The sequence below is a fragment of the Trachurus japonicus genome, chromosome 13, assembly GCF_045865225.1.
Source record: "Trachurus japonicus isolate A0001 chromosome 13, Traja_1.0".
Lineage (NCBI taxonomy): Eukaryota > Metazoa > Chordata > Actinopteri > Carangiformes > Carangidae > Trachurus > Trachurus japonicus.
In genome coordinates, this window is record NC_140919.1 from 41,227,978 (window position 1) to 41,285,110 (window position 57,133).

Here is a 57,133-nt window from a genome sequence, read left to right on the forward strand (position 1 = left end):
GAGGATGCACGAAAATATCCAGAAGCTGATGTCATCTCAAGTTCCAGTTCCAGTTCCAGTTCCAAGTAAACGTGTTATCAGTTCATTAGCCTTCTATAAAAAGTAGGCTACGGTTATGTGGTAGCCTCAGGTAATCTTATCTACAGTCATGCATCTTTTGTGTTCATGTACATATTCAGATACTATAGATTTTGACACACACACACACACACACACACACACACACATGGACTAAAGAGCAACAGGTGAGTCAGTTTTTTCATGAATATATACTGTATATATTTTTTAAACCTTTATGGTTCAGTAGTAGAAATAAACAGCAGTATAAACACCAGTCTCTCTACTCAGATTACAGATGTCACCCACCCCCACCCCCCCACCCTCCTCTTCCTCCACTTCCTATTTAAAGTTTACTTCCACTTTGACCACGCGGTTATGTTGCAGTTAATTTCCTTGTGTGAAGGTAAGGTGAACAGTCTGAATGTTTTCCTCGGTAACACCTGTCGTTACCTGAGTTCTCTGCCCTTCAACTTGTTGTTGTGTTGTTGTAGAAAGTAGAGAGTAGTAGAGTAGAGTAGAGTAGAGGATCGTTGTTGTGTTATTATAATGTTACTGTAGCTGAGTCAGAGCTGTAACTGTAAAGTCTGGACAGACAGAACCGTGTCCACCATGTTGTGTGGATGTTGTCTGTAGAAGTGCTGGAATAAGAGCAGAAGCTGTTACTACATCACTGATCAATACTGATTATTACTGCCTATCACTGAATAATACTGACAGTTTTCTTTATTGATGATTGATTTTCCAGTGTTAAACAATGTTCAGCATCAGGTACTTCGCAGTAACTGAGTACATTTAGTGCAGTACAGTTGTGAGGTACTTGTACTCTCCTTGAGTATTCCCTTGTTGTGCTACTTCCTGCTTGTACTGCAGCTCATGTACCTGACAGGTGAAGCTACTGGTCACTTTCCAGCTGCAGGTTGTAGATTAAAAACACCTGATGAGCTCATAAAGACACGTGTAGGAGCCGCATTTAAGTTTCCTTAATTTATTTACATTCTTTGTTTGATTATGTGTTTGTTTATTAACCTGTTTTTTTTTTTCTGTGAGCTCCTCCCTCCTCAGGTGGTGAGGGCAGGACCTACCAAGGTTTCAAATGGGCTGGGGGATGGCACAATCAATGGCAAAACTGTCATTGACCGCAGCCAGGCGCGGCATAGCCTTTACATTGTTGATTCATAATTAATACATTTTTTTGTTTATAATAAAGAAGTCATCTTCTAATGCTACTCACTCTCCTGACCTTTCGTTTTTGCGTGCGCTCCTGCGCGTCAAGCACTTTGTCCTTTTTTTAGTAGCGGCCACAGGAAAATAGGAAAAATAAAGGAAGGAATAAGATTAATGATGAAACCACAGCATGTTTGTCCTGTGACTCTGTAGGTTACATCAGCTCACTGACTCATTAGAATGAATGAGAAGAGGAGCAGCTGGACACTGTCTCTGTGTCCTCACCATTCATGTCTGTGGTTACACACAGCAAACACTCTGGGTTATTGATTATTGGACAGAAATCAATAAATCATCAATATTGTTGTGCAACAGCTGTTCAATCAACATTTTTCAAGCAGAAATTTTCAGTTTTCAGCCTCAAAAACCGTTTTCTGTTTTCTGTTTGATTTGACTGAAAACTGAATATGTTTGCGTCTTTGATTGTTGCTGTGACAAAACGAGACATTTGAAGATGTGGCCTCAGACTGAGAGCAACTTCAACGCATCATTTGTCTGTATGTTTGTGACATTTGATGGAGCAGACGATGAATGGATCAACAGAGACAATAAGTGTCAGTGACTCAGATCACTGCTCCATTATTTTCTCACTCAAAGCTCAGTGTGTGTTGTGTTCAAGGCCAAAGCAGCAGCACAAACCCCAGTCGGCTGGACCTGAACTTCGACCTGGATCCAGCTGTGTGTCTAACATCTCCATGGATCGTCCTATTTACTTCAGTCGATCTGTTGATGGAAGGTCAGATTTTAAAACAGTCAGAACAGTCAGTCAGTTCTTGTGTTTATTAAAAGATTGAAGATATTTTTCATCAGTTTTTCTCCAACATGCACAGTTATCAGTTGTGTTGTTGTTGTTTCAGGATCCAGCAGCAGAGACCAGACTCTCCTGAACCCAGCTGTCTGTCTTTAAAGAGCGACGGGTCAAAGAACTTTTATGTTACCTTTAAAGGGGGAAGTGGATCAGCTGATCAGACGTAAGCTGTAACTGACAGTCAGACTCAGGTTATTGTAGAAAAGAACCAGTTTGTACGACATGTTGTAGGACCAAGTCTGAAACCAAAGTGTCTCTGTCTGTTGTGAATGGACGTTCACAACAGACAGGGGGCAGACAGACAGGGGACATAAGTCCATCTTGTATTATCTCTCTGTACTGATGTTGACTTGACACTGATTCCTCCACAGAGTGGACCAGGAGAGCTCAGAGGTTCCCAGTGGTCAGTCTGCCCAGCAGCATCAAACACACCTGGACTGGATATTTATGGTGAGTACATGTCCAACAGCTGCTGTTACATCTGTTGTGTTCACCATCATCTCCATGCTGCACTTTGACACCAGTGGATTGTCAGTCTGTCCAACATGGATCTGATGTTTGGCTCCATGGTTTTAGTTTGATGCTGTCACTCATAGAGTTTCTGTTCCAGCTGCTGGAGGAAAACATGGTGACTTTTGTCATGAACGAGCTGAAGAAGATCCACAAGGCTCTGAGTCCAGATTACCCAGAATGCTCAGGGAGTCAGAGGGAGGATGAGGAGGTGTTGGATGGTGAGGATGAAGAGCAGAGGAGGAGCAGCAGAGAGGCATTTGTGAAGATCACAATAAACTTCCTGAGGAGGATGAAGCAGGAGGAGCTGGCTGAGCGTCTGCAGAGCAGTAAGAGGATTTCTCTAAAGATTCAACATGATGGACAAATGAGACGTTCACGGACATCAACACATGGAGGAAACATGTTCATGTAGTCTTTATTTAGAGGAATTAAAATGTATGTATATATTTATATATATATATATTTATATTAAAATGTTATATAAGTAACTTAGTTTAATGTCCCACGTTCTCAACAACATACATGTGGCTCAATGCCGGCTTGCTCTACTCTGTTATATGGTACGGTAAGCTGACTACAAACCAGTACTGCCGCCTAGCGGTCAACCATGTAATAACATCCAATCATAACACCCCCTAACGACAGGAACGCCCATTTGTGTCCGCAGCCGGATGATATTGCTTTTGTGACAAGTGCAACATCCACTTGTGCTTTGTCCCACACCGAAACTGCTTCAAGGCTGCTCATCGAAAATGAGGATACATGAAAATATCATCTCAAGTTCCAGTTCCAGTTCCAGTTCCAAGTAAATGTCACGTGGCGAGGTTTGATTTGAATTAAAAATAAACTAAAATAATAATTTAGTTTAAAAGTGGATGTTGCCGACAACGCCACCTAGGTTGAAGAGCCTAGGACTCTATAAAAGACACAGGTTCTTTTTAAAATCAGGTTGAGCAGAGTTAAAAACCACAATAAAATGAGAAGTTCACCCAGATTTATTACAGAAAACAGTCCAAAGTTTCTCTTTTCCGGGTTCAGACACTCCTGGATGGCTCCTCTCAGGCCCAGGTGTCAGATCCCCAACTCCGGCCGTCCTTCCTCGTCCATGGTCGACACTCTTCCCCTTGGGTCCGGGACTCGATCCGCCGGTTAATACAGAAAACACAGCCACCAGTTCTCCGAACACACCAGCACACACTTCTACCCTTTTCCCCCTGGCCCCGCAGCTGGTCCCCTCTGTGTCTGCTGCCCAATATGGGAAAAACAACACTCACGCTTTTCCTGGGTGAAAACGTCCCGTTATTCACCCAGGCTGGAGTCGTTGCGCCAAACAGACACAGGCCGCTGCACTTCAGGTAAGGTAGATGTGTCCCGCTGGTGGTCCCCTGGCCATCTGGCTGGTCCTCTACCCACGACGTCTGTTCTGGTTGCGGACCCACGCCGCTCGCCTCTTCCTCATGTTGACCCGGAAGAAGCGGGTCAACTTCATTCCTGCACCGACCTGCGCCGCAGCCTCGTAGTACCTTCTCCACACATCGTGTCGCCTCGGACGTCACTAAAACCTGGATGTCAGTTGCCTGTTGCTACTCTCTCTCTCTCTCTGCTGCGTGCCTCCTTCTCTCTGCTGCATGTCTGTCTGCTGCCGCCTAAATACCTGTCTGTCACACCTGTGACTCGTTGAACTGATTAGTCAGTTGGTTGCGGGTAGTTCAGGGTCAGTTCGTAAAAAAGAAACATGTAATCCAACATAATCAAAACCTATAAAAACATAACACAACATGCAAAACAGCGGTATTTCATAACTTAACAAAAGATAAAGAAAACATGCAATAAAAACTGACCCCGTCACATTAACGTGTTATCAGTTCATTAGCCTTCTATAAAAAGTAGGCTACGGTTATGTGTTGAAAGTTCAATTGGGGTTTACTTAAGGAAAAGCTGATTTTTTTTCCAGGTAATCTACAGTCATGCATCTTTTGTGTTCATGTACATATTCAGATACTATAGATTTTGACACACACACGCACGCACGCACACACACACACACACACGGACCAAAGAACAGTTTTTTCATGTATCATCAGTCACCAGTCCCCCCCCCCCCCTTCTTCTACCTCTTGCTCTTCCTCCTCTTCCTCCACATCCTGTTTAAAGTTTACTTTCACTTTGACCACGTGGTTGCGTTGCAGTTAATTTCCTCGTGTGAAGGTAAGGTGAACAGTCTGAATGTTTTCCTCGGTAACTCCTGTTGTTACCTGAGTTCTCTGCCCTTCAACTTGTTGTTGTGTTGTTGTTGTGTTATTATAATGTTACTGTATCTGAGTCAGAGCTGTAACTGTAAAGTCTGTGTCCTCACCATTCATGTCTGTGGTTACACACAGCAAACACTCTGGGTTATTGATTATTGGACACAAATCAATAAATCATAAATATTGTTGTGCAACAGTTGTTCAATCAACATTTTTCCAGCAGAAATGTTCAATTTCAGCCACAAAAACTGAAGATTTCCTTGTTTTCTCTGTTTGAATTGACTGAAAACTGAATATGTTTGTCTCTTTGATTGTTGCTGTGACAAAACGAGACATTTGAAGATGTGGCCTCAGACTGAGAGGAACTTCAATGCATCATTTGTCTGTATGTTTGTGACATTTGATGGAGCAGACGATGAATGGATCAACAGAGACAATAAGTGTCAGTGACTCAGATCACTGCTCCATTATTTTCTCACTCAAAGCTCTGTGTGTGTTGTGTTCAAGGCCAAAGCAGCAGCACAAACCCCAGTCGGCTGGACCTGAACTTCGACCTGGATCCAGCTGTGTGTCTAACATCTCCATGGATCGTCCTATTTACTTCAGTCGATCTGTTGATGGAAGGTCAGAATTTAAAACAGTCAGAACAGTCAGTCAGTTGTTGTATTTATTAAAAGATTGAAGATATTTTTCATCAGTTTTTCTCCAACATGCACAGTTATCAGTTGTGTTGTTGTTGTTTCAGGATCCAGCAGCAGAGACCAGACTCTCCTGAACCCAGCTGTCTGTCTTTAAAGAGCGACGGGTCAAAGAACTTTTATATTACCTTTAAAGGGGGAAGTGGATCAGCTGATCAGACGTAAGCTGTAACTGACAGTCAGACTCAGGTTATTGTAGAAAAGAACCAGTTTGTACGACATGTTGTAGGACCAAGTCTGAAACCAAAGTGTCTCTGTCTGTTGTGAATGGACGTTCACAACAGACAGGGGGCAGACAGACAGGGGACATAAGTCCATCTTGTATTATCTCTCTGTACTGATGTTGACTTGACACTGATTCCTCCACAGAGTGGACCAGGAGAGCTCAGAGGTTCCCAGTGGTCAGTCTGCCCAGCAGCATCAAACACACCTGGACTCCATATTTATGGTGAGGTCATGTCCAACAGCTGCTGTTACATCTGTTGTGTTCACCATCATCTCCATGCTACACTTTGACACCAGTGGATTGTCAGTCTGTCCAACTTGGATCTGATGTTTGGCTCCATGGTTTTAGTTTGATGCTGTCACTCATACAGTTTCTGTTCCAGCTTCTGGAGGAAAACATGGTCACTTTTGTCAAGAACGAGCTAAAGAAGATGCACAAGGCTTTGAGTCCAGATTACCCAGAATGCTCAGGGAGTCAGAGGGAGGATGAGGAGGTGTTGGATGGTGAGGATGAAGAGCAGAGGAGGAGCAGCAGAGAGGCATTTGTGAAGATCACAGTGAACTTCCTGAGGAGGATGAAGCAGGAGGAGCTGGCTGAGCGTCTGCAGAGCAGTAAGAGAGACAAATGAGACATTCATGGACATCAACACATGGAGGAAACATGTTCATGTAGTCTTTATTTAGAGGAATTAAAATGTTATATTTTCTTTATGAATTTTACTGTGTTTTTGTTTATTCAGGAACTCCTGGTCCAGTTTGTGGACGTAAACTCAAATCTGTCCTGAAGAAGAAGTTCCAGTGTGTGTTTGAGGGGATCTCTAAAGCAGGAAACCCAACCCTTCTGAACCAGATCTACACAGAGCTCTACATCACAGAGGGAGGGGCTGGAGGGGTCAATGATGAACATGAGGTCAGACAGATTGAAACAGCATCCAGGAAACCAGACAGACCAGAAACAACCATCAGACAAGAAGACATCTTTAAAGCCCCACCTGGAAGAGACCGACCAATCAGAAGAGTGATGACAAAGGGAGTGGCTGGCATTGGGAAAACTGTCTTAACACAGAAGTTCACACTGGACTGGGCTGAAGACAAAGACAACCAGGACATACACTTCACATTTCCCTTCACCTTCAGAGAGCTGAATGTGCTGAAAGAGAAAAAGTTCAGCTTGGTGGAACTTGTTCATCACTTCTTCTCTGAAACCAGAGAAGCAGGAATCTGCAGGTTTGATCAGTTACAGGTCGTCTTCATCTTTGATGGTCTGGACGAGTGTCGACTTCCTCTGGACTTCCACAACACTGAGATCCTGACTGATGTGACAGAGTCCACCTCAGTGGATGTGCTGCTGACCAACCTCATCAGGGGGAAACTGCTTCCCTCTGCTCGCCTCTGGATAACCACACGACCTGCAGCAGCCAATCAGATCCCTCCTGAGTGTATTGACATGGTGACAGAGGTCAGAGGGTTCACTGACCCACAGAAGGAGGAGTACTTCAGGAAGAGGTTCAGAGATGGGCAGCAGGCCAGAAAGATCATCTCCCACATCAAGACATCACGAAGCCTCCACATAATGTGCCACATCCCAGTCTTCTGCTGGATCACTGCTACAGTTCTGGAGGAGCTGTTGAAGACCAGAGAGGGAGGAGAGCTGCCCAAGACCCTGACTGAGATGTACATCCACTACCTGGTGGTTCATCTAAAACTGAAGAAGGTCAAGTATGATGGAGGAGCTGAGACAGATCCACACTGGAGTCCAGAGAGCAGGAAGATGATTGAGTCTCTGGGAAAACTGGCTTTTGAGCAACTGCAGAAAGGAAACCTGATCTTCTATGAATCAGACCTGACAGAGTGTGGCATCGATATCAGAGCAGCCTCAGTGTACTCAGGAGTGTTCACACAGATCTTTAAAGAGGAGAGAGGCCTGTACCAGGACACAGTGTTCTGCTTCGTCCATCTGAGTGTTCAGGAGTTTCTGGCTGCTCTTCATGTCCATCTGACCTTCATCAACTCTGGACTCAACCTGATGTCACAACAACAAACAACCTCCAAGAAGACTGAAACAACAGGAGTCAAATCTGCAGAGACAAACTTCTACCAGAGCGCTGTGGACGAGGCCTTACAGAGTCCAAATGGACACCTGGACTTGTTCCTCCGCTTCCTCCTGGGTCTTTCACTCAAGACCAATCAGAATCTCCTACTAGGTCTGATGACAAAGACAGGAAGTGACTCACAGTCCAATCAGGAAACAGTCCAGTACATCAAGAAGAAGATTGTAGAGATTCCCTCTGCAGAGAAAAGCATCAACCTGTTCCACTGTCTGAATGAACTGAATGATCGTTCTTTAGAGGAGGAGATCCAACACTCCCTGAGATCAGGACGTCTCTCCACAGATAAACTGTCTCCTGCTCAATGGTCGGCTCTGGTCTTCATCTTACTGTCATCAGTAGAAGATCTGGACGAGTTTGACCTGAAGAAATACTCTGCTTCAGAGGAAGCTCTTCTGAGGCTGCTGCCAGTGGTCAAAGCCTCTAACAAAGCTCTGTAAGTGTAGAGAGAGTTGGATTTATTCATCATTATATAAAACCCTTCTGTCTTTCAACATAACAGATAATAAACTCCTTTCTTCTTTAATTCCTCATGATCATCTCTTCAGACTGAGCAGCTGTAACCTCTCAGAGAGAAGCTGTGAAGCTCTGTCCTCAGTCCTCAGCTCCCAGTCCTCTAGTCTGAGACACCTGGACCTGAGTAACAACAACATGCAGGACTCAGGAGTGAAGCTGCTGTTTGGTGGACTGGAGAGTCCACACTGTAGACTGGAGACTCTCAGGTGAGGATCCATCCAGCTGTTTATCTGATGACACTTGAACACAGCAGCAGGTGTTGACAGAGGGTTCCTGTGTGTTGTGTGTGTTCAGTCTGTCAGGATGTCTGGTCACAGAGGAGGGCTGTGCTTCTCTGGCCTCAGCTCTGAGCTCCAACCCCTCCCATCTGAGAGAGCTGGACCTGAGCTACAATCATCCAGGAGCCTCAGGAGTGAAGCTGCTGTCTGCTGGACTGGAGGATCCAGACTGGAGACTGGACTTTCTCAGGTAATAATAATAATAACAATAATAACAACAACAACAACAACAATAATAATAACAGACTTTTATTTAAAGAGCACCTTTCATGTCCAAATGCACCGCAAAGTGCTTGAACAAAGTGTGACAGTTGAGGTTCCTGTCACTATGCCTCCAATTGATCATGTGCCCTGGCTACTTGGCCAAAGGGATGTCCCTTTGGGTGACTGGCAAGCGCACGTGACCCGGGAGGTGTGGGTTCAATCCCCGCCCGGGCCCTCTTCACCTTGCCACATTCTGGCGTTGTTGGCAGGATCCATGTAGCACTAGGGGTGGGTCCATGGATTCTTAATCCATGTAGTGGATCCATCCTGTGGCAGCCTGCGCGGAAGCACGAGGACGTGCTTGTGAAAAGAGGGGGAGAGATGTGACAGTGGTGGTCAATGTGTGGGTTCAATCCCCGCCCGGGCCCTCTTCACCTTGCCACAAAAGCAATATCAGAAACAACAAAACAACAGTTAAAATTAACACATCAATTTAAACAACATCAACAAAACAAAACAATAACAGTGATAAAAAAAAAAATCAACCCGTATTAAAAGCCAAATTAAAAAGATAGGTTTTCAATTTCTTTTTAAAAATAGCTTAGGAGTCTGCTATTCTCAGATCTAAAGGGAGAGTGTTCCATAATTTAGGGCCATTAAAACAAAAAGCAGCTTCACCAGTTCTCTTGTGGGACATCTTGGGAACAACTAGAAGACGGGCAGTGGAGGATCTGAGAGTTCTTGTTGGGGCATAAGAATTAAGGCAATCGCTGATATAAGATGATGCTAAGTTATTTAAGGCTTTATAAGTTAGTAAAAGAACTTTAAAATCAATACTATAAGAAACAAGCAACCAGTGCAATGATGCAAGCTGAGGACTAATGTGATATCTTTTTTTTGTATTAGTTAAATTCTTGGCTGCAGCGTTCTGAATAACTTGTAGATTCTTTAGTGATTTTCTAGGGAGACCAGTAAAAAAGGAATTGCAGTAGTCCAAATGGCTAGTGATAAAAGCATGTACAAGTGTTTCAGCATCATCCTGACTTAATTCATTGAGTGCCAACCACGTAATTTTACGTTTTTCGTTCCCATGCGTTGAGTGCCAAAAACATAATTTTACAGTTTTTTTAAAATTATGAAAATAGACACTTTAACACACCTTATGTGTAACTTTGGGGACTCTACGACGAGCAGAACTGAAATAGATGACGATCAAAAACTCATGACAGCTCACGATCTGGAAGTTTTTATCATAACTGGGCTTTTGCAAACCGAGTTATGCATGTGGATGCAGCGCAGCCACTCCCTGCTTCCACCCGTGAGCCTCCAGCAGCTCGGAGCCGAAACAGGAAGCTCTCAGCCGACAGTCCCGCCCGGTCTTCATCTTGAGCAACACCGTGTCCTCCCGCGGTAAAATGTGATGGTCTCTTGGCCAAAGCAGACCGGCATCACCGACCCGTACCACAGAAGGACCGCGACCACCGGTGGGGCCGGTGTTCCCGACCTGCTGTGGCCCAGAGACCATCACATTCCGCGGCGAGAGGCTGTGACACGGCACGGTGCATCTGTGTTATTGTTGATTAGTGGCGCCACCCCCCCCGCCCCCGATGGTGATTTTGTGAATAGAACAACAATTGTTGTATATATTTATCTTACACAAGCCCTTTGATCCAGAAATGCAAGTGTCAGAAGAGCGACAGACACAAACAGAGCACCTTTCATAAAAGACGCTGTATCTCCTTTTCTAGAAAAAAAGCAGGGATTTTGGTGAAAACCAGTCATGTTTAGCTTGAGGCTCTACAAAAATAGTCAAAAATGGTTTAAATCGCTGGTACACTTGAATAAAACTTTGGAAAGGAGCGCGGCACTCAATGAGTTAAAAAATGTCTAATTTTTGCAATGTTTCTAAGGTAAAAAAAAAGATATTTTTGCAACTCTGTTAAATTGGCAAATACAATTAAGATCTGTTTTCTGCTCGTTTAGTTAAAAAAAAAGTTCATCCTGTAAAACAGGAAAAATAGACTGTTTAACACACCAGGGTCTCCTGATGAAACAGAGATATACATATAACTGCATATCATCTGCAATGATTATGTACATTATGAATACTAAGGGAGCATATATAAAGAAAAGAGGATCAGAGCAAGGATGGTCCCCTGAGGTACACCATACTCAATATCAAACAATATCAAACGTCTGTGAAACAGAATCACCTAGGCTAACAAAGATGACAGAGGACAGCAACATTATTCCAATCAGCTGTGATTCTTAAGTCATTAACTACTTTTAATAAGGCAGTTTCTGTACTGTGGTTAGTGCAATAGCCAGATTGAAATCCAATAAATGATTAAGATGACTAAATATTTGATTAAAAACAATTTCCTATGACAGTTTATCGATAAAAGGAAGATTTGAAATAGGCCTGTAATTGGTCGCTAGTGTCGAGGTCAGGTTTCTTGAGCAAAGGTTTCACCGTGGCTGTTTTAAAAGCAGCAGGGAAAATACCAGACTGTAGAGAAGTGTTGACAATTCTGGTAGTGTCATTAGAGAGGCACAAAAGACTGGATTTAAAAAGTTTAGTTGGAATAGGGTCTAGTGAGCATGTGGATGACTTCACTGTGGTTACAGTGGCATTCATTTCACAATGTGACTAAATTAAAGGATGTCATAGATGGAGGCTCGCTAACAGGTAGATCACAGGTGGTTGTTGAATCTATGCCTAAAATATAAATGTTTCCCTTAAACAATAGTGCAAATTCTTACTTTCTGAGTTTTGATCATTTAAAGCCCTAATATGTAACTTATTTGGCTTTTTATTAGCAAAAATCAAATATTGCTTTCATAAATACATATTTCACTTAAGTCGAATCACACCCACATACAAATGAAAGCTTTCTCGTACCTTAGAATGAGTTGTTACAAGTTGTTACAAATACATAAAGGGGGGGGGGGGGGGGGGGGGGGGCTGTTTTTATTTATTTAGCGAATGCAAAGTCTTTCAGCCAAGCAGTTGCCTCCTGATTTGCTGTGTGGAGGGTGACCAGTCCTCCTCTCAGTCGTTGGAGAGGGCAAGCTTCAATGATGTGTTCCATGGTCTGCTCCTCTCCACAAGTGGGCTAGGGCCACTGCCCCATCTGTGAAGGCTGGCCAAGCACGAGCCATGTCCAGTCCTGAACCTGTTGAGGGTTGACCACTGTCTCCCTGGGAGGTCGGTGCCGGGGACCTGTTGAGTAGGGTCTGACACCAGGTGTTTATTAGGGACCTCCTTGGATGCCCATTCCTTTTTCCAGGCTGATTGGCTGGTGAAGTCAGCTGGTGGAATGTTCTTCCAGACAGGACGTCTGGATGGGAGTCGAGCAGTGGGTGGGTTAAAGATGTCTTCATGGATTGGTAGATGGGGGGAGTTTTCAACCTTTTGAAGCATCTTTTGAGTGGATGCTACTCGCCGGATGTGTGGGGGTGCGATGTTAGATAGGACGGGGAGCCAGGGGAGTGGTGTTGAGCGTATTGTTTCGGTAATGATTCGCATGGTTGTGTTAAGCTGGGTGTCCACGTGGTGTGTGTGGGATGACCTGGACCATACAGGGGCACAATATTTTGCTGCTGAATATGCAAGGGCCAGTGATGAGGTCCGAAGTGTGGACGTTGAAGCGCCCCATTTTGCACCAACAAGCTTGCTGCGCAAGTTGTTCCTGGACTTCACCTTGGCTGCCGTTCCTTTTAAGTGATCCTTGAAGGAAAGGGTCCTGTCAAGGGTCACTCCAAGGTAGGTTGGATTTGGGACATGCTTGAGTGGGAGCCCGCTCAGGTGGATGTTAAGTTCTCTGGCAGCTTTTGCGTTGTGGAGATGGAATGCACTGTAAACTGTTTTTGCTGGGCTTGGTTTTAACCTGCCAAGTCTTACAGTACTGGTCCAGTTTGGTGAGGTCTTCTGTGAGCACTTGTTCCAGTTGATCAAAGTCTGGTGCTTGGAGTGCCAGACAGATGTCATCTGCGTAGATGAATTTGCGGGATTCGGTGCTGGTTAGGTCATTAGTGTAGAGGTTAAACAGTGTTGGGGCTAGAACTGAGCCTTGAGGGAGCCCGTTTTTCTGTGTTCTCCATGCGCTGGTGTTCTCTCCAAGGTGAACTCTAAAATTCCGGTTGGTCAAGAGGGTTTTGATGGTTGCTGTTGCCCAGGCAGGGAGCACCTTTGTGAGTTTCAGTAGGAGGCCTCTGTGCCAGCTGTCGTGCTTTCCTGGCGATGTCTGCATTCTTTTTGGTGAGATTCTCATTAAAGGAATAGTTCACTCAAAATTGAAATTTCACTCATTATCTACTCACCCTCATGTCGACTAAGGGCTGGGAGAAGTTTCAGAGTTATCTGTGGCTTCTCTGAGTTACAGGGGGTCTCGGCGTAGCAGTGCATGTCAATATAACGGTTGCAAATGGATACCAACTGTCTTCGTAACAAAAAGACACACCAAAAAACATCCAAATACCTCCATAGTATGTAATGTCCGTCTTGTATATTTCAAGCTTGTTTGTAACGGAAGCTCCTCTTTCTGGTCCCTCCAAATGCGCCGGCGTCAGTATCACAAGTGTGACATCCAGATGTCATCACTGTCCAGAGGCCTGGAGCTGTCAATCAGAATAAAATTAGTGTAGTGAACAGTGTAATAATCAGTGTTGTGGCTGAATGTGTGTGTGATCAAACAGCTGTTTTCAGACTGTCTTCTTCTTCTTCTCCTCCTCCTCCTCCTCCTTTCTTGGTGCATTGTGGGATATCTGGGCTGGTCAGCTCCACCTGTTGTGTCTTCATCTTATTTGCTGTGATGTGTGTTTGTGCAGTTTGAGAGTCAGAGAGTGAGAGACTCCAGCTCCTTCTTCTCTGTGCTCAATGCTCATCCATACATACAAGCCTCCATGTGAACACAGTGATAAAACAGTGTGTGTGTGAGAGCCATGTAATGTCCTTGTGTGCATGCTGACAGAGAAGGTGCTGCTCTGACCCCCCTCCTCCTTTCAGGGTGGAGCCTGCTGGAGTCCCATGGTTGACACCAGGTCTGAGGAAGTGTAAGTCTGTTTTTACTTTGAGCAGCACATTCAACCATCTTCACACTGTCACATCACTGACCTCATGAGTCTTCATCAAACTGTCAATAACTGATCACATGATCAATAACTGCAGCTGTGTCTTGTTCTCTCCATCAGATTCCTGTCCACTCACAATCGACACAAACACAGTGAACACAAAGATCAAACTGTCTGACAACAACAGGAAGGTGACATGGGTGGAGGAGCATCAGTCATATCCTGATCATCCAGACAGATTTGACCACTGGCCTCAGCTGCTGTGTTCAACTGGTCTGACTGGTCGCTGCTACTGGGAGGTCGAGTGGAGAGGATGGGTTCTTATATCAGTGAGTTACAGAGGAATCAGAAGGAAAGGAAACAGTGATGACTGTGTCTTTGGACTGAACGATCAGTCCTGGATTCTGAGATGCTCTGATGATGATCGTTACTACGTGTGGCACAATAACAGATCGATACCTATCACCTCCTCCTCCTCCTCCTCCTCCTCCTCCTCCTCCTCTGTCTCTAACAGAGTAGCAGTGTATGTGGACTGTCCTGCTGGCTCTCTGTCCTTCTACAGAGTCTCCTCTGACTCACTGATCCACATCTACACCTTCAACACCACCTTCACTCAACCTCTCTATCCTGGGTTTGGATTCTTTAGGCCCAGCCCTGGTTCCTCAGTGAGTCTGTGTTGAGTGAATCAGAGTCTCCTCCTGTCACAGAAACCTTCTCACTGTTGAACAGACAGTTCAGTCTCTACATGTCTGTCACCAGCAGTGTTGTGCAAGTTACTGAAAAATAGTAACTAGTTACAGTTACTAGTTACTTCATTTAAAAAGTAACTCAGTTACTGAAAAAGTAATGCGTTACTGAGAAAGTAACTTTTTCGTTAGGCTACTTTAAAATTTTTTTTTTTTTTTTTCCAATGCTCCCACTAAATAAAGGTTGATTGAATAGGCTTTATGCACAGCTCCCCTACTTCCTGAACTTAAACCAGCCCCTTTATTTCCTGTCTTACATTATTGGACAAACTGATTAATCCAGGTGTGTCTCTGACTCTGACCTCAGTAATGGTCAGACACCTGGAATCAGGAGCAGTGGAGCTGTGCATAAAGCCTTTTCCCCTCTAACCGTCATTTCTGTAGCCCTGTCCTGAGGCAGCTGATGTGTGGCCGGAACCACCTTGCGTTTCATTCAACCGAACTGTAGTAACGCGCCACTTCACATTCTCAGTAACGGCAACGGCGTTGTAACGATGGGAAAAGTAATTAATTAGATTACGTACTCGTTACTGAAAAATATAACGCCGTTAGTAACGCCGTTATAACCAACACTGGTCACCAGTGCTTAATTTGTAAATCATGAGGTGCCGGAACGCAAAGTACATATGACAGCTCAGGGATGACGAGACGGGCACAGGTCCCAGAACGTATACGGCGCACGGTGGGTGGGTCGGGCGGTGGCGGAGCTGCCCAGTGGGCATGCTGGGACAGGCGCATGACGTCTGTCCGACTACCCGTTTCTCCGACCATACATTTCTTTATTTTTGCGTCCATTAGTCCAACCTCCCACTTCTCCGACTTAAGTAGCCCTAACCCTTAACCTTACCCTAAACCTAACCTTAACACTGTAGAATGGGTAGTCGGAGAAATGAGCCGTCGGACTTTTGGGCAGTCGGACTGACGTATGCTCCCCTGCTGGGACTTATAAGCCTCAATTTCTCTAACTTGTAAAAAACAAAACAACAACAAAAAAGCTTATAGTAAATCACACAAATCTTCTAGTATTATTCAAAGATTGGCACGGCGGCCTATTAAAAGACAGTATGCTCAGCTCAGTTGTGCAGCCAAAACCTGAATTTTCCATAAGAAGCCAGGGGTAATAAGTCTGCTTCACCTTGAACTGAGCTGCTGTCCAAACACTTGTGCATCCCATCCCTGACCTGTCGCTGTCCGCTCACTGCGCTCTCCTCTTCTTCTGAATCTCCGTGCTGTCAGCGGGCTGATGCAACAGGCTGATGCAACAGGCTGATGCAACAGGCTGATGCCAGGGTCCCCGCCTGTTGCTGCGGCCAGTGTTTCCCCTACATTCATTTATTCGTTTCAAATAAATTACGTCCGCCACGAATAGATTTTCCGGCAATATCGTTCTGTTCATTCATCTCCGCATAACGCTCTTTCGCCGTTATTGGCACACAAGCACGCACGCACGCACACACACAAACACACACACACACACAGAGAGGGAGGGAGAGAGACAGAGAGAATGGCGAGTGCAGCAGTGCGCGCGCGGTAAAAACGAAACTATACGGCCCGATCAGTGCGTCAATTTCAACAGATCTCCGACTCTTTCAAATGACGTTAAATCTTAATAAACAACATGGAATTATTGGGATTTGTTCTGTAAATTAATATATGCATATTATTATTTTATTTTAAACATTTTTAACCCTTAAACAGGCAGGAGTGGAAAATAAGTTGCAAAAAATAATTTAATGTTATCACTCATCTCTTTAGGCCCTAAGAAAAATATTTCAAAATTCAAAATATATATATATTAAATATTTTGGATTTTATGAGTTGTATCTCCCGGGATACGTTGCCCTATTAAGGTATAAAAAGAGCCCAAATGATAAACATATTAATGCTCATTTTGATGAAGATAAGTTATACATTGTTATATTCCTTGGTCATTTACATTACACATAGACCTTTTAAAGTTGATTTTATTAATTTTTTCCAATCCAACTTTGTAATCTCATTAGAAAGCAGTCTCATAAAGAAGTGACACGCCGCTGCTGCTACTCCATAAAAAAATCCTAGTGGAAACACTGTTTTATAGTGAAGACAGGCAACAAACTTTTGTATGTTTCTAAGTCTGCATAAGGGAGAAATTAAAAAATTATATTTTTGCATTTACCTTTAGAGAGACAGAATTTTATGTTTGTATTTCGCACTAATCTTAAATTAACTCATAATAACATTGTATTCTAACATTTTGCACATGGGAATGGCAGAAGATGGCAAAATACTTGCTTGTTTTGTGCACATAGTTAGGAAAAGACTGAAAAACAAAAAGAGGTCTTGTGGGCTGCCTGACTCAGGTGTTTTATGTTTGTGTCTTAGATAATGTCTTTTTCGCTGTAGTTTCAGCCTCAGCAAGGTAGGGATCTACTTGTTAAAAACAGAATTGTTATAATTGTTATAAGCTAAGAGATATGATTTTGAGTTGTGCATTTTGAGCCAAAAGTATAAAGGCCCCAAGTCAAAAGCTTTCAAAACTTCTATGTATAGGAAATAATAAAAACGAACTAGTGAGATTGATAAATCTGTGCAGGAGTGTTTTGCTTCACAAAGAAAGAATAAAAACACTCTCTCCAACTTTTGCAGTCCAATTGGCTTTATGCACAGTTCCACTACTTCCTGAAATAAGCCAGCTCCTTTATTTCCTGTCTTACATTATTGGACCCACTGATTAATACAGGTGTGTCTGACCATTGTTGTGAGGTCAGACACACCTGGATTAATTAGTGGGTCCAATAATGTAAGACAGGAAATAAACGAGCTGGCTTATGGAACTGTGCATAAAGTCCATTTGCAGTCAAATTGTTTTTCATCAACAAAAATTTGTCACACAGATCTTCATTGGGTACCCCCACATCCTTTCTTTTCCCATAAAATGACCTAGCCGAGATGCCCTGCTTGAAAATAAATATATTTATTTAAGTAAAATACAGTTATACTGTTGTAATGGGCAAAGCTGTGCATGATAATATCTGATACTGCAGTAATTATTAGCATGCCTTCCAGTTTGAAACAACATTTTGAATAATGAACATTGACCAAATTTCTACCCCTAATCTGGCAACGTATCTCATGGGATACATACATTTCAAAAGCTGCTAAGTAACACCACAAACACAGTTGGAACATTTTTTCTTCATGAGAATGTTTAGACAACTGTTCTAATTCATTTTAGGAATTTATACTGTTGTTTTATTGAAAATAAGTATGACTAATATATGATTAGTTCCACGGAAGGAAGCAGGTTCTCCACCACTGGCAGCCATGATGTTTTCAGATCAGGCTGACGAAACGATGAAAGATAGCCTGAACCAAATCATATCATCTAGATGCTAATACCAGACAAGACTTTTGATAAATGCAAACTTAATTAGTGAAAACCTCCCAGCACACCCCCTACAGGATGTTAAAGTGGGTGTATCTCCTGGTGCACGTTGGCTGTTAATGAGAGGTACCGTATCTGCCCAAATAAAGTAAGTAACCCCAGCAGCAATAAACAACAAGTAAGAGTAAAAAATAGAATATAAAAAGAGACAGGTATAGAGGTATAGAGGAGTGTTATTATCAAGACTTATACCATGGTCTGGATGAATCCTCGATTCTGATTGGCTGCTGGGTGTCCATTAAAAAGTGATAATGGACACCCATAAAGATGTTCCGGTAAAATAGCCTGATTACGTTCTAAATATTACTGCGCTGGCTCAAACGCTTGTTGGTAACCACGGCAACGGACACTCGGACCAAAACAACTTTTTTTCAGCGCATCACGGCACTGGAGTCTGTAAACACACCAGCGGTAAGAAGTGCACTGGACCTCTGAAAAACTTTGTGTCACGTAACATTTAAGCCGTCACCTCACCTCCCTTCACTGATCAACTATCAGGCTGTGGCAGAGTCACTGGCTGTAACGTTAGGCTGCGGTCACAGCGGGTCCCTCTTTTTTTTTTTTTTTTTTATCGCCGACGAGAGTTATTAAATAGTCCGCTCGGCTCAGCCGCTTAAAGACGTATGATTTTAACGGTAAAAACAACATTTTAATGGTAAAAACAACATTAAATTACAAGTAATTGATTTAATATGTATTTATCTCGTAAGTGACCATGGTATAAGCGGGATAATGCCCTTCGAGGTGTCTGATTATCAGAAATTAATGGACTTAATGGACCGTCGGACGGTTCACGCCTCCGCGTCGTCCATTAATTTCTGATAATGGACACCTCGTCGGGCATTATCCCTTACTTATGTGTCGGTCCTGATGGATGTCGATAAAGTAAACCAAAACGTAGTAGCTGAGTGAAGAGAAAAATAGTGACTTGTGTAAAAGAGGCAGATGAGCATAATGCAAATAGTGTACGGACAGTAATGATGATTGTTTGCTGATATTGTTATTGTTAAATATTGTTAAACTGAATGTATCTGTCCTGTGAATAATTGGATGTGAAATAAATAAAAAATGTTCATCGGAACCATGTCTGTTTATTTGTCTGCCTTATGGTGTCCGTCTGGTCTCCATCGGTGGCAGTGTAGGGTTTCTTTCTAAGCAAAGATCACTCACTCCCTCACTCTCTCCTTTTATTTTGTTTCCAGCAGCGTCACATTACAAGTCCTTTTTTTTGTTGTTGCATTGATCCAGTTATGTTTTTCTTGTCAACATTTCAACTATTAAATGCTATAGGCTTAGACTGCTGGGGGACACATCTGGTTACATGGAGCCCTCTCCTCTCCTCTCTGCTCCTCTCCTCTCCTCTCCTCTCCTCTCCTCTCCGCTCCGCTCATTTTGAACTGTCATTATCACTATCTGTTGTACTTTGTAGTTTGACCTTTGGTTAGGTTCAGGCAATGAAGAAAGGAGTTGGTTAAGTTTAGTAAAAACACCAGGTAGAGGCTAGACAGGCTGGAAGCATAATGAGAGAGAGAGAGAGAGAGAGAGAAAACTTTATTGATCCCAATGGGCAATTCAGTTTGCAGTTGCACCTTGCCATAGTGAATAAATACATAAATAAACAAACAAAGGACAATACAATACCACAACCAGCATGACGTGAAAAGAGTCTCAGCAACACATTCGAATTGACATTCAACATTTAAGAGCCAGGGGAAATAAGCCAAGATATGGTGTGCCCCCTACACGCACACACACATACACTTAAGCAAGTAAAAAACAATAAAAAAATAAAAAGGAGAAAAGAACCAAACTAACCTTTTTTTTTTGCTTTAAATTTTTTTATTGGCAACCAGGAAGTCAAAAATAATGAATCACAATCAAATTAATCATAATTTACCAATACATTTTTTCAATTTATATAGATTAAAAAGTGTGAGAAAAAGAAAAACAAACAAACAAAAACAAACAGAAACAAAACACCACACAATGAAAAACATCAGACTAAACAAGCATAAAACTAACACAAAAAATATAGATACTAAATCACATAAATTAATTTAGAAGGGAGAAAAAAGGAAGAAAAAAAAAACAAACAAACAAAGTGGTGGTGTACAGATGTCGTAAATCTCAGTAGTCCAGAGGGCGGGAAGGGGGGAAACAGTTTGTAGGCAGTTGAGGACCAGGCGTATACAGTCCGTATGAGCTCAGACTCACCCTTAAAACACTTAAGTTCTCTTGAAAGAGGGTATCCTGCGTATCATATTAATTATCTCTCTCCATAAGAGCTGTTCCTCATTACACTTTTCCAGAAGATTAGAAGCAGCTCCCTCCAAAGAAATTGTCTCGAGGAATGTTTGCAACCATCTACCCATTACCAGATGGTCAGCATTTTTCCAATTGGTAGCGATGAGTCTTTTGGCCGTCATACATCCAGTTATTATAATTTGTTTGTGATCTTTGGGCCAAGATCCAGAGGCCATATAATTCAATAGACACAGTACTGGGTCACAAACAACATATTGACCAATAATTCCACCCAGGGATTGTGTTACACTTTCCCAAAAGGATTTTATTTTTGGGCAGGCCCATACCATATGAAAAAATGTACCTTTTTCTAGTTGACAGTGCCAACATCGGTCAGAAACAGAGGGGTTCATTCTATGAAGTCGAACAGGGGTAAAATATGTTCTATGCATAAAATTAAAGTTTATCATTTTGTTCTTGACTGATTTTGATACTTTGTGTAATTCTTTCCAAATCTGTCCCCATTCTTCAATTCCTAATGAACTGCCCAAGTCAGTTTCCCAATTTCTTTGGACCATATTCCATTCCTTTCCTGTTGGGCTGTTCAACATTTTATAAAGTTTAGAAGCAATCTTATGTTTCTGTTTGACCATAGATTCAAGTAAAGTTTCAGACTCTGTCACTGTGGGTATTCTAACCACTTCACCTAGGTAAGAGGCCAAGTGAGATCGTATTTGCATATAAAATAAGTAATCCTTGTTGTCAATTCGATATGAATTTAAAAGTTCAGCAAACGATTTCAGTTTTCTGTCCCTGGGATTTATCAAGTCACCAATAGTTCTTATACCCTTACTTTCCCAAAATTCATTTTTGAGAGGTTTGCCATTCAAGGTAAATTTGTAGTTGTTCCATAAGGGGATCTTTGGAGAGTTATTGACTTTAAAGTTAATCATCTCTTGGATTTTTTTCACCATAGAGCAAGAAAAATTAATCAGAGGGTTGTCGATTTTATTGCATATCGGAGCATACCACAACCCTTGTAATGAAAGCTTATCTTTTTGTATATCCAAAACTTCCTGTTCAATGCTTTCCCAGCTAGTATCTCTAAATTCTGCTCCGTAACCCCACTTCAAAGGATATCTAGCATTAAATGCTATATAGTATTTGTATACATTTGGGAGGCCAAGGCCCCCTGATCCCCTGTCCACGTACAGGTTTTTTATACTGACCCGAGGGGACTTGTTATTCCAGATAAAGTTTCTGAAAAGAACTTCAACTTCTTTGAAAAAATTTTTGTCTAGAGGAAGTGGAATGGCAGCCATAAGAAAATTTATCCTCGGTAGGACATTCATTTTTATAGTATCTATTCGGCCCCAGATAGTTAATGGGAGGCCTTTCCACCTTTCAATATCTACCTTAATGTCATTAATAAGAACCAAACTAACCTACCTACGCATGACAATCTTATTCAGAAGCCTGATAGAGGACGGGATAAAAGAGTCAGAGTAGCGATTAGTTTTGGTCCTGGCTGCGCAATAGCACTGCCCTGAGGGCATCAGCATGAATTCACTCCTCAGGGCGTGGCCAGGCTGACTGATAATGCATTTGGCTTTTTGCACTACCTGCCTCTTCCATAGTGAGCTCAGGTCATCGAGTTGCACTCCGATGACCTTAGAGCAGACCTTTATGATGCTGGCAAGACTGTTTTTGTCTTTCACTGATAGCCCATTAAACCAGCACACAAATGAAAAGGTTAAAAGGCTTTCTATGAAACAATGATAAAAGTTACTTAAAATAACTTTAGAAACACAGAAAGAGTTCAGCGTCCTTAGCAGATACATTCTTTGTTGTCCTCTCTTGACAATAGACTCCGTGTTTGCATGAAATTTTAGTTGATTGTCAAACACTGTGCCAAGGTATTTATAAGTATCCACAATTTGGACTTCCTCCCCATGAATTATACTAGCTATGAGCGTTATATGTCATTAATATGAAGTGCTTGTTTTGCAGTTAATTATGCACATGATCCGTTTGATCCCAGAAAGGAAAAAAGGATCAATGCGCAGCCTCCGTTTCCTTTCTGATTGCGTCCGTCTGTCTGTCTGTCTAATGCTAATAACTAGTTCAGTTCGAACTAATGAGGACCTCCCATTAGTTCGAACTCTCATTACTCCGATTGTCGGACAAATGGGAGTTCGAACCAATGGGAAGTCGGACTAATGGGAGGTTGGACCAATGCGGCATGTTTTCTTAAAAAATGCACTGGAATATGCAGGATATTTATGCAATTTTATGCGATGAAATTGTGGGAATTTGCAAAAAATGTGGGAACTTCCAAGAACTGCAGTTTGAGTCATTTCTAACTAACTTCCCATGATAAGCAAGCATACTACATCACAGAAAGTGCTGGGAATAATTCAGTTCTCATTTTGTTTTATTTCAGACCTAAATAAACACATGGCTCAAACTTACAAAACGTTGATAATGAGTCAAACAAGTTCCGTAGCTTTACAAAAAGAACACGCTACAACTTGTAAAAATGAATAAATTAAACAATAAAATTAAATGTGTGCTCCTGTTACAAAAAAAGCATCTTCTGTTAAAATAAGTGCTTCTAATGCACAAAATGCAATCTCTTACTGTAATGTAAATTTACATACTATTAATAACAACTGTAAGGTTTTTCAAAACTATTATGATGTAATCAACTGGTAACAAAAAAGTGCAATCTTCCAACTGTAAAGTTGCATCAACTCCTGTGCAGGAGCCAGATTGGTCATTTTCTTTGTTCATGGGTGTTGTACACATTTGTGCCAGTAGGTGACAGTATCTGTTCAGGCCAGTGCTTTTGAGTATATACTACCACAGGGAGGTGGGTTAATCAGTGCAGGTGCGCACGCTGGGGAATCCCATCCCAGACCCCATCCACTCCAGGGTAACATCAGCCCAGCAACACAGATCGTTCAGATCGGGCCAGTCTGGCCACACACCGAAGCCAGGAGAGCGGCTGTCCAGCTTTCCACTGGGTTTCCTCTTAAAGCCCAGGAAGTTAGGCTCCGACCCACGAGCCAGAGGGACCTTGTGTCTTCTTAGGTCCAAGAACAGAGAAGCTCGGGCAAGCTCTCTGACATATTTATCATCATTGTTCAGCATATTCAGCAGGTGGGAAACCCTTGTAGCAATATATGTCCATTCAAAATTGGGAACACCCAGACCACCCTCACTCTTACTGTGAAATATGATATTGCGTGTTGTATGTGTATTTAGGCCAGTCCATTGCCTCACAAAATATACAGTTTTATCCGTCAAATCACATAATGATTTTCGTGGAACATGTACATTAGAAAGAAGATGTTGTACCTTGGCCAATGCAATTATGATGAGTGGCAGTGGTGATACATTTATAAGTAAGATGCGTTCCAATCCCCTGGCACTGTAGTTATTATGTAGGCTACAAGATGTCAGCCCTCTGGTACTGTTATCATCATCAATCAATCATTCAATCAGACTTTATTTATATAGCACTTTTCATACATATGGAATGTAGCACAAAGTGCTTTACACCATAAAAGCAGATACAACAAAGCAAAAATAAAACCCAAAGTCACGCACACGCACACGGACACGCACAGTTATAGAGCTTAAAAGAAGGCAACTGACATTATGTAGGTAGGCTATAAGCTGTCAATTTCCTGGCAAAGGTTTCTGCCCACCCACTTTAATGCATGCCCACCCACCAGCTAATTTCTGGCTACGCTACTGGTCTTAATCATCACCTATGGGCTTCTAGTCCGTTCACACACACACACACACACACACACACACACACACACACACACACACACACACACACACACACACAAACACAAACACAAACACACACACACACACACACACACACACACACACACACACAGAAGGAAGGGCGCATGCATGACAGCAGTGCGTGTTAAAAGTGAAACTCACACGCCTCCACACTAGCGCATAATGCATTCAATCTAACAAGTTTCCTCAACAGTTTCCTTATGGGCGTACATTAAATACAACAATTGGAAAATCTATAAGGTGCATAGTATTGTTCAGAACATTGGAAAACAGTAGCTTTACAGTAGCTTTACATAAAGTGCTCAGAATCCAGTTTCTAGCCTTACGTGTAAAACAATGGTAATCATTGTTAAATGAGCCCAGCAATGGGATCAATATCAATCAATCAATCAATCAATAAGGTGCCCTGGGAGCCTGTTCCTTTCACCGATGGTTGTAGGAGAACACTGATTTGAAAAAGGCAGTTTTTTGATATGAAAACGCTGCAGTCCCCTCCAAGATACTGATCTTAGGGTTCTACGAAGCACTTCGGAGCGAGGCTGCACAAAGTTCTTAAAGGGGGGAGGTGCTGTGTGTTGTCAAAGCTCAGCATTTTTTATTTGGGGAGTATATCACAGTGATGGTGCCGTCGAGGTTTCTTGTCAAGTATTTTCAAGGACTGATTGTAAAGGGATCTTACTGGATTCACGGCTGTCATTCTGGCCTGAGACCAGGATGATGTACAGAACAGTAGGTGTGACAGAATCATGGCATACAGGTAGGATTTATGTTTTTTAAACGTGAAGAGTGGAATCTAAAACAACACCTATTTGAACTCTTCAACGTTTTTTATCATCTGCCCATTTACAAAGACATTCTAACGTTCACTGGAGTTTCGTTTGTTAGAGAAGTACAAGGTTACTGTCTTCAGCATGAGGCATGAGTCACTGAGCCACTCTGCAATTTTTCCCATGGCTGCGGGTAGTTTGGCTGCCACTGTATCAGCGTATTTTCCCGTGCGTGAAAATAACCGTGTCATCAGCGTACATAAGTCTCTCCATGTCCTCACAGACAGAGGGAAGATCATTGATGTATAAGCTGAAAAGTAGAGGTCCTAGGACTGATCCTTGCGGTACCCCCCAGGTGCAAGTTCTCTGGGGGGAAATTTAGTCTGAGTACAACTACTGAGATATGATATTAGCCAGGAGAGAACGCTGGATGAAAGATTGAAATGGGATAGTTTGGATAGTAGGGGGAGCATACGTCAGTCCGACTGCCCACAAGTCCGACGGCTCATTTCTCCGACTACCCATTCTACAGTGTTGAGGTTAGGTTTAGGGTAAGGTTAAGGGTTAGGGCTACTTAAGTCGGAGAAGTGGGAGGTCGGACTGATGACGCAAAAATAAAGAAATGTATGGTCGGAGTCGGAGAAATGGGTAGTCGGACAGACGTCATGCGCCCGGATAGTAGCACAGAGTGGTTAACGGTGGCTCTACGAAGGTCTAGAAAGACTAGCCTTAATGGTCTCGAGAAAGAAACAGCAAGCAGTTTCCATAGAGTGGTTTGCTCTGAAGCCAAATTGCATGGGGTGTAACAGACTCACGTGTAAGATGAGTGTTACAATGGTTGTCTTGAAGGAGGAGGGAAACATGCTCTCATCAAACGATCTATTATACACAAGATTGGAGAGGCTATTGTATCTCTGTATTTTTTTTTTATTAGGACTTGGTCAAGTCCCCAGGAGGCCTTTGCTCTGGAGTTGGAGAGAGAGGACAAGAAAAAGCTAAATTTAGAGAGAGGGTTTCATCAGTTGGAATAATTACTGGCTGTGCTTTTGCGGAGGGACGGCTAAGTGCTAGGACAGAATCAATAAAATAATCATCAAAATGTTTGCCACTGCTAGGCAGTCTTTTTGTGTGTCCTGGATTCCTGGTGTGGTGGCTATACTGTATAGCCACCACACCAGGAATCCAGGACACACAAAAAGACTGCCTAGCAGTGTTGGGTATAGTTACTTTGGAAAGTAGTTAATTAGGTTACAATGTTACCATCAATTAAAAGTAATCAGTTACATTACAGCGTTACCTATGAATAAAAGTAACGCGTTGGAGTACTCATGCGTTACCAAAAATTAAAAGCCTTTTGCAGCGCGCCTCGCACATCAGTCATCCAACCAAATTAACTTTACAGGATAACAATAACAGGAAAGACAGTCAGAAATATGCCACATGGCGATTTATTATTTTTTTTATCAAAGAACATATGATCAAAATTCAGGAGTTGCCGGGAGGAAGGCTGGCGAGACGTGGACCAACCTTGTGTAATAAAAGTTAAAAACGCGGTTAGATCCGGGGCTGGACCGGGGGAGAACTGAGCTGCCGCTCGCCGAGAGGGAGCTGCTGAAAGCTGCAAGCACTGAGAGCCGGCCCAGGCTGCTTGTTGCTGCTGGAGAAGCAGCTCCGTACGTGGAGCTGATCTATGGGCCCTTAAATTGTAAGTGGATTCTTTTGCGGTCGATAAAAACTTATCACCAACGCAGAGTGTGCATTTTACCGTTATGTTGGTTTCCTTTTCGCTGGCGAATTGAAACGCACACACACACACATTGCAGCAGTGAATGCAGCACAGCAGGGCTGCGTTAACCAGCTGTGTGTTGCTGCATCTGTGCAGATGTTCAGTGTTGTTTCAGCAGAGATGAATGGAGATGCTCCACTTCCCCCTCTCGTGTCAGATATCTTCCTCCTCCCTGCTGGATTCCTCTTCCTCCAATTCTCTTCCAGAGCAGAGCAGCGTGGGTGGACGACACACAGAGGCACGTGTGCAACAACTGTGTGCACAACATGTTCAAACTGGATTGTGTTTACAAGCAGTTAACAGATCCAAAGAAACCAGAGAACGCTTCATTTCAAGGCTACTTTCATTGGGGTGATTCAACTTCATTTAGGTTGATGGTTAGTTTTATCCAGATCCTGAACTAATGCATGTTGTTTTATTCATTCATTCATTTCTTACTTTGTGATAGAGATAATTGAACAAATATAAGAATAAGAGCATAATGTGCTGGTTTTACTGTTAAGTCTGCTCTTTACTTTTAAGACCTAACCACTAGTGAAGGAAGAAATACCTCTAATGAGAGGGAAACATTTTTGCAAACCCTAAAAAATGTTTCACTATTTTCTTGTCATTACATCGTGACATAGGTTGTCAACCTTCAAACCTTAACAATAGTGATGTATGGATCCCAAATGCTTCTGATTCAGGATTGATTCATATGTTGACGGATCAATATTCATGTGGATTAATAATCGACAGGAACAAAGACAGTCACTGCGGTAACACTTGGATAATCTAAACCTTATTTCTGAGTGAGAAACTCTTTTTCTTTCAACCTATCACAGATAGATTGCAGGTTATTACTGGGTCAGAGCAGTCTGATGCAGCTGAATGAGCTGCGATAGCGTCCCCTCCTGCAGCGTGGGTGCAGCAGTCTGTTGCTGAAGGAGCTGCATAGGTCTTCAACAGAGAGATCGAGCTTCATCACTGTAGGTTGTTGCTACGACAGGGCTCCATTCAATCACATAACCTTCAAAATAAAACAAAAAGACGGGGCACACAGCTATAAGGTCTGGCTGCAGCCTGTAGGACACGGCCAGACGGCCAGGTGCTGTCACGTGACCTCATCCCTCCACTTGCCACACCCACAAATTTAAAGTTTGATTTCTGATCATTCTGACGCCGTGGCGAAGCGGTTCGCGTTTTCGCCTGCGGTGTGGTGAATCCGAGTTCGATCCCTGCTGGTTTCACATTCCGAAAAATTTAGTTTTTTAATTTATATTCCAAGTTTACATTTTGAGTTTGATTGAGAAGTGTAATTGTGCCATTGGTTAGGTTTAGGCAATGAAGAAAGGAGTTGGTTAAAGCAGAAGTAAGCGATCCGGTGGTTTTGTCTAACTTCCTGTCAGCAGATGGAGTTAGCAGTCCCCGCCCTCGTCCCTACGTCACCACATTCACACGCATCCCTTGGCTGCACACACAGAGAGGACTGCCCCTTTATGCCGTTCTCTCTCCTCATTGGATAAAGGTTGTAGGATACAAGGAAAGTTTTCTCCTGGGCTCAGAGCAGAGCAGAGTGACTGACAGACCCGTGTTTCAGACCAAACACTCTATAGAAGTGATTGCTGTGGGAAGATACAACTATTTAAGACTTATTAACATAAACATTCCGCTTACTTCTGCTTTAAGTTTAGTAAAAAGACCAGGTAGAGTGTAGATAGGCCAGATAAGTAGAGAGTCCAGTAGGAAACTTGGAATATAAATTTAAAAAACTAATTTTTTTCGGAATGTGAAACCAGCGGGGATCGAACTTGGATTCACCACACCACAGGCAAAAATGCAAACTGCTTCGCCATGGCGTCAGTACACACTCGAACTTTCAGTTTGTTCGTATTTTAGTTTACTAGCCAATCAGAGGGGGGAAAGGCGGGACTTTCCCGGACCTATCCTGCGAAAAAATCCCCCCCGAAGAATTACGATGGCAAGTTACGTCGTCAAAATGTACCGGAACGTTTATTAAAGTTCCGATAATTGTTCATTCAATAAATATTCAATAGTAATTCATTCATTACTTACTTACTCTCTCTATCATCTAAATCACCTAAATCTACCGTGTCCGCCATCTTTACGTCGTCTGGCCCTCTGGACCTTACTCGCACACAGGGCCAGGAGGAGGGTGGCAGAGGGCAGCAAGTCAACACTGCACTTAGAGAGAGGAAGTGAGGAAGGGGCTTGTGAGACTAAAAGTGGAAAGTGAGAATTTCTGTCCAGAATTAGTCTGAAACACATCCTGTTGTCAGCTGAAACACAGACAATCAGGAGGACAGACAGAGCTGGAGTGAGACAGAGGACATTCACTGTATTGGACGGAAATAAACGTCACAGTATCTACTGAATGTAGTCATCTGCAAACACACTTTCATCCTGAAGAAAAGCTCATCTCCCTGCACAGCCACAGTTCCTCAGGTGCAGGTGGGTAGCAGGAGTGCAATTTTCTACTTGTTAAGAAAGGCACAGGAAAATTACATGGAGTTGAAAGTTGTTGTACTAAAATGTCTGTTTAAAAACTGCGGCAAAACAACTGTTTTAAAATGCCATTAAAACGGTCCAGTCTTTGCATTGTGCGGTTCGCGCCTCCGCGTCATCCATTAATTCCTAAAAATTGGACACCTCATCGAGCAGCATCCTTTACTTATGTCACCAAGACACTGGCCTTCAGTCATAATGCCTACCTAAATATTTGGATGACAACTCAAATGTGTAGCACTCTGAAGACAGGCTGTGTTTACTACTCCTCTATTATTTAGGTCAGACCTTTCGGGTTTGCAAATATTTCACTATTAAATGTGAAAGACAGTACTGACTTTAATGTGTGGGTATAATGAAAGAGTTCAAATTAAGAACTGTAAATGTCAGCACGACAGCACAGAATAGAGAAGTGACGAGAAGAAGAAACATTACAGTCTGGACAGCAAGTCCAGATTCTTCACTGAAAGAGGAAGACAAAAGGCAGTGATGAGAAATAAAACAAAACAGAGTCAGCTCACCACCGTGACCTCATTTTAACTGGTATTTTTAGCCTGATTAAGTTGAATATTGAATAATTAAACAATTCAAACATGTCGCCTGTTAGCTGTGTCACTGTGGAGCTGTTGGATGAACCAATGGCAGCCTCGGTGAACCCAGATGAACCCGCCGTTTCATTTCACTTTGCAGATCCGTCTGGAAAAGAAGCCACTTTCTTCTCTGCCGCATCTCAACAATATGTTTATTTACCTCTTTCTATAAATATCTCAACTCCACCTGTTCAAATTTTCATTTTAGTTCTACATGCAACCTTTCTTTGGTGGAAATGATTACAACATGCAAAACCCTCATTTAAATGTTTCAGTTTGCATGTCTACACACCAACCTAACATGCTAAATTTTTACCATCAACACGCAATTTAGGACTGTTTATTTGGGATGTCAGCAAAATAGGCCCCAACTGTTTGTCACATCAAGTTCCCTGTCTTAAAGTCATGTGTCTTTTATCTTGTTGTTTCAGTTCATTTTTGGTTTATTCTAGTCACTTATCTCTTACCGTTTCAGTTTTCTCCGGTCTCAGTCTGATTTCCCACCTGTGCCATCATCTGCTCTGCCCCTAATGTGTTGCGGGTGGCTGTATTGTATGTAGCTACTGCAGGATATTGTGAAAACATTTTATCAATTCATAACTCAATTCCCATTTCTCTTTTTAAGCAGCGCCTCGCCGTACCCGAAAGAAGAGGGCCAAGGAGATGCACTATGAGATGCTGGAAGAATTCAACCTGGCAGAGAAGGGTAGACAGGAGAAGGAGAATGCTCTGAGCCGTTCTGGCTCCATTTCTCCTGACTCTGAAAGGGATCTATTTAATTTAGTTTTCTAATTAAAAAATGTTTTTATTCTATACTAAATGCTGAGTTTTGTTTCTTGATGACATGTTTGTTTCTGTCTCAAACATGTACTGAAGTGAAAACACCACAAGATAAACAATTGTTGTAGTAAACAAAAACCTTTATTCCTGATGGTTGTCGAGTTCCCTCTTTTTTGTCCAACAAAATAAACATACCAACCTGGATGAAGCCTTAAAACCATGGCATGAGAAGGAAGGTTGAACAGCTGCTAGTATTTAATGTAAACACATTGTGTACCTGAGACACCACGATGGTCGGGGAGCATACGTCAGTCCGACTGCCCATAAGTCCGACGGCTCATTTCTCCGACTACCCATTCTACAGTGTTAAGGTTAGGTTTAGGGTAAGGTTAAGGGTTAGGGCTACTTAACTCGGAGAAATGGGAGTTCGGACTAATGGACAGAAAAATAAATAAATGTATGGTCGGAGAAATGGGTAGTCGGACAGACGTCATGCGCCCACGATGGTCCACCTCTGAAATCTTCTTTTTTTTTTCCGGTCGCGATTGCTTTTGCTTTCAGCCGGATCTGCGCGGTGGAAACACCTCGGCCGTCTGCTCTGTGTGTTCACCCAGTCTTCAAGAATATTTTCCAGTTCGGGCCATCTGCTTTTATGTCCTCTGAAAGCTTTTGCTGTCTTTTTACATTGACTCAATTCTTCCCGCTGCTGCCTCCAACGTCTCACCATCGATTCATTGATGCAAAGCTTACGTGCAGTAGCTCTATATCCTTCTTTGACGGCCAGATCGATTGCCTTCAACTTAAAAGCTGCATCATATGCATTTCTCCGTGTGTTTTCCATGATGAGGGTGTGTACATGATGCGCAAGATGACAGTTCAAAATCAAAATTCAAATTAAAAAAACTACCGTCTTCTTCGGCGCATAATCTTTCCCCACATGTCACTTTTGTGCTTCCTGCTAGAGCGCCCTCCGGAGGCCGTTAGAGCGCCCCCTGGAGGCAGTTGGCAAGTAAAAATCTATAAAATAGCCGCACCGTTGTATGGGCAACAGGGTTCAAAGCATGTGAAAAAAAGTAGCAGCTTATAGTCCGAGATTTACGGTAATAATAACAATGTAACCCACAAATCACAGCAGGACAAAATGCAGTCCCTCCAGGAATTCGCAATGTTGCGATGGCAACAATTAACGCAAATTCAGCCAATCCCCGCGAATTTTTGCGATCTTGCAATTTTGTACAATCACCACAACTTTTCACGATGTTTAAACAGACATTTTAATTAAAAGTAAAACAACTTTAAACTCTATGTAATTTTCCTGTGCCTTTCTTAACAAGTGGGAAATTGCTGGTATAACAGGACCTCACATTATTTTGTGACATTTCAAAAATTTCAATTTTCCTTTGATTTTTAATTATTCAGAACAAAATTGCAACTTATTTTTTGCAACTTTCACTGTCTCCCGCAATTTAATTGCAACAAAAGCACTTAAAACATTGCAACATGCCCTGCAATTTTTTTCAAAATGTGGCCGCAAAATCAGGCATTTTAGGCCGCAACAATCACAAAAAAAAGCCATTCAGTCATGGCGCACAGACAGACTAGGTTTGACCAGTTTAAGGCCTTGAAACTGGTCCTTGAAAATGAAGAAGAGATGGAGGATGCCACCACGCCGGAGTCCTCTCCTTACACCATCTCTGAAGATGAGAGCTCCAACCCTGACTGGGCTTCCCACCTACAGTCTGACAATTGAGGTCATCCTGGAGATGACAAATCTCCATGGGCAACGAAGCGTTCAGGGCTGGAGGAATATGGACAGGACTGAGCTGGAGGCATTTCTCGGCCTGCTCCTTTTGGCGGGGGTTTATTGGTCCCGGAATGAAAGCACCCGCAGCATTCAGAACCCAGAGTCTGGTTGGAGCATCTTCACCTCCGTGATGGCTCGGACCAGGTTTGAAACACTGGCAGCAACCCTCCGCTTTGATGATAGCCTCACCAGGATGTGGGAACACAAGCTTGCCCTGCTCTATAAGCCGGGACCAGAGATCGTTGTGGATGAGCAGCTGGTTCCCTTCAGGGGAAGATGCCGCTTTAGGCAGTACATCCCCAGCAAACCGGCCCGGTACGGCCTCAAGGTCTGGGTGGTCTGTGATGTGGAGACGTCCTACGCCTTCAAAATGGAGGTGTACACGGGCAAGGAGGAGGGCCGGCCTGCTGAGAAGATGCAGGGCAAGAGAGTGGTACTTAAGCTAATGGAGGGATTGACTGGGCACACAGTCACTTGTGGCAATTTTTTTTACAAGCTTTGGGCTTGGGGAGGAGTTGCTTGGAAGGAAGATGGGCCTTGTGGGGACCATCAGGAGGAACCGGGCAGAGCTTCCCCCCATCCTCCTTAAGACGAAGGGGATGCATACCGCTGTCAGCTACATTCCCCGGCGGGGGAAGAACGTGCTGCTCCTCTCCACCATCCACTGGGAGCCAGCTGTCAGCAGTGAAGCCCACAAGAAGCCTGAAATGATCCTGGCATACAACAAACGCAAAGGTGGAGTCGACAACCTCGACATGGTATGTGTTTTTCAATTTCTAATTCTTACTTACTATGTAATGAGTCATATATTTGGTTGTGATGGGGAAGAATAGACATCAAATTAATTCAAATATTTTTCTTTTGTCTTGTTTACAGTGTGTCGGCACATACAGTGTGCGGAGGAGGACCTTCCGGTGGCCGATTTAGCTCTTTTGTAACATGGTTGATGTGTCGGGATATTATACATCTTGTGGATGGCAGTCCATCCAGGCTTATGGACACACACACACACACAATAATGTTAAAAATATGTTTACGCATTGTGGTTATAGGTTCCCCTTTCATCCGATTTTTCTGTTATAATCTGCTGTTATATTGTTGTGTCTGTGTATGCATGTAGAGTATGTTCATTTACTGGAATAAAATGAATTGTAATGGAAGTCTATGGGAGCTTTTCTTCTTTCAAGTGTGTTACTAATCAATGACATGTCCAAGACTGGTAACAAATCCAGTTTGCATTCAGTATTTTGAAAATACCCCCCATTTTGTGTGCGCTTTTAGCCATTTCTTTTTTCATAGGACCCTATATACTGGCATTTAAGGGGTTCTCCATGGACATTTTTGTCCTCATCGGGTAAGAGTGTACCTAAGCACCAGGTACATGTATATTTGTACATTGATCTATTTATCAGTCCCTCCAGGAATTCGCGATGTTGCGATCGCAACAATTGACGCAAATTCAACCAATTCCCGCGAATTTGTGCAATCTTGCAATTTTGTACAATCACCGCAACTTTTCTGCAAATTGGACCAATCATCGGTGCTTTCCGCGAGTTACACAGCAGATCGTGCAAGTCGGGACGGAGCGGTGGTTGAAAGTGAGTCCACGGAGGAACGGTGTGGCTGGGCTGACGGCAAGAAACTTGATACAATGCGAACAAAGTGAGCTGAGTTGAACGTGTTGAGTGTGTGAGCTGTCCTGGTTGAGCCTGTGTGTCCCTCGCAGCTCTCGCTGAGTGAGAATCCAGTAGCTACGCCACCGCAGGGCTGGAGCGGAGCAGCCGGCGGCCAGGTGCCCCTCCTCCCATAAAACATCGCAAATGCACCGCAATTTTTTCAAAATGTGGCCACAAAATCAGTAATTTTGGGCCGCAACAATCACAAAAAAAGCCCGCAAAACCCTGGAGGGACTGATTTATATGGTTATTTATTTATTAATCTGTTTATACAATGAACATTAATTGAATGGACCACAGACATTGAACAATAATTCTATTAACAGTTACATTTTACATTAATGTAAGGATTATCTGACGATGAATAGGTGTCTTAGATTAAGTTTATTTGTCCCCCATGGGGAAATTTGTCTTCACAGACTGCACATTACAACGAAGGACATACGTCACAAGACAGACAGCAGGGCAGACAACAATGGTATACACAACAACAGTAACAACATGCACAGCACCAGTGACAACATACAGTACATGACGACACAGTGAGACAGCAGACAGACAGATCAATATTGGACAGACAGATCAGCGGGGCCTGCTGTTCAGGGCCGCTATAGCCAGCCTAACAACGCAGCGTCACCAAAACAAAACGACCCGCGTTAGTACGTAGGAGATGACCATGGATGTATTAATGACTACGACCAAAACAAATGTATTTCTCGCCTCAGAGCACTTCCTACGCGCACTCAACGCGCAATCACTGACAATTATAAGCAGGCGCAGCCCTTGCGGATGACGTCATGACGTAGGTAGATCATTTGGTCCGCTGTCATAATAGCAGTGTGAAAGTGAACCTAACTGGACTGTAAGGAAACAATATAACAAAAAAAGTGTCCATTGTGTCAGGAGTTCCAGACTTATTTCCTTGTAAGTGTTCAGTTGGGTAGGCTACATACTCACACAAAAATATGTCGCTATTTGTGCCTGCACGTACAGGTATCTTTTTAGCTGAGCTGGCAGTAATTCTAATTTTCCTCGAACTGTGCCACAAACCAGATTCACTCTGCTCCCTAGTCTTCATTTCTAGTTTATTAGCGTGTTCACCATCCATGTCAATGCAAGCCTCATAAAATATCTTGCATTTTCCACAGCTCAGGTCCCCATCGTGATTTTGATGTGGCTGATCATCTGCACCTGGATCTTGGTCCATTCTACTGCTCTGTTGTTCTGCAGATGGGGTGGCATTGTAACATTTTGCCAGTAGCGTGTTCTTGAGCAGAAATCCTCTGCCTTGTGGTGCCTAAATTTGATCTGGCTCAGACGCTTGGGCTGCAGATCATTTCCTCGAGGTCCCTTCATTCCACCTGCGCTGCTCATCTGTGCATGCAATCCCTGTCATTCCACTAACCACTGCATTCTGGACCTGAATCAACAACAAACAATGTATTTTTCAACCTCAGTGTTCTCTCTGCATTATTCAAAGCTTAAAAAATATAGAAACATGTAATTATTGTATTGGTATGTTAATTTATTTCAGAATTTGCACATTGATTATATGAAAATGGTAGGCTACACTTCACTAGCATAGCATAGCCTACCTTCCAGGGGTCTCATTTATAACCGTTGCGTACGCACAAAACGGGGCTGAAAGTGGCGTACGTGACTTTTCACACAAAGGTTGTGATCTATAAAAAACAAACTTGATGGGAGAACGTGCGCAGCTCTAAGCAAACTCTGACCCATGCGTACGCTGGTTTGGAGGAAAAGGGGAATTGGCGACACAGACGGTGTGGTGGTGAACTGACGTCAAGGCCCTTTCACACCGCGGACGTAACGAATAAACGACACGAAATTGCGAAATATTCGCGGCCAAATATTTCGCATCAAAACCATACACACCGGCGGCGACGCGAATATGCGACGATGCGACAATTAAATTCCAAAGTTTCGCTTTGCGACGGGTGGTTCTTCGCCTCCACGTCATTTCTAATCTGTTAATTATCCCTCACGTATTCGCTGCTACGTTATGCCACTGTTGTTACCAACTTCACTCAACACAGCAGCTCACTGTCTGATCACTGATCAATATCTGATCACTGTCCTGACAGTATGGACACACTCTATTGCTATTTCTCCTCTTTCCACTTACCCCCCCTCTTCCTCTCCTCCTCTCTCCTCTTCCTCCCTCCTCCTCCTCTCTTCTCCTCCTCCTCCTCTCTTCTCCTCCTCCTCCTCTCCTCTCTCCTCCGAGACACAGGTTATTTATTGTTTACATTAGCGGCCAAGCACGTGTCCATGCGCCCGCATGTCCGTGTGTGTGTGTGTGTGTGTGTGTGTGTGTGTGTGTGTGTGTGTGTGTACGTGCCCAGAGAGACAGCAGGTGGAGGCTGACTGGCAGAGATCAGAGCAAAGACGGTGAAACAACAACTTCTTTTTCCTGTGAGAGACTGTGGCGGCCCGAGACTGTGCGGCCACCGTCTGTTATGGGAAACAGCTGTGTGTTCTGACGTGGGGAGTGTGACGTGGCCTACCTCCTTTTCACGGCACATGATTGGTTGATGTGTTTATTCGCCAGGCGAAAGCTCAGAAAAATCGACCTCGCTCCGAAAAAAAATTGTGCCGCATTTTCACCGCGAAACATTCGCGGTCGGTGTGAAAGGACCCGTGATGAAAACCGGGGTTCGGAAAAAAATATTGACGCGAATTATTCGCACGAAAAATACGTCTCCGGTGTGAAAGGGCCTTCAGACTCAGGAAATGTAGAGTGAGAAGAACGATTATGTTTTTATTATCGGCCGTCACACATTTAATTTTAACTCGTATGCGTTAGATCCATGTTGCCACGGTGATTTAATTCAACAGCGCCCTTATTTTGCATCGGACTGATGTTTCAGAAACATCTTCTTAGAATCTAACTTAAAATTCAAAATCAAAATTCCTTCTCTATATTTAATCACCACCGTCTCTCCGTCATATTGTCCACTCCCAGAGCGCAGGAGGAGGAGAGGAGGCGCGGCTGCATGCAGTGGCGTAGCTGGGCTGTATTCCACATGGGTTTTGAGGTCCAAGGGGCCCGCGTGCACAGCGGGCCACAATGCACACACAAATAGAGGACAGAACCCCCCCCCCCCCAAAAAAAAAAAAAAAAAAAAATTATCATATTTTAGATGAGTGTCCTTCAGAATGATGCTGCTAAAGCTCAAAACCTCTATCAAATGATTGTACAATGTATGAACATTATCTCTGCAGTGGTTGATTCTGATAAAGTGTTGACATGCTGTTACTGTTGTAACGAATGTGAGCTGGAAAGACTGAAATGTTGTTGTTGCTACAACTTTAAATAAAGTTGAAAAAAAAACAACAACAAAAAAACAACAAAAGGTTCTGCCGCTCCTAAAGCCCGTCCGGACCGATTTAGATGTACAGTAGCTAACACCTGTCAAAGTTCTGTATATTGTGGATTTACCTTACAGTCTATGGCAGGGGTGCTCACACTTTTTCAGCCTGAGAGCTACTTTTCAAGTGACCAAGTCAAAATGATCTACCAACATTATTAATGATTCACGTTTATTTATATAGCCTAGTATATGAACATACATAACACTTCATATACAATATGTCGGTGTAGCCTACCTTTCATAACTGCATGAATCCATATGGCACAATAAATGTCCATACATTTTTGGTCATCCAGTCGTTTGTCTGACTATGCGACGGGGGGGCGACGGGGGGGGGGGGTTAATAGCGCTGCAGCTGCATTTACCGTGCGCCCCTGTCTGTATGTGAACCTGTGTCTGTCTATGTGCGGGCAGAGATCAGAGATGGTGTTTTCTTAATAATCATGCTAGGGTTTCACCATCTCTCATCTCCGCCAGTCAGCCTCTCAACCTGCCACCTCTCTCGCGTGCGTGCGCACCGCACGTAAACACATACGTGAGGAAAAAATAAACACTTATTTTTTTTCTGTGTTAATTAGTGGGAAACACTGATCAAGCTGTGCGTACGCAGTGCACACCTCTCCGCAATATTCCATTGATAAATCACACCGGACCCAAGAATGGTGCGGACATGAACACACCTCATATTCCACCCCCAGAATGCCTCAGCATAACCATATGGTCAGCACGTGCATAATTAAGTAGCCATGTGCTCTGTGGAGCGCCAACAAAGTAACAACAAACACAACGGGCGGAGAGCTGATTCACCCGGAATGATGCTTCGGCGGACCTGCCCTCGCTTTTGAGGTCGGTTGTGAGAAAAATGCCTGCTGTCCAGACAACTGTGTTTTTTTAAATAGCCTATAGCCTACTTTTTTTTTTGTTCTTCATCACGCGATCGACCCAATCGTAATGAGCACCCCTGGTCTATGGGATTTACCCATAAAACAAACTTTTCACGGCAAAACAGCAAAGGTAAGAGGAAATTTACAACCATGTTTTGGTCAAGCAGTGTCTGTGTGTGCTGGACTTTGCTGGTTGTTGTCTTCTCTCTCTGCCGGCTGCTATGTAACGTTCCAATCTTTGTAGCCCTTTCATATGAGCGGTAGCTATGTAGGCCTACTGTTCTGCATAATGTACAGTAGTATACGAGCCAGAAATGTGGCGACTGGGTCCACACACAGGTGCTTCATGAAGTTTGATGTTTAGTTGTTTATTTGAGTAGTGTTTGGGTCATAGAAACATGGTTTTTACAGTTGTAGACCAGCTTCTGTTGTTTAATTTGATGTAATAGACGCATGGATCAGCTCAAACTGGGAGGGGCCGCGCCCGCTCGTATCCCCCCTTAATATGCAACATAATGCAGTGACCCAGTCTGATGTTACACTCTGTGCTACCTGCCGCTGCGACGCGGCAGCCGCGGTCATCCCGAACCTCCCTATGACCAGCCCGCCCCTGATTTAAACCAAAAAAATAAAAATCCTCGGCAGTGTGTGGGGGGGCCGCAGGATTTCACCACAAGAGGGCCCATGGGTTTACAAAACCCACCAACCCTACGTCATCTACGCCACTGGCTGCATGGGATAAATACATAGTATAAATAACTATATGTTCCTATGATACTGTGAACATATGATCGAGAGTCAATTAAATCTCAAACCCTGGGGGGAAAAAAAATCCAGTAGCTAATCGTTCGCACAATTGTTACATTCTGTTTTCTTGTTATCAAGAGGAGTGTCATGTTTGATCATTCCTCAGAATGTTACTGATTCTGCTAATTATTCAAAGTTTTATCGATCAGTCTAATTACTGACATGTATGTATGGAGGAGAAAGGAGGGAGAGGGAGACCATGATGAAATGGTTAATAACTCGTTTCAGATTAGAACTGTTGTCATTGTTGTAACTATGTGCCGAACCGGATCCAGCATGTGAGAGGGCAGCGCACCAAAACAACACCACGTGCGCTCTGAGCCGCTGACGCCGTTGACAGCTGCGGCAACACGTCACGTCGCCACTTTCACACCTGCAGCTGATTCACAACACCGACAGAACAACAGCACATCAGGCTCATTGACATGCAGATCACATTCATGTGGTGGTTTGCATCGACCATCTACGGTTAAAACAGGGCGTTTACAGGGCGGAACGTGGAGCGGATTCAGCTGCGCACACTTGTAGGAACTCTGTGATTTATAAAGGGAAGTTTGCTTGCAAGTGTGCGTACGCAGGGTTTTATAAGTCTGAATATTTACTGGCGCACGCAAAACTTGGCTTTTGGGCGTACGTACACTTTTAGTAACGATCCCACGCACAGTTTTATAAATGAGACCCCAGATGATTGCTGCTGCATGACCACAAGATTTTCCCAACCCTGCTATGCAGGAACAGCCTACAGTTTCGATCACATTGGCTCTTGTCATGACCCACGCCAGATGTTTAGATTTGTTGGTGCTCTGACTTGGCTCAACTTCAGTTTTCAAGAAAGTAAACACTGCCTCCTTTCTACACATTTATTTCCCTATTTCCTTTCTATGTAGGATAGTTATACTCGTCTGTGCTTTTATAATTACGGAGTTCCTCGCCATCAACACCCTCACTAAAAACAAAGTAATTGACTATGTCAACATAGCTAATGTTGGGCCACTGCTTTAAGTCATCCACCCATTCTGTTACAGTAGACGGATGGGGAACTTTCTCTGTACCATCGTCTTCTGCTAAATAATCCGATCCATGGATTCATCTTTGAGATTTGGCCATTTTACGTATTTGTGTCTTTAAATCACGAAAGTCATGGAGAAGGAATTTTGTTGTGTTACGACTGGCCTGGCTAAAGTTATATGGTTTTGCCGGTGGCTAACGTTAGCCGCTAGCTATAATGCTACTGAGTGAAACGGAAGTTGAAAACCGACTTCTGTTGTGGTACTGTTATGCTTCGAAGCTTCGTTCGTTGCCATGGTAATCAGGCGTTACGATCGCGCACCCCTCCCGGCCGTCGAAGCTTCGATTTTGATCGATTTTATGTCCGCGAAGGGGTCAGCCATAAAAATTACATTCTGCGTGTAATGAATCTATATGAGTTTCACTATTTGAATTGAACTACTGAAATAATTTTTTCCCATGATATTCCCCTTTATGAGATGCTCAGTGTATTATAAATTTACTATGATAACGTATTTCATATACATGCCCATAATTATCAATATATATTGTCCCATTTTTGTCTGTATTTAATTCTGTACTAAATGCATTTGCAGTTGCAGTTTTATGTTAGTGTAACTGGGCTGAGTGTAGTGTCTTAGCAACAAGTGGATGGGTTCATGTAGACGGACAGACGTATGCTGCCATGAGCTATATTTGGGTCAAATGTTTTACACTTGAAAAAATAAAATTTGAAGCTGAAATTTCAAGTTCTGATCTTGAATTTTGGAAAATACATAAACATATTCAAATAAAAAAAAGTTTTTTCAGGTTAAATATAATTATGATCCACTCTCACTTTGATGTTTGGGATCCTTTTTCTTTCAGTTGCATGTTTTATCTTTTCAGATTCAGATCCTGTTTTTTTTTTTTTTTTACAGTTTCAAATCTTTTTTTCAGTTTCAGTTTCAGACTTTTAACCCTGATCTAGCATTGGGGCGTGGCATTACCTGAGAGGGACGTGGCATCATGACACACAGCCAAGGGGGCAGTTGTCGGTCTGAGAAGTGAAGTTCACTTCCGCGTTCAACAAACTGCAATCCCCTCTTCTTCCTGTGGGGGCTGGTACCAGAAAGCAGCATTCTCCATAGACCCCCATGTTAAAATCACTGACTATACATCCTCAATAAACATCATCAAAGCCTGGTGTCAGAACGTTTTCTGGTCTCAATCGATAGTTTCTACCCCCGCACACACCCAATTTTTTTTTTAACTCTACCGTTTTACTGTTATTAGGTTAAAACTCTGGCCAATTAGGGCGCGGAAACGTCCGAGCAGCTCCGTGGACAACTGCTTCGAGGCCAGTGGGCGGGTTCTCGGCCGGTAAATCCAACATGGCGCTGTTCAGGCCGCCATATTTGAGTCACAAAAACGACTCCCCAAAACCAATGGGGGACGTCACGGATGCTACGTCCATATTTTTTACAGTCTATGCACACAGCTCAACCATGAGGCTAGAGAGGCTAGAGACCTTCCCCTATCACGTTGCCTTCAGGGAACGATTCATCTCCACACATTATGGCCGTGAAGGTATTCAAATTCTGCTGCCAAATCATTTTCAAAAGAGTATGATTTTTGTGGAATAAAAAAAAAAGTACATTACAATAGGAGGCGATAAAACGATCTCCAATCGGGATCGCGATTATGATTATTGGCTATAATTTCCCCAATATCACACAGCAGTAATAAATGCAACACAAGCCTGTCAGTCTGCTGTCTGATGCACCGCCTCCTGCTGTGAGTGTCGTTTGTTTGAGCTGCAGCAGCTGCAGCTAAAGGGAGGAAGGATAAAGTGAAACTTGGAAAAAAGGGGAGGAACTGAGTGGAACTCAACTCAACTCAACATCATGTCAAAGTAGCCACACGGACCTGCAGACACGACTACAGACTGGTGTTAGAGAGACACACAGAGAGAGAGAGAGTGCGTAGGGGAGGGACAGAGTGAGACAGGCAGGAAGTGGAACTCCTCCACAGACTTTTAACTGCTCTGACTTTAAGCTCTGAGCCACACAGCACCGGACCCTCCTCTTATATCAACCTACTGTGAATCGTACCAGTGAAGGGAAGGGAACATCTGTATGGGAACCTGAACCACAATATACACGGTGAGCAAATGCTTGTTTTAAGATCTAGATGAATGAAACAAGCAATTAATGCTTCCATTTAATGACTCTGATGAATGTAGATTATTTTAAATGGACTGTAAATGTGTCATTGGAAGTCAAGAGGTGGCAACAGGAGACACTGAGTGGCTGAATGGTTTATTTTAAATCACCTGCTGCTGCTTTGCACAACACACACACACACACACACACACACACACACACACACACACACACACACACACACACACACACACACACACACACACACACACACACACACACACACACACTTATATATTAGCACTGAATTAATATGAAAGTTCATGATGACCCATGAGCTGTGGTGCAAGTCAACAGACTGACTCACTGTGCTCGGCCCACCCAGTCAGTCACTCAGCTCTGACCTGAGGACAAGGTCAGATTCCACATTGACAAAGTGCTGTCGTTATTCTCACAATGAATAAACTAATAAAAATGGATGATGTCGGATTTAGTATTTCATCTCCCAAATGACGACTGGCAGAGAGGAGAACAGCATCTGTATTGTTTAAAGAATTCACATTCCTTTGTAGATTCAAGTTCATAGAGCATCAGTAAATTGTAATTGTAAATCAAAATCAGAAACTATAGCTAAAATAAAAACATAGACAAAAAACTTTCTGTTTGGTACACTCTGGGAATAAGAGAAACTTGGGAAATGTCACATAATGTAAAGCATGTACAGGAGAGAACTATATCTATATATCTATACTCTGTTGCCCATAAAATTGGAATAATTTTGTTTTCAGACGACACATTCCTCTTTTTATTCCTATTATTAATGATAATTGTGGTTCATATATTATATATTAGGCTATAGGGGTGATATAAAGGAACCTGCAAAAACGTATCTGTCAATTCACTCATTGATTAATCATCCCATGATTTCAGCTGTAACTACATTGAATCCTACCTGAAATCATAAACACTAATAATTGAATATATTGAAACTTCCAGCAGAGTTTTTTCATGAGGGGGTGGAAATGTTCTTTTTCTAATCATAATCACTCTGACAGAGGAAGCTGTAAACAGGAAGAGCTGCTGGTTGTCAGTGATGGTAAACCCTGAAACCACAGCGCTTAATCAGCATGTGGTGGTTTATTTATTCGAAGTGTTGGTGTTTTTCAGCTAAACACAGAACTCGTTACATGACTATGGGCTGGGGTGGCGGTCTTTCCCACCAACACTTTGACATGTTGATCGAACCATGGTTTTCCTGCAGAATGGGCTTCATGCACAGCTCCACTACTTCCTGAAATAAGCCAGCTCGTTTATTTCCTGTCTTACATTATTGGACCAACTGATTGATCCAGGTGTGTCTGACCATTGTTGTGAGGTCAGACACACCTGGATCAATCAGTTGGTCCAATAATGTAAGACAGGAAATAAACGAGCTGGCTTATTTCAGGAAGTAGTGGAGCTGTGCATAAAGCCTATTGGGTGACTTTTCAAATGTTTCCACAGGTAAAAAAAAAAAAAAAGTTCGCTGACAGACCGGGTCCATGCCTATGTTCCCACAGCCCTATGTTCCCACTGGACTCTCTCTCTCTATCTGGCCTGTCTAGCCTCTACCTGGTCTTTTTACTAAACTTAACCAACTCCTTTCTTCATTGCCTAAACCCAACCAATGGTGGGACCAAAGGGCTGTGGGAACATAGGGCCTAATATTCAGTGACAACAAAAGTTAGAAATGTGGGAACATAAGGCTGAGGGAACATAGGAATGACCCCGACAGACCTACCTTAGAATAATGCCAGATCAGGACCAGATCAGCTTACCCACATATGTCACCTGCATGCCCCACAGACACATAATATAACAATACTGCATGAAGTAAATGCCCCCACAGAGTCGGGCGTACTGTGCGCGTACTGTGTGCCGCGCACACTGTCCGCAGACGCTTGAGGTTTCATATAGTCGAGCATACGGTGTCACATTTAAAACAGGTCGATGAGAAGATTTCCTGCCGAGCTGTCTGTTGTGTGACACCGAGTATACGTCCGCGGAGTCCGCGCGGTCGTAAAAATTGAGCTTTGCGCGGATGGGTCCGGTGGACGTCCGCTTTGGGTCCGCATTGAGTCTGCCTCAAGTGCGCGCGGAGTACGTGGGGGCCTTTACTGCAGCACATAACCAACCTGACTGGGTCGTTTGCTGTTTGGCTGTTTTTTGCATCACAGACCGGGCAACCCTAACTGGACACTTTATAATAAATACACACTATTAAGCATTAGTCAAGCATACTGAACAAAAACACATGAATACTCATTAGTATGTAGTTTATAAACACAGTTCAAAATGTTTTACTCATCATTGATAAGCACTAACTGTATTTATAAACTACATACTAATGAGTAGGCTATTCATGCATTATAAAAGAAGAACTCGGTATTTATTAATGCTTAACTCATGTTTAATAGTGTGTACTTATTATAAGGAATTATGGGGGGAAAAAACTATTCATGCAATTCACAAATCATTGGCATTAAACATGATTCAGCAGTGAAAAACTGACATTTAATTGTTAAGCAACATGTTGAGTCGTGACATTTAAACCTGACTCAGTTTGTATTTAGGTGCAACAACTCTCTGAAGTAATAATATAATATGATTGTTAATATGCTAATTTTTCCAGTAAATTCTAGCTCCTAAAATGACTTCATTCAAACAAACACAGTCACAGTGAGCTAGAAGCTGTTTTGTTTAGCAAATGACTGATGTTCTAATTCTGTCCCCCTGAACCCAGCAGCTCCTCCTCAAAGGCTTACAGAGGATCGTTGCATCACTTCCTTATCAGGTCATCTGAAGGGTGACAAAAGCAGAAGTTGCTTTTCTGCTGTAGATCAGCATCATCCACACAAAAAGTAGAAGTTGTAGTCAAAAAAAAGTACATTGGAAAGTAAAGGTAAGACTAAGACAGAAACTTTTTTTTTTTGGTTAAAGATGCATTAGCTGTTCAAAAAGCTCCATGTCCTCGTCTCACTCCTGTTGCCACAAAAATAACCTTGAGACCCCATGATGTTTCACACTGCACTCCCCTCAGGACAGACCTCACATTTTTAGGGTAGATACTAAATCATCTGTGTGTTGTTTGTTTTGCACAACATGGTGATGAACAAGCTGGAGCCGCCTCTAGGGGAACGCTTCAAGCACTTCAGGCCACGTTCTGAGCCTTTGACTGCTGGGGCACAAAAAAGTCAGCAGTTCTTTGGTGCTGTGCAGATTTGCAGATAAAACTTGCACCCAAATTAGCAGAGTCTCTACCCCACACAATAGAATTTGTTAACTGCAATCAAGTGTAGTATCATAATGTGGCCAAATACTGAATGTATGTCTAAAAATGTTGTGGTAACACTTTACAATAAGGGTCCCTTAATTAACGTTAGTTTGTACATTATTAAGCATTAATTAATATATTAACAATCATTATTATGTATTACTTAGGATTAGGAAACAGATTAATTAATGTAGCCTATTAGTAAGCAGTTAATGTCAATTAATGTTTACTACTCAAAGTTAGTTAATACATTTAAAATTTGAATAATGTAATTAGTTATCATTATGTATGCATTACTCAGCATTAATTAACACATTAGTTTATGTATTAATGTTTAGTAATGTACTAACTAACGTTGATTAAGGGACCCTTATTGTAAAGTGTTACCCTAAAGTCTTCTTACTGTGGGCATCACAGCTACTTAATATAAAATAGTGAGCTCAACATAAAGACAGGAGATCAGAGGACATAATGTTCTTTAAGATATGAGCTGTTTCCGGGACTTTTCTTCGGCAGTTTTATTATCTAGAGTCTGATCAGCACAAGAAGTGTCAGTGTTGGGTTGAACCTCTCTTATGGTCAACTGGAGAAACATTCATCCAGCTGAGGTTACAACATCCAGACTGGTTTGGGTCAGGATGAGGGGCTAAAAATAATTGAGTCAGTAGAGGAGAACAAAAAAAAAAAACCCACCCAGTGTCGTCGTCCTCCTCTGTCTGCTGACTGTATATGTCCTGTTATTATAGGAGTGGATGAAGGACTGAGTGTGTGTGTGTTGGACTGGGATGAATCAGAAGTAGGAGGGAAGTGTGTGTGAACAGAAGTGCAAGATGCTTTTTATTTGTGCACGTGGCCCAGTGTAAACAGAGCACTGCATGCTCAGTCCATGAACATGAAAGGCTCCTGTGGGGAGTGAACAGGGAAGTTCAGCAGAGCAGGACACATGGACACTTTTTGGGACTCCTTTGTTGATATGTGAATGTAGAAGGAGCCATTGTGAGAACAAGTCTAAGGGACTAAAGTCACTGTCCTGTACTGTAGAATAAGCAAAGGTCCATTCGTAACAATGTTTTTTGATGATGGAATCATAATAAAAGATAGAACATCACCAGAGTTATGACAGTCCATCCTCAAGGAACATGCATGACTCAAACTACGGTAAATTCAAAAACAAACAAAAGCCTATGGCTTCTATTTGCTTCAACTGCAGAAGCATTATATTTCATGCATATTTCATTTCCAACATTTTTTTTAATTCAGCAAAGATGGTAACAAAGTGAATTTAACAATACTTGCGCTCCAGCGGTTGGTGCCACAAATACAGAGCCATGCATGGGTTATGCATTTATTTGGAAGAAGTTTAATAGGGGCCAATTTAACTAAACTAAATCAATGAAATGCTGTTCGGACTTCACCAAAGGTAGGGAGTCTTCAAACTGAATTGGGGAAAATCTAAGTGATGTCCATGTTGACTAAAGTTTGGACAATTGGCTGTAAGAGTGGCACCAAACTCAAATGGGCGATCTAGTAGGCTTTGAGAGGATTTGTACATTCACCAGAAAATAGACGTAGCCCCTGAGATCAGCCTTTATTTTCCCAAACCTGTAGCCAGACCCGAGTCTGTCTAATTTACTGTAATTTCATCACAATCCATATAATTGTTGTTGTGACCTACTTATGTAAATGAATAGTTGGACCTGGTGGTGGTCCAACTGTGAGCACAAATCTCTACAGCAAACTTGTGCTGTCGAGAAAAAATCAAAGTCAAGAGGATCTATCCTCTGGAACCATGAATGCCTGCATGCTAGTTAGCAAACTCTTCTTGTCACAGGTGATGACACACAACTGGAATAAATGACCACAAAACATTTAATTTAATCCCAATAAATCCTGAATGCATAACCCTACACGACATGATAAACTGTGCAAGATTTAGTACGTAAAGATAACAAACAACCCAGATTATAGAAGAAACATACACCTGGTTCCTCAGCCTGAGTCTGGACCATACACTGACACATCTGGTTCCACATCCAGCTGTGGCTGTTGGGCCAGAATATGATACACAATATACTGGGCCAGAGGAAAACAAGACGTTTGGGCCAGATTTATTTTGCTGCATCTCATATTCTTGAAGCCAGACCAAGGTGATCACAGAGATTTCATGGTAATCCATGCAGTAGTTTCAATCTGGACTGAAGGACCAGCTGAGCACTGAGTCATGCTGTGTTTATATATGTGTAAAAATACAAATTTGTAGTGACTGATATGTAATCTGTGCTTTATATCTGTGAGTACTGTATGTTTGTGATGATGAAAATAATGTGTTTTTGTGTTTTCAAGGAATGGATCACCTCAACTCCACCCACCTGCCGAGCAGCAACCGATCAGGCTTCGGTAGCACCTTCACCGACCAGGTGCTCCCTTCGTTCTACTTGGCGATCTGCATCGTGGGGATGTGCTTGAACGGCATGGCCGCCTGGATCTTCTTCAGAGTGCCCAGTGACTCGGGTCTGGTGGTCTACCTGAAGAACATGGTGGTGGCCGACCTCCTCATGCTGGTCACCTTCCCCTTCCGGCTGGCGGCTCAGCTGAACCTGGGCGGCTGGCGCATCCACGTCATCAACTGCCGCTACACGGCCGTGCTCTTCTACTCCTCCATGTACGTGGGGATCCTCTTCATCGGCCTCATCAGCCTCGAACGCTACGTCAAGATCGTCCGTCACACCTCCTCCTCTGCCTGCAGGTCCAGGTCAGGCGGGGCGTCCCCGCTGCACCTCCTGCAGAGCGTCCGATTCGCCCGAGTCCTGGCGTTCTTCACCTGGAGCTTGCTCCTGCTCTGCGCGCTGCCCAACGTCCTGCTGACCAGCCAGTTGGCTACGGAGCACAACGCTCTGCACTGCATGAAGCTGAAGACGCCGCTGGGCGTGCAGTGGCACCGGGTGTCCTCGCTCTTCTGCGTGTCCTTGTTCTGGGTGACGCTGCTGGTCCTGGCCTTCTGCTACTCCTCCATCGCCCACAGGGTTTACCAGTCTTACCGCCGCATGCGACGCAACAGCAGCGAGGCCTGCCGCAAGTCCAACCGCAGCATCTTCAGCATCCTGGCCGTGTTCTTCGTCTGCTTCGTGCCGTACCACGTCTGCCGTGTGCCGTACACCCTGAGCCAGATGCCAGAGTCGGGTTTCAGCTGGAACACCCGCTTCCTGCTGTTCCAGCTGAAGGAGGCGACGCTCTTCATGGCGGCGCTCAACGTCTGCCTCGATCCCATCATCTACATCCTGATGTGCCGGAACTTCAGAGAGTCGCTAATGAGGAAACTGTCAGGCAGAGAGAGGAGGAGGTCCCTGACCACCGCTCAGAGCCTGAGCAACATTTAGGAGAGGAAAGGAGGCAAGGAGAGGAGACCAGAGGAGGGAACAAGGAAATAAAGTTTTTTTTTTTTTTGAAGGAGGAAAGAAGAAGAGGAAACAGGAAATCAGGGGATATTTTCGAAACCATAAACACAATCATTAAAATAAACAATATGACCTCAGGTGACCCACTTCCTGGGTTTTTGACAGCTTTCAATTGTGTTTTCATCATCAGATTGAATTTGGTGTTTTGCCATGACTGAAAAATGTTCAAACTTGGTTTGTTTTGAATCACATTGAATCAAAGTGGCATTTAGAAATGATAGAAAACAGGAAGTTGGAGATAAGTGTAACAACTCGGTCTGTTTTCAGGAAGCAAATTATTGAATCTTCAACTGACAGATTCTAAGATTGACAGGACTTGACATTAATTTAGTTCTTTATCAGGTCTCCATTAGTGAAGCTGGATGTTTTTTCTAAGAAGGGTAAGAGCAGCAACAATGCAACAAATTGCATTTACATGCAGTAATGTGATACTCAGCAATGGGCCTTATTACACAATGATGTACATAAAATGGTAATAGTATAATGGCAGTGAAAAAACAGAATACTGTATATTAACAAATGTGATGTATATAATACATGGGATTTACTTACTTTCCGTTTTGTTTTATTTATTATTTAAGAAAGAAAGAAAGAAAGAAAGGGGCTGGAAAAGAAAGGAGGAAGCCTTTGCTGATATGGAAGTGAAACTGGAGTGTGATGAGTGGGCATCAAACCTGTGGCACCAGACTTTGCAGTCGTGACCGGTTTTCCTCCAGCATCACGTTACTGTGACTGATCCACGGTTCAGTGGATTCAGCTGATTTGGTTTTAGTGGCTCCGAGGTCACATGAAATGCTCTTCCCTCTCTGGTGCTTGAGAAAACTGTAACATCTGTACTTTTGAATTGAGGGTGTGTTCGGATCGAATCTGGTCCTCCAGTCACACATCAACACGAGTTATATTTAATCTCACAGGTTCAATCAGTCAGCAAAGCTGCTGAACCTTTGGCCTCAGGTGTCAGGAACCACAGCTGTTGTGTTTTTGCAGCTGGGCAAAGATTACCCCAGAGGAACAATGTCTGTTCCTATTAAAATATGTATATTTTGAATATACCATAGAAATCAGGTGTACTTAAACAGCAACATTTAAAAAGGTAATGAAATTATAAGAGAGTACACACATTATAATAAACCTACGTGTGAAATTGTACAAAGGGCACAATTCAAAGTCACAGGCCTCGGACAAAGAGTTTCCTTTGAAAACAATATTGCAGCCTTATTATCATTGGTATTTAAAATACCACAGATTGTTAGCATCGTGTAGTAAAGAATTAGAGCTTGTACGTCAGTGCTACAGCAAGCCAGTAATTATTGGAAATGTAGCCGCTTACCGGTAACCTTTCAACAATTGTATAATACATGTAATAAGCTTCTTTCTTTATGTCTTTAGTTATTGAATATTTATTCACTAGTACCTCTGCTTTTAACCCCTTCATCTTAACATTTAGACACAATCCTTTTTTTTTTCTTTTCATCATCACTGGCAGTGGAGTTTGTTGCACTTTGAGATGAAGAACGTTCCTGGAGAATTCTGAGTGTAATGACACTAGACTGAACGATGGCAGAACTATACAGAAACTGGTCTAAAATGTAAAACACACTCTAACCACCAGAGGGTAGTGTAAACACATATCATAGACACTTAAACAGGAATCGGATGTATCAAGTATTAAGGCAAAGACAATATCACACCAGAGGATACACACACTGTTGGTCAAATTTTCTCTTAAAAAGACTGGACATTCAGAAAGATGTTGTGATGAATTGAATATATGATGTGGCACTCATCACATCCACGGCACAGTGAACTTGTAAATGTAAATAAATAAACATCATGCCCATGCCATTTCTTTGTCTCTCTTTTATTGAAGCAGCAGCAGCAACAGTCCTTTATTAAATGTGACAGCTCAGTAACACCTTGACTAAACTACTTCAAATTTGGCACAAACACTCCTTTGGACTCAAAGATGAAGTGGCCAAAGGTCAAAGTGAATGTGAATCTGAACTGAAAAAGTGGGTTATGTTATCTGCAATGAAAAACATTCATAAACCAGTGATCCACTGGCCACGGCTTGTGTTTCTACATCCATGTACATGTCCTACTTAATTAGAATTCTTGATCAATTTCACCACTGAATTGAAAAGCTCATATTTGAGCACAATGGCTTTCTAGAACAACCGATCTCACCCCTTAATTGGGTTATTTGGGGTTCACTTAGTTCTTACTAGAGGACAATCATAGTATTGCTTTCCTCACACTCAGGCGGCTGATTTTGATCAGATGGAAGGACTGCAAACCCCCAGCATTTACACATCGGATCAAAGATGTACTTTATTTTCTCAAACTTGAAAATATAGGACACTCATAAAGGTTCAGCAAGTATTTACAGTAAAACTTGGGTACCTTTTCTTGAATATGTGAAGGTTCACATCACACTGTACTTAGAATAAGATATATGCTCCACAGTGTAAGGCTATATGATTGATTAGCTTAATAGTATTTTTTTTTTTTAAGTGGCTACTCTTCCCTTCTCAAAAGTCTTTTTTTTTTTAAATATGCAATTCATTATTTTTTACCTGTCTGTCAAATTGTCTTTTTCGTGTCTCTTACCCTCATTGTATATCAGTTTCTATAGCTGACACAAAAAAATATCTCAGATTTACTCAAGCTGTAATGTCCATACCGAACTGAAATAAAACATAACGATAAAAAAAAGAAAAGAAAAAAAAAGACAATGCATATAAAACAGTTAATGGTCCTGTCACTATGCCTCCAATTGATCATGCGCCCTGGCTACTTGGCCACAGGGATATCCCTTTGGTTGAATGGTCAGCGTGCATGACTCTTACCCAGGAGAACAGGGTTCAAACCCCGCCTGGGCCTTCCTTCGTCCTGCCACACATAGTTGTATAGTTGTAGGTATTGTTTCTATATTTTGTGATCAAGTGATTGCAGTGACCACTGGAGGGCACTAGACTACAAGGATGATCACAACAAAGACATATTATGGTAATCCAGTTACCACAACTAACATTGCCCCACTGTTACCTGCATCACTGCTGCCTGAGGGAGATACACCTGATGAATCCAGATAAACTTCCTCAATCAAAAGAAATGGGAATGTTGTTGCTGAAACCTGAGACATACATGGCATCCAGACCATCCAGTCTAACACCTGATAATTCATTCCTGGGCAGCACATGAGCGAACCTCTTTTACATGTCAGCACAGTGTTTTATAACAGATAAATGCATTAAATCATATTACAGTGGGTATAGTGTTTATAGAGTGTTATTAACCTCATGGTGAGTGAGGATCCTGCTGCACAACATCCTCATCTTCTGGTCGTTTGGCATCATGTCGTTCAGAACAGGAATGTGTAGATTATCTACGTGAAGGTTAGATCATGACCCCAACAGAGCAGTGCCTCCATAACCTCAACTAAGGGTTTTTATTTATTTATTTAAAAGGGACAATACACATTAATGAACATTCGTACGTGTGCACAAATGTAAATGCGTCAGAGTTAGCAACTTGCTAATTTGCATCCGTAGTCCCTTGGCAGGTAACACACAAACAGACAGAAATACACAAGAATTATACAGTGGTTCACAATCATATACACATTCATACCTATACATAAAGTGCATGACGATCTGTAAAGTGCCTGGTATAAAGTGCCAGTTTCTAAAGTGCAAGTGCAAGTTTAAATAGGTAAAGTGCAGGTCTAAATGGATGGATCCAGAATGTGATGGCCCTGGGGCGCACCAAGACATTGGAGACAGTAGCAGCAGTTATAGAAGTGCCATTCACACACATACTTACAGAGAGAAATTGCAATATAGAAAATTAAAACAAATGCAGTGCATGCATACATACGTATATGTAGGCATGCACTGCACAACAACAAGAAATGATTACAGACTTGGTTTGCTTTAAGCCAGTTTTTGAGGTGGACCTTGAAAGTGTTGTAAGTGGTGCTTTCCCTTATTGTGCACGGTACATTATTCCAAATATTACAACCCTTAACCGATAGAACAGATTGACCAAAAGTTGTGTGTCTGAGAGGTACCTCGCAGTCTCCTCTGGCGGTGGCTCTGGTGGTTCTGCCAATGGTGACTTTACATTTTACATTTTTTGTTGCATCACCTACAGGATGTTGCCACAGTTTGTCATAACCACAATCTTTAATCAATCAGTTAAGAACTGCACTGACTGAACTTCATGAATGCTGAAAAAGCACATTTTTTAGGTGGGTGGGCATAGATGTGTGTGTGTGTCTGCTCCTCTATCTCACTCTGACTGTATAATTTATTTTGAGTTATTTATTGTAATATGCCATTTATCGATTAATCAGTGATGCAATCCAGTTTTGTCACTTGGCAACACGGCAGACCGTGAACCACCACTGATAAAAGCGGAGCAATGATAACTCATTTCTCATTTCTAAATTTAGTTTAGTTTAGTAGACTTTATTATCTCCCTGAGGGGCAATTTGCCGTGCAGCCAGTAAAACAACACAAAATAGAAGGATACAAACAAGGAACTATTCATTCACACATCTATTAAAAAGAAGAGCCAAGTATAAAAACATTACATATTACATGTGAAAAGGGACACCCTAGGAACTAGGTGACTGAATAAGTGAATAACATATAAAATATAGGCTCTTTAATATGTACAGGAAACCAAAAACACACACTTCACCATTCACCATCATAGCAGTGTTCATTTATGAACTGGAACTGGATGGGAGCATCAGACGAGACTCTGTGTCGCTGCATCATTTAGAGGCTGCTCCTCTTTTTCCACAGAGCACGTACACACACACACACACACACACACATCCTTGTAATGCTATCTTTGTGAGGACACTCGTTGACGTAATGTATTCCCTAGCCCCTTACCCTATAACCTTAACCATCCAAAACAAATGCCTAATATAACCCATTACTCTTAACCTAATATAAACCTAATTATAACCTAAAGTCTTAACCCTCAAACAGCCCATGGGAAAAAGTGAGGACCGGCCAAAATGTCCTCACTTGCTAAAAATGTCCTCACTCTGTTGGTTCAAAACTCTCGCCGGTCCTCACAACGTAGTCAGTACAAGAACACACACACACACACACACACACACACAGAGTCAGAGGTGTTCTCCAGTAACTCCAGGAACATACCTCGACTGTCGCATGTGAATTTATGACTTGCAAATGAGCAGAAGCGCCACACAGTGAGAGCACAGAGCTTTTTCTCTGCAGCTCTTCCTCCTCCCTCCCTCCCTCCCCCGCCCCTCCCTCCCTCCCCCCACCCTCTTCTTCCTGATGCGATCGCAGAGCAGGAGGAAGTCAAATTGTTTTTTTTTTTCCCCCCATCAGATCTCCACTGACAGACACAGACAAACAGGTGAGTGCTGCAGGTGACTCTGCTCTTCTTATTTCTTAATGGCACTTGTACTAAACATTCATTTCATCTTCCTGGGCTGTAAATACTGTGAATGACATTCACACACATTAGAGTCGTTAAAGGTGGAATATCAGCATTTTTGAGTTTGTTAACTTATTTGTGTACAGTATTTGCAGTGGCTTGCCGCTGAGTACCAGCACAACAATGCAGAACAACACATAAAAGTCCTGAAATCATGGTGTAAACTCATTTACATTTTTTAAATATATAAAAAAAACAACTTTTGGCACAGTGTGTACATGTAGTGAAGTACTTCTTTAACTTGAATGCAGAACTTGAAACAATGAGCGTGTCATCACTCATTAATTATTCATGTCAGAGGATTAGGGTTAGAGATATGAGTTCATTCTCTATAACAATATATAAATCTCTGTATGTGAGTGTTTTGATAGAAGTCTATCGTGTTGTGGTTTTAGTCAGCAGACCAGCATCAGGGAGGAGGAATGAAGAAGTGACTTTCTTCCAGCTACTTCTCAGATTGTTTCACTGGACTGTTTTTTTTTTTTTTTAGAAGACCTAAAGCCTGTGCTCCGTCCTCTGCCACTGATCATTCATCAGATTTATCTTCACCCTCTTAATTTGGAACAACTGGTATAAAATACTCCTCTAGGCCATATTCTATATTGTGTATTTCTTTAAATAATGACTTTATTCTCATTGAGAGTGAGATAAAGTTTTATTTATTTCTGAACTGAATATATGATCCAGTAGCTTTTGACTCTCATGTAGATGTTGATTTAGAGTTTACTGAAGCTGATGATAAACGTGATTAAAAATGAAAAATGAAGTGTGAAGAAGTGTTGTAGAAGAGGGATGGTCTCTGGTTGATTTGTCTTCAAAAGCTTTTGACCACGAACTCAGAATGAAACTGCTTTGATAAAGGTCGAGACTCTTATGTTTCCCAACAGACTGAGAATATCTTTCAATACCAAATTTAAATGGTTGTTCAGTGGTTCAGTGTTGGAGAGCATTAAAGTCATGTAGAATATAACAAGACTTGGCCGAAACCTCGTGTGTGTAGTCTGAGACACCGTCTGTCTTTCCAACTTCAAGACTTCGAGCAAAGAGACACAGTGACATGTGATGTCACACAACAAAAGGGCCACAGGGAGGAATTGAACCCACACTGCCTGGCCAAAAACGAACCCGTGTGAACTCATCACCAGGTGAATCAGTTGAGAACACGTTCAGTCACACACTGCATTTCCTCTTTGGTATCTCACACAGCTCGTAGCGTCCATCTGGGATCCACAGTAGGTTATAGCCACCCTCTGTGGGTTTTTTGTTTTTTTGCTTGTTTGTTTTTTTTTTCCCTGAAATTTCTTTATTTAATTTCTGCAGCCAGTACAGGAAAGTACATTTATATATATTCCTCCACTGGCAGACTGAGTCTGTGCAGAGGAATACTGAGTGAGCTGGTTAGTTCCAGATAAACGGGAGGTTAGGGTTATGGTTAGGGGAGTTAGGGGGGCAAGTCCAAGTAATCTGACATATTTGAGCGTTTTATAAAAAAGTAATGCAATATGAATATGAATACAAATACAAATACGAATATGAAAAACTTTATTAATCCCCAAAGAGAAATTCATTTGTCTGTCAGCTCATCTGCCATTTGCAGAAGAATAAAAAATAAAAAACAGTTAATTACGGTAGTTACTTTTATAATGTAGTAATTCAGTTATTAACTCAGTTAGTTTTTGGGGAAAGTAACTATAATTAATTACTTTTTGAAAGTAACATGTCCAACACTGGTCGTCAGTGTCAAGTCTGGTTACTGATGACTTCTCTCTGCTCGCTGTGTCTTGTGTTTAGTTGTTCCTCTGCCTCCTCTAGTCAGAATGTAATGAGAGTACTTCACACTCAGTCAGTCAGTCAGTCAGTCAGTCAGTCAGTCAGTCAGTCAGTCACTCAGTCAGTCAGTCAGTCAGTCAGTCAGTCAGTCAGTCAGTCACTCAGTCAGTCAGTCAGTCAGTCAGTCAGTCAGTCAGTCAGTCAGTCAGTCAGTCAGTCAGTCAGTCAGTCACTCAGTCAGTCAGTCAGTCACTCAGTCAGTCACTCAGTCAGTCAGAGTACTTCACACTCAGTCAGTCAGCCAGTCAGTCAGCCAGTCAGCCAGCCAGCCAGTCAGTCAGTCAGTCAGTCAGTCAGTCACTCAGTCACTCAGTCAGTCAGAGTACTTCACACTCAGTCAGTCAGTCAGTCAGTCAGTCAGTCAGTCAGTCAGTCAGTCAGTCAGCCAGTCAGTCAGTCAGTCAGTCAGTCAGTCACTCAGTCACTCAGTCAGTCAGTCAGCCAGCCAGTCAGTCAGTCACTCAGTCACTCAGTCACTCACTCAGTCAGTCAGTCAGTCAGTCAGTCAGTCAGCCAGTCAGTCAGTCAGTCAGTCAGTCAGTCAGTCAGTCAGTCAGTCAGTCAGTCAGTCAGTCAGTCAGTCAGTCAGTCACTCAGTCAGTCAGTCACTCAGTCAGTCAGCCAGCCAGTCAGTCAGTCAGTCAGTCAGTCAGTCAGTCAGTCAGTCAGTCAGTCAGTCAGTCAGTCAGTCAGTCAGTCAGTCA

The 57,133-nt window shown here is 42.6% G+C and overlaps 2 protein-coding genes across 2 annotated transcripts; both read left to right on the top strand.

Moving 5' to 3' along the window:
- The first annotated feature begins 6,165 nt into the window (after positions 1–6,165).
- LOC146976663 (protein NLRC3-like) lies at positions 6,166–14,679 on the top strand. Its single transcript, XM_085796581.1, has 6 exons — positions 6,166–6,389; positions 6,518–8,321; positions 8,434–8,607; positions 8,696–8,869; positions 13,892–13,938; positions 14,077–14,679. The coding sequence occupies exons 1-6, from the start codon at positions 6,176–6,178 to the stop codon at positions 14,634–14,636; spliced, it is 2,973 nt and encodes a 990-aa protein (XP_085652707.1). The 5' UTR covers positions 6,166–6,175; the 3' UTR covers positions 14,637–14,679.
- A 27,581-nt stretch (positions 14,680–42,260) lies between these two features.
- LOC146976664 (P2Y purinoceptor 14) lies at positions 42,261–49,092 on the top strand. Its single transcript, XM_085794547.1, has 2 exons — positions 42,261–42,344; positions 48,001–49,092. Exon 2 carries the CDS (start codon positions 48,003–48,005, stop codon positions 49,032–49,034), a length of 1,032 nt encoding a protein of 343 aa, XP_085650673.1. The 5' UTR covers positions 42,261–42,344; positions 48,001–48,002; the 3' UTR covers positions 49,035–49,092.
- Positions 49,093–57,133: the final 8,041 nt, after the last annotated feature.

Excerpts from the sequence above, each read along its gene's own strand:
- LOC146976663 (XM_085796581.1), top strand. The coding sequence starts at position 6,176 with ATGGTCACTTTTGTCAAGAACGAGCTAAAGAAGATGCACAAGGCTTTG. Across the intron at positions 8,322-8,433 it reads AAAGCCTCTAACAAAGCTCT|ACTGAGCAGCTGTAACCTCT; the intron begins GTAAGTGTAGAG and ends TCATCTCTTCAG. Across the intron at positions 13,939-14,076 it reads GACACCAGGTCTGAGGAAGT|ATTCCTGTCCACTCACAATC; the intron begins GTAAGTCTGTTT and ends TCTCTCCATCAG.
- LOC146976664 (XM_085794547.1), top strand. The coding sequence starts at position 48,003 with ATGGATCACCTCAACTCCACCCACCTGCCGAGCAGCAACCGATCAGGC.